The sequence below is a fragment of the Danio rerio genome, chromosome 20 (assembly GCF_049306965.1).
Source record: "Danio rerio strain Tuebingen ecotype United States chromosome 20, GRCz12tu, whole genome shotgun sequence".
Classification (NCBI taxonomy): Eukaryota; Metazoa; Chordata; class Actinopteri; order Cypriniformes; family Danionidae; genus Danio; species Danio rerio.
Genome location: NC_133195.1, coordinates 47,049,999 through 47,122,087, shown reverse-complemented (window position 1 = coordinate 47,122,087; position 72,089 = coordinate 47,049,999). Strand labels below are relative to the sequence as shown.

Here is a 72,089-nt window from a genome sequence, read left to right as displayed (position 1 = left end):
GTTTTGAGCATAACTCGCATCAAACCAATCAGAGTCTCATCTCCCATTCCCTTTAAGAGTCAGTTGTGTTGCGCCATTGCGCATTTGCGATTTACATGGCGGACTTTGTAAGTAAAAAAAACGTAATGCTTCACTAGCGAGAACAGTTTAACAGGCCATCTGCAGTGTGAGGATAAAGAATGAACCTCCTTCATTCAGCCTCTGTAATTTTGGAATGAATTAAATAAATAAACTAGCAAACAGAAAATGCGATAAATCACCAATGAGTGTTTTAGACTCAATCATTATTCTCATCCAGCAGGATCGTTACGTTTTTACACTCCTTTTCTAAAAGTAGCATTTGACAGACCTCAATGCAGACATTCAAAGTGTCTGATTTTAGCAGAAATGATTATGGATTTGTGTGATTGCAGTTGGAGGTGAGTGATTCGAGCTCCAGCAGTAACCTCTCTTTGGCGAAGGCCAGACCCAACAGTGAACACAACAACGGCCAGTCACCGTCTCACCTCAAAGTCCAGAAGAACGCCTCAACCAACCAGAAACAGCGACGCTACAGTGACCAAGGTAAATGCACTGCGTTTTTCACATAATGATATTTTGTAGAGCAGCTACAGAGCTAAAGTAGTCATTAGAAATCTTAGTAGATGACTATTGAATAAGGGTTATGATAATATCTAGTTGCATGAGATCTCACAAGGTCTGATGTTTCTCGTGTAATGTCTGCTAATAGTTAAACTATGGAGTACTGCATGATCACAATGGATTTGCTGTGTTTGGATGCAGATGTAGGTTGTCAGGTGAAAAGGGGTATTAATGCACTTCTGGCATCACAAAATCTCAGTATTTGATTTATTTGATTTATTTATTTTTTTAATCTTCAATTTCACTTTCTCTCTACATACTATTACATCCCAATAAAAGTCAAACACCAGAAATACATGTAATACAATCCTGTTTAAAACTCGAAGAAAGTTGATTTCAGCTCGAGATGAACTGCTTCTCAATGCCTGGGAGAAAATAATCTTGAGAGGATCTATGAACCAGTTTGTGGCCAAGGTGAATGACCTGTATGGTGATTCAAGCCTGGTCACAGAAATAAAGAGGAACAGGTTAAAATGGCTAGGCCACTTAGACAGATTGCCTGAGCAGAGAGCAGTTAAGAAAGTGTACAAGCTAAAGCCGAAAGGAAGGAGACGTCCTGGAAGGCCACGGAACAGGTGGCTAGACGGTATAGAAGAAGATCTACGTTTTCCAGAAGTGCATGCTTGGAGAAATAATTGCATAGGGAAGGCTGGAGGGGAGTGGTTGAAGTGGCCAAGGCTGTACAAGGGCCATAGCCGAGCTGAAAGAAGACAAGTTGATTCCAAAATGCACCTGCTTTTTTTGGATTTTTAATTTTTGGGTGAATTATCCCTTTAAAAATTAAAAAAACTGAATTAACATTGAACTGAAATGTAAATTAATAACACTATTGTCTTTTTAAAGCTGAAATTAATGGATTTCATAATTGATTAACTTTCACAGTAAGTAAATTGAAGGGATTCAACATTGAACTGAATAAAGAGACTGCTGTCTTTTGAGAGAAATGCCTGTATCCTATTTGATGACATTTGTGTCATTGATTTGGCAGCGTTGGACAGTGAAAGCGTTTCACCCTATTTATGAATGAATCTTTCAAAAGCCCCAGCAGGTCCTTAAAATGTTAATTAAAGTATTTAAGACTAAATTAATGTAATAAAATAGTCAGAATTCTCTCAAATGGTAGTGTTGCCATGCACAATATTGGAATTTCTAAAATTTATGCAACATAATAAATATCAAATATAGATTTTTGATATCATTTTTTGATAACATAAGGGAAATTTTGCCACAACATTATGGAGAACATATGAACTGTATCTAAGAAAGAATATATTGCACATTTCAATTACAAATTTATGTAATATTTACAATCATAAATGCAGCAAGGCAAAATACATATAATGATTTTACTTTTGATATGAAGAGTGAAATTGGGAAGCAGTCCTGCTCTTGTATTGTACTGTTTATTACCATGACACTGCCTTTAAAAGAATCAGTATTGCATACCTGTCAATTTTTGCTTGGCTTCTCCCATATTTTACCATGTTATCCCACTTTCATCCTGTTTAAGAATTTTTCCTTATTTCTCATATTTTTAATCTTTCTATAAGCTTTGGTCTTATTTAGGCTTGAAAGCGCATTGAAATGAATATTAAAATGGCCGCATTCACTTGCTTTCAATTATTGCTATATGTCGATCATCAGACTTCCTATGCCAGCTCTGAATCCTGAATTTTTACAACCCAATTTTGACTGGTCTGCACTACTGTATAACATGCTATATTAATAAAGATGACTTGACCTAAGGTTTTTATGAGGTGTTTGTCCTTCTAATCTCTATCCCTCTCCATCCACAGCTGGTCCCACCATTCCCTCGGTGGGTTACCCTAAGAGAAGTCAGACCACTTCAGCAGAAAGTGAGCATAAAGAGGAGGGCAGTGCTCAGGCACGCAAGTCCAGCTCATCTGGCAGCCGTGGGATGGCTCCAGCGAGCCCCATGCTGGGCAACGCCAACAACCCCAACAAGGCCGACATTCCTGACCGCAAAAAGAGCGCCGGTGCCCCTGGGGTGAGTTACTGCCACCAAACAGCTTTCCAGAAATTATTGAAGAGAGGTTGAAGCAATGGGGTTATAGTTAAAAGGATATTCATTCCAATTTTTTTTTTACTAAAATTAAATATGTAAATATTTACTCATCATTATTCACAATCAAGATACTTGTTTTTATTGAAAATTAATTGCCACGAAAGTAGTCTAAGATCCTGACATGGCATGGAAAAAAAAAATAATACATTATATATATATATATAAGTAATATAAATTTAATAGTTTTAATAACTCATTTCAAATAACTGATTTATTTTATCTTTGACATGATGACAGTAAATAGTATTTTTCAAGACACTTCTATACAGCTTAAATTGACATTTAAAGGCTAAACTAGGTTAATTAGGCTAACTAGGCAGGTTGATGTAATTAGGCAAATTATTTTATAACGATGGTTTGTTCTGTAGACTATAGGAAACTACAGCTTAAAGGGGCTAATAGTTTTGGCCTTAAATTGTTTTTAAAAAAAACTAAAACTGCTCTTATTCTAGCTGAAATAAAACAAATAAGACTTTCTACAAAAGAAAAAATATTATCAGACATACTGTGAAAATTTATTTGCTCTGTTAAACATCATTTTGGAAATAAGAAAAAAAAGAAAAAAAATCAAATTGGGGCTTATAATTCTGATTTAAACCATATATATATATATATATATATATATATATATATATATATATATATATATATATATATATATATATATATATATATATATACTATTACATGTCACCCTCAAGTGGTTTCAAACATTTGTGAGTTAAAAATTGGAAACCAATTGAAAGAGTAGGAAGTCAATGAAGTCAAGCCATGAAAACGTTTTGTTATTTAAATAAACCTTTAATAAAATGTAATTAAATTAAGTAGGAAAAACATAAAATAAGAAACATATCAAGTGCACTGGCCTTTAAAGCCAGATGTAATATAAGCTTCATCTATAATCATAGTTTGTTAAAATGCAAAAATGTAATTAAATAAGAACAACATCAAATAAAACAAAATAAGAAAAACGACAAATAAAAACGGAAAACATAAAAGAAAAAAAGAAAAACTTAAAATGACTTCCACAGTAGGAAAACTAAATCATTTGAAAGTCAATGGCTAGAAGTCAAGCCATGAAAACAATGTTATTTAAAATTAAATAATAATAAAGTAAGATTTCACCATCTTAAGGGTATTTTAGCTCCAAAGGCAACATTTCTGATGTTAACTTACTTTTACTTGCTTATCAAAATGAGTATAACTGAAATGAAGGTTAATTTAAAACCAATGAAACAAATAATAAAATGAGTGCATAAATCAAAACATAAACATTACAACTAATTCAAAAGACCCATTGATTACAATAGCGTTGTGCTTTGCTACTTTTGATTCAAAAGTCTTTAAAAATGAGTAAATGTGATAATGTGTTAATGATTGTAATGCGGTTCAAACGCTGGTTTTAATGTCCTTGAACACCAAATTAAACTTTTCCATTATATTTTCATTCATTGCATGACCAATTAAGACACTACAATGTGTTTCTACAGAACAATTCAGTGTCCAGCGGCATGACCAGGAGAAACACGTATGTGTGTAGTGAGAGAAACGCAACCGACCGGCACTCCGTCATCCAGAACGGCAAAGAGAACAGGTGAGTCCCCTCACTTCAGGCCAAAGGCTGTAAATCTGCCTTTTACTTTTGAACATCATCACTGATTTACAGGGGAAGAAACTTACTACAAGGAGCAACGTTTCATCCTCGAATGAGAAACTGTTCAGAAGTTTGTGGAGCTTTGTTTTATTAAATCAAGTAATTTAAATTAAGCCCAAAGTGTGAGACCCCCCCTTTTATGCCCTGTTTATACCTGGTATTACGATGCATATTTGTTGATGGAGTCAGAAGTGTATGATGCTAAATAAATACATATGTAAACAAGATCAAAAATATTTCTGACCACTTTAGAAGTTGTCAAAAACAACACTATAAAACTACATCAGTGTGAAACGTTACAGGATGTGCTGTTGAAACGCCCTAGGATTTTAAGCCAGATGGTATTTAAACTTCATCTATAATCATAGTTTTTGTTTAAATGCAAAAATTGTACATGTATACAGTTGATGTCAGAATTATTAGCCCCCTTTGTTTATTTTCCCCCAATTTCTGTTAAACGGAAAGAAGATCTCTTCAACACATTTCTAAGCATAATAGCTTTAATAACTAATTTGCCACGATGACAGTACAAAATATTTGTCTAGATATTTTTTAAAGAGCCCATATTATACATGAAATAGGGTCATATCTTGGTTGTAAGGGACTCCAACAACAGTTTAATATGCATGCAAGTTCAAAAAACACTTTCGTGGTCTTATAATCTGCATTTATTTTTACCTAATTATCCCAGCGACTCCTGTATGAATCGTTCAGGGATTCATTTGTTCCCAAACCCCTCCTTAGCGCGAAGCTAATCTGCGCTGATTGGACCAATGACAGTCTGTTGCGATTGGTCGACTGCCTTCAGTCAGAGAGTGAAATGGCAAACAGCTAATCAGCAATATAAAAGTAATCACAGTTCATACACGCTCGATAGTGTAGGCGTGGATTTTAGCTGCTAGTGGGTCAATGTAAATACAGACGATGGACTTGAAAATTCAGGCGACTGACTATTTTATTGAGCAAAAACTCCAAAAACAGTTGAGGAGATCTCCTAGCTTCTCACTCTGCTCTTTTCACAGACACACACACACACACACGCACTTAACCCTGCTCTGGACGACAACGCGCGCGCGCACACACACACACAAACACACACAACTCCGGAGAACAGCGCGCGCACACGCACACACAGACACACACACTACTCCTCGTCCACGGAGCTCCGTTAACAAAGCATCACGCGTCGCGTTTTTAACGTGACTTTGCACGCGATAAGAGAATATAGCCAGATAACCTGATACAGTACACGCGGTTACAATTAACAAATCACAACTAAATACATCTGCAAGCTCGAGTCAATGAGGCAACTTTAATCGCACGTACTTACACTTGAGAAATGGAGGAAGAAAAATCCATCCTGACGTCCATCAGTAAGTTACTCTTTACTGATCCTTCCTTTAACAAACGCTGATGAAGTATACTTTGTAGCATGTAGTTTCCAGAAGTTTCCAGTAGTTTCCAACTGCTTGGCTATAATGCTGAGGTTTCATCTTTGGGTAGAGACTCAATATATCCATCTGCAGTGTGACTTCAATCGACTGGCATGTTTGTGTGTGTGTGTGTGTGTGTGGGTGTGTGTGTATGTGTGTGTGTCTGGGTTTCTGCGCCAGAGGGCGGGGCCTCAGGTTTGAAATCTCCCGGGTTTGCGCGTGCACGTGAATAACTTGGTTTCGTTCGTACGTCATGGCGAAACACCTAATGAATCGGTATCAAGTCGTATCATAATCGGTATCATAGTGCTTCAACTCGTTTGAAGCACTATGAGTCGACTCTTTTATAGATGAATCAACAGTTTTAAACACTGTACACTAACAGATTTAAGCCTTAGCTGGATACTTCACTTCACTTACTGCTGTGTTACACACTACATGGAGGGGAATTTTCAAAAACCCATAATATGGGCTCTTTAAGATATTAGTATTCAGTTTGGCTAATAATTGTGACTTCAACTGTATGTACCATATCTGATCCAAACTACTGCTGTGTATTTGCTCGCCTGCCGTTGGCCAGCCTGAGTGAAATGTCAGGATGTGTCAGCACAAGTCCGACAGCGTACGCCGTGGCTCTGGCCAGTTCATCAGCCTCAGTCCGTCTGCGCCACCAAAAGGCCGCATCCCTGTCAGCCTCAGGACACACCTGCCGCGCCACCCTGCCAACCTCAGACGCCAGCGCAGACCTCTTCAGGCCCAAGTAAACCCCAGTTCAGCGTCTGTCTCTAATCTTAGTGTGTCTCTTCCATCGCCCAATTACTCCTGTCTAACGCCCTCTGACCTCCGCTGTCTGCATCTCTGGTTTCCCAACATCCTCGGTTCTTCCCTATAGATGTTACCGGAGGACCGTCGAGGAGTTTACCATTCCTAAGGAGTTCCCGCATCCTCCCATTCAAATCGCTAACTAACTTCCTCGTATCAAACCCACTAATATAGGATTTAGACTTCATTAGCCTAGTGATTGACTACTAGCGGATGAACTGTTTAGATGTTTTGTTGTGTTGGTTTGATTCATATTTTAGGGCGTGTAGGATTACATTATGGTTATGTCAGGATTGTGTTTGTAATTATTGTTTGAAGTACAATAAGTGACTTCAATATGTAACAAGTAACCAGTGGTGTAAAATAACTAATTACAAATACTCAAATGACTGTAGTTTTTGAGTAGTTTTTCTCAGGAATTGGAATTTACTTAGTAGTTTTATAAATGTGTACTTTTACTCTCACTTGAGTACATTTTTAGTGCTATATTGGTACTTTTACTCCTACTTTCCTTCAACTTGCAGTCACTACTTAATTTTTTAAAAATCTGTCCTGTGATTCCTGTCCAGTCAAATCACACAGAAGGTAAATCACATCATAATGAACTACCTCAAGACATGATGATTTATAATTGCAGCAAATTGTTTGGAAGCATTAAAAGTGTCCCAAGAAGACGCAAGGACCCAGAGACTGTTTACATGCATGTCACTTATGAGAAGATTACAGATGTTTACTGTATGATGACCGAAATGGCCGTAAACACCCAGCAGGCACAAGACGTCAACATGACGTCAGATTGACGTTGTACTCTAACGTCATTGGGACGTTGCATTTTGTTTGAAAATGAAAATCGGGTTGACGGGTCAGAACTCAACGTCAGGCCAACCTAAATGTCCAACCTGAAACCAACCAAATATCAACGTCTAATGATGTTACAGCTTGACCACTATGACGTCAATCAGACGTTGGATTTCGAATGCCATATCTGACGAATAAATGTCAGTATCTGACGTCAATATAACGCTGGTTTAAGATGTTGGCTTGACGTTGGATTTTGATCACTTTCTAACAATCTAAAATTGACCAATTATCAACGTCATTTGACATCCTTATTGGACATCAAAATAATGTTGTCCTTACACACTGACAACTAGACATAAAAATTTTGGTCACCTGTTGTCACAACCTTAGTCTAACCTAATATTAAAGCTTTATGACGTTGTGTGCCTGCTGGACAATAACTAAATGCACTACAGAATGTTACGTTTACACACATCCACAAATTACATGCAAATGCATCAGCTTTTTACAGAGTAATACTCACTGCTCTTGAGTACTTTGGAAAGGGCTACTTTTTACTCATACTTTGAGTAATATTTACAACAGATACTTTTACTCTACTTGCACTACATTTTTAGGCAAATAATGGTGCTTTTACTTGAGTATGATTTTTTTTTAGTACTCTTTCCACCACTGCAAGTAAAAAAAAAAAAAAAGTAACAGTAACAAAATGTTACTGTAATGTTAAATGGTAAAATGTAAAGTTATTTTAATTGACTGGAAAATTCATGGCCTAATTACATACTGATCAAGTATTTATCTTATAGATTTTTACTTTTATTTTTGTTTTGTTTTTTAGCAATTGTTTATCTTGTGATTTTTTTTTTTTTATTTTTTTTTTTACTATTATTATTTTATTTATTAATTAATTAATTTATTTTTTAATATAACTTTAAAAATATATATATATATATTTACATTTTAGTACCTCATCTGATTTTCACCTAATATTTGTACTAAATTTTAGTGTGAATTTAGTTTCATTTATATGGTCTGTTATATTATTTGTGAATATTTTGGTTTTACTTTATTATTTTTATTGTATTTCAGCTTTATTTCCATTTAAAAAAAATATTAGTTTTAGTCATTCATTTCTCTATTTAGATTTTAGTCCATCAACTTATTTTTCATCTAATATTTGTTTTTAGTTTCAGCGTGACTTAAGTTTTATTTATATGGTATGTTATACTAATTATATTTAGATTTCCCTTTTTTATTTACATTGTGTTTCAGTTTTATTTTGATTACAAAAATAGATTAGATTTAGTCATACATTACTCTATTTAGATTCGAGTCCATCAACTTATTTTTTATCTAAAATTTGTTTTTAATTTCAGTGTGATGGTAGTTTTATGTATATGCTCTGTTATATTATTTATAAATATTTAGATTTGTCTTTTTATTTATTTTGTATTTCAGCTTTATTTCGGTCACCAAAAATAAACTAGGTTTAGTCATACATTACGGCATCATTTACCCAATAGTTTAGTTTTTTAGTCACACTGTTAACAATTCTTGTAAATTACAGAGTATTTACTGTAATATGAACTGTCGGACAGATATGCAGTATGTTAATGTATTTTAAAGTTGTACTGTGAAAATATACAGTGTAGATAAATAATACTTAAAATACATATACATCAACATTAATACAGTATTTAAGCTGTAAATGATTTATAGTAAGTTACTGGCAAACAGCTTCTACAGGAAATTGTTAACAGTGCAGGTTGTGACTTTACCCTCTTCTCTGTTTAGTACGAGCACGGCTCAGACGAGTCAGCGAAACCCTGGTTCCTCCACCCACAGCATTAGCAGTGCGACTCCACCAGACCGCCTGCGTTTCCCTAGAGGAACTCTGAGCCGCAGCACATTCCATGGAGGACAACTGAGAGAGAGACGCACCGCCACATACAATGGACCTCCAGCTTCTCCAACATTATCACACGACGCCACGCCACTGTCACAGTCCCGGAGCCGTGGATCAACAAACCTTTTCACCAAGCTCACATCCAAACTCACACGCAGGTAAAACACACACTTAAACCCTCATTACAGCAGCTATCCCCAAGGAAATCTATTTTCAGAAAAGGAAGGGAAAGTGTTTATTTGCTAGAGCTATGGGGAAAATCATTCCAGAAATTAATTCTGCATTGATTCTGAGATTTTCAAAATGCATCGCTATTCTCTCATGAATCGATTTTGAGCTTGGTTTTTAACAGCAGATGACGCTGTACGCTTTACAAATCACCATGAGCTGTTCAAAACTAGACTAGATCTCCATCTGCTGTTCAAACCCAGCCTAGAGCGCCCACTGCTGTTCAAAACTAGCCTAGAGCTACATCTGCTGTTCAGACCTAGCCTAGAGCGCCCTCTGCTGTTCAAACCTAGCCTAGAGCTACATCTGCTGTTCAAACCTAGCCTAGAGCGCCCTCTGCTGTTCAAACCTAGCCTAGAGCTACATCTGCTGTTCAAACCTAGCCTAGAGCGCCCTCTGCTGTTCAAACCTAGCCTAGAGCTACATCTGCTGTTCAAACCTAGCTTAGAGCGCCCTCTGCTGTTCAAACCTAGCCTAGAGCGCCCTCTGCTGTTCAAACCTAGCCTAGAGCGCCCTCTGCTGTTCAAACCTAGCCTAGAGCGCCCTCTGCTGTTTAAACCTAGCCTAGATCGCCCTCTGCTGTTCAAACCTAGCCTAGAGTTACATCTACTGTTCAAACCTAGCCTAGAGCGGCCTCTGCTGTTCAAACCTAGCCTAGAGTTCAACAGCTGTTCAAAGTCTGTCTAATTCGCTGTCTGCTGTTCAAAATTAACCTAGAGCGCCATCTGCTGTTCAAAACTAACCTAGAGCGCCATCTGCTGTTCAATAACCTTGAGCGCCATCTGCTGTTCAATAGCCTTGAGCACCATCTGCTGTTCAATAGCCTAGAGCTCAATCTGCTGTTCAAAATTAGCCTAGAGTACCATTTGCTTTTAAAAATTAGCCTAGAGCACCATTTGCTTTTAAAAATTAGCCTAGAGCACAGTCTGCTGTTCAAAACTCGCTTAAATTGCCATCTGCCATTCAAAACTAGCCTAGAGCGCCATCTGCTGTTTAAAATCTGTCTAATTTGCTGTCTGCTGTTCAAAACTAGCCTAAACCGCAGTCTGCTGTTTAGAGCTAGCCTAGAGCTCCATTGGCTGTTCAAAACTAACCTAGAGCGCCGTCTACTGTTCAAAACTAGCCTCAAACGCCATCTGCTGTTAAAAACTAGCCTAGATCATCGTCTGTTGTTCAAAACAAGCCTAGAGTGCCTTCTGCTGCTAAAAACTAGCCTAGAGCATCATCTGCTGTTCTAAACTAAGCTCTGAATCGATTCCAGAGAGAATAACGTTGCATTTAGAAAATATCAGGAACATTTTTTTTCACAGTCCTTTATTATTATACAAGTATTAGTGTTGTGCTTGGCATGAAAAAAAATAGTTCTGGAAAAGTAGGGGGGTGTTTTGGTAAAATGCAACCTAAATCAAGAATTCGAGACATTTAAAAAAATCTCTCTAACCTGTATTAAATTGACGAAAGTACAAAAACAAGATTTACACTGACCAAATAAATTGGTTTATTTTGTTGTTTATACCAAATAAATTGACTGTTTAAAAAACTAAATTTAAAACAAAAATGAGGATATCTGGCGTTTTTTTTTTTTTTTTTTTTTTTTTAACTTAAAAAAAAAAGCTTTTTTGCCTCACTCCCAACTTTTTTTGGGAGTGTGTTGACCCCATCAAACTTGAAATGTGTTTATATTTTAGGTTGTCAGTGAAAACCCTGTGAATCTTTTTATGTGTACCGTTTAATAAATAAAATAATATTTAAAGAGATTTTACAAATCTCAGATTCTTGATTTTATTGAATTCACAAAACCTCTAGAATTTTCCAGAATCAGGGTTGTATTTACAGATGAAGTCAAAATTACTAGCCCTTCTGTGAAATTTGTTTTCTTTTTTTAAATATATCTCAAATTAATATTTCCTATAATATATTTTTTTACATTTTTTTTTTCAAACAATATTATGGTCAATATTATTAGCCCCTTTAAAAACTTTGTTTTGATAGTCTACAGAACAAACCACTATCATCCAATAACTTTCCTATACCCTCAGTTGTCTAGTTAACATAACCTAGTTAAGCCTTTAAATGTCACTTTAAGCTGAATACTAGTATCGTGAAAAATATCCAGTCAAATATTATTTACTGTCATCATGGCAAAGATAAAATAAATCAGTTATTAGAAATGAGTTATTAAAACTATTATGTTTAATAATGTGTTCTCTCCATTATGCAACAATTGGTAAATATTTTTAGAAGAATTAAAATTTCACAGAAGGGCTAACAATTTCAACTTTACGACAACATCAGATGTTATCAGTGACATGAATTAATTGTTTTCTGACTTTGCATCTGCTCTGGATGTTGAGCCATGCCTCTGTTTTCTGTTTCTTTTGTAGAAATATGTCATTCAGGTTTTCTAAAAGGTAGGACCCTCGACGGGCTGTGTGCAGTTATCTAGCACCCAAATATGCCATTTAACTCTTAACCCTAGTGTGGAGAGGTTTCAGATTAATGGCTTGTCACTCACCTTTGAAACACACACAACTGCTGTCTCTTTATCGCAGTGCGACTGAGCATGCCTGCTGGTTTCTGATGAGCAGACATTACTAATCACACATGCATGTCCCGTCACAGGTTACAGCTGAGCACTGTAGATTCATTAGTTTCTTACAGCTTTAAACATTAGAGCCTTATTTCTCATTCACGTCTTCTATCTGTGCTGAAGAGTGTGTGTGTGTATTTTAATCAATAGTTAATAAACTGCAGCTTACAGTAGTGGCATCAATAGTTCAATGAAGGATCCAAACCACTGGATACAAGTCATGTTTTTGTCCTCTCTGTGACAATATGCTACTTAATCTCACATTTCACAGTGAAATCAGTTATATATTGGACTGATATGGTTTGCAGTCTGACATATTTTTATAACTATTAAGCATGTTTTCCTCCACATTTCTCTTTTTTTTAGGTTTTTTTTTTGTTTTTTGTTTTTTTTTGTTTTTTGTTTTTATAATTTTTGATTAATAAATACAACCTCAAATCAGAAAAAGTTGGGACAGTATTTAAATATGGCCTGCCTGCAGTCCCGACCTGTCTGTTTTCACATCTTTAGTTTGACAAAAGTCAGGAAAGTAGGTATGGGTGTGAACCTACACTGGTCTCACGGTTTGGTTTGGTTTGGTTACGATTATCATGCCATCGATTCGGTTCAATTTGGTATCATGGTGCATTGCTTTCCCTACATAATTAGATTTTTTCTTCAAAACACAAGATTTCTTTTTTTATTAAAATTATATATATATATATATATATATATATATATATATATATATATATATATATATATATATATATATATATATATATATTATTTAATATTAATATGTCACTACTTTCTTTTTTATTTGCGTTTCCAAACTTTCCCAACTTTTTCTGATTTAGGGTTGTATAAAATACATTTCAATTGTAAGATAATATTCTGATGTAATTTAATTAGTTAAATAATTACAAATACTTATTATATATGAAGAGTTCAGATGCCAAAACCTTTAAGTTTCGTCAGAAATTGTACTCTAAAATTTGCGTTTTTCTCAGCCTTGTTTGTTTATGTTCAGTTATTTCACTTTAAAGGTATTGAAAATAACCTATTATTTGCACTAAGGGTAAAATTACTGAATATATACACACAACAGCCTAAGAAAATGCTACTTTTAGATGAAAATTTCAGACGGTTTTTGCATCTAAACTCTTCATATATATTTAATATATTTATATTCAGCCTCAACACATTAAATTTTTCATTTAATGTTTTCTTTCTAAGTGATAAAACTTTTCTGTATTAGAATGTATGTTTGGCAGAACAATATGCTTAATTTGTCATAATATTGTGCTATAATTACCAATGGTCCCATATTTATTTATTTACTTATTTATTTTCTGTTCATTTTAGTGTGAAATATAGCATGGGCCTGCTCCTTGTGAGATTTACTGTATATCCATCAAAAAGTCGTAGAGGAAATCAGTAAATCTCCTGCGATTTGTGTGTAATTCAGGCCACCCTACTGGGCTCTTAATTTAGCAGCTGACAGATGTGGCGATTGAGGGTTCTTTACAGGATTTCTGGAGTTAAGGTACCATGATTGCCTTTTGACAAAGCACCCTTTCCCATTTCAGCCCTCCTGCTCCAGAATCCACCTCTAGAAGTAGCGTTTGCCCAGGATTTTCTGATTCCAGCTCCTCCTTTCTGACCCAGGCGTTATTGTTCCTACAGATGGCAATCCCAGCGCTTTTATTCCCGCTAGTGCTGTTATGACATCAGCATATTACAGTCTGCTTTTCTATGCTTTTTGAACTTTGTCATCCAGAAGTTTGTTTGATTACACTTTATAGTGCTCCTGTTGTGATATATTAGAGTCCTAGTTTTTTTAACTTCAAATATGCCTTTAAACGTGAAAGAGAAATTTGACATTAGCTGACTGAAAACAAATTATTAAATATAAATAATATCATATGTAGGGATGTCCCGATCAGATTTCAGAGAGTCATTTGGTTTCAGTATCTGCTGATACCGAAACCCGATCCAATACTTCTATAATACGTAAAGAGTAAGCAACAGATCCAGGTTGTTCCTTATTTAATTCACCTTATTTTATAAACAAACAGAGCACATCTGTGTGGTAGCTTGAACAATCAAGCAATAAATAACATACATAATTCACTTTTGGACATTAGTGCAACAGTAAATAAACAAAATCACCTCAACTCAAAGCACCCAGCAGGCAATTTCAAGTTTAAATATCTCACAGTTTGCTTTGGCAATGTTGTCATCATCAACTTTATAATACCTCCAGACCGCAGACATACTCACGCTTTCCGATTCAAGCTGCTTTTGTGTTCTATTTGCCGGCATTTAACCAATAGAATATATATTCGAGGAGGTAACGTGCGATTCCGATTTAGTCTGAAACCACATGATCGGGCCTAATTTCCAATCACATGATCGGATCTGGACATCCCTAATAATATTAACAGATTATTATCAAAATTAACTCATTTGAAAAAAAAATCTATTTCTATTTCTGTTCTTTTTTGGGCCATTTCAACCCTTTATTACACACTGCATGAAAGATTTAAAATGGAAATAAAAAACATAATAGGAGCGCCTTAGTGAAAACATTCTTTTCTTTGTCATTAATTTGAGAATTTGTGGTTTATTTTATTTGGAGTATGTCCATGATGGGAGGTTTTTAAAGTTTTTTTTACTCCACAGATGCCATCAGGAGATCTTAAGTTGCATTTAACTTATCATATTGCTTACAGAATTGTGGAGTGCAGCAGGGAAAAACCGTCACACTGATGTTGATCGTTGTGGATGACATTCCTCTGTACTTTTGACCCATAAGAGCACTTCTGCACACCGTCCCGTACCGTCCTCTGACTGCTCTCTGCCCACTGTGCATGCCCTCTCCTAATCCCTCTTTCAACTCTGTTCTGTACAGTGGATGAGGAATGGCCGCTTATAGCTGGATAGCATTAATGTCATGTAAAGAGGAGAGAATTAGATGTGTCGCACAGTGTTGTAAGAAACGGTGCATGTTATATTTATCAGATGGCTATTTAGAAACAGCCTATTTATGACTGAGAACATCAGAAAATTATTTATTTCTTGCATATCGAAACCAATGTATCAGACACCTGTCAAAAGTTTGGGATCAGTATGATTTTTATAGTTTGCAACTTTAGTTATAACGAAATACTAAGAAAATAAATAAGAAAAAAATATGTGGTGTTTATTTTAATATGCAATAAACCTTGTAATAATGGAAAATATGAAAGTTTAAAATAATTTTATTTCTATGTGATTACATTCTCAAATGTAGTTTATTCCTGTAATTCAGAATTCTCAGCATCATTTTGCCTGTGTTTAGTGTCTCCTGATACTTGAGAAATTGCTCAAGAAACTTTTATTTTTATTTTTACCCACAACTTGTTATTATAATAAAAAGTGTAAAAATACAGTGATTATTTGAAGTGCTGTCAAAAAAATAACTTTTTGATTTAACAAATTTAATAATCTTTGATTAATTTAGTACAAAATTTTAAAGTTTTATTATCTAATTTCTATGTGAGACCAAACATTTGAATTTTAGTGCATATATGTTATTGAATTTAGCTGAAATATTATTATTTTTTTTATTATTGTTATTATTATTATTGTTATTATTATTATTGTTATTATTGTTATTATTATTATTGTTGTTATTATTATTATTATTATTATTAGTTTGTTTTGTTTTTCAATTGAACCACATGGTTTGGAGTAAGTTTTGCCAGTGAGCGCTTTCAGCATCTTTCCAGTGTTATGTCAATAGTGTTGAATTACTATGTTATTTTTTTATTAACAGATCAAAAATTGAGGTTTTCATCTTTAGATTTTCATCTGAAAGTTGCAGGAATATTTGGTGTGTGTGGTTTTGCCATTTTTAAATAGTCTATATCAGAGGTGCCCAAACATTTTCTTATAAAGGGCTAAAAACCAAGCTTGATTGAGGGATATGGGATCATATTACGTTAAATTTGCCAAGGGTAGGGCCAGACAGAATCTGCGGACATTTTTTGCTATTTGTGCGCATAATATTGTAAAAAATCTGCGGATTGATGCAGAATGATTTTGAGTGTATCATAACTAAAAGCTTAATATGTTAAATTGAAAAATTATACATTTTTAACTTTTATTAAATGTTTACTATGCAAATCCTTTTAGATCCATTTATTTGGTAAACAAAGCAAGTCTCTTATATAATATATCTACTATATAGCTACTAAAGGACAGAAATTATGACTTTACAAACTGTATTGTATGTAAATCATATCAATGTTTTCATATTAGTCAGTAATATTACTGAAACTAATTTAAAAACTGAATATTAGGGATGTCTCCCTCAAGTCTGACTCATTTAATTTTGAGTATCTGCCCATACCGAAACCCGATCCAATACTTCTGTAATACATAAAAAATCTGTGGATTTCTGCACACAGATTCCGTGTGGGCCTAGCCATGAGTAATTTATTCTCAAATGTTTAAAGATAACTAGAAAATATTGCTTTAAATCAAATTAACGAATGCAGTATAATTCTTTACATTTTATAATGAACGTATTACAGTAAAACATAAACAATCACATTCATAACATAATGGAGTTCACTGCTGAAAACACTGGTTGACCTGCGCCATCCTGTGCCTTTATTTGCTTGCCGATGTCTTGTGCATTGTCCTCAGTGTCAAGTGACAGTTTTTACACTTTAAAAGTCTGATTCATTTACAATATTTCATTCATCTGTTTAATTTTAGTTGTTTTTTGAGCTCAGCAATAAAATAAATGAATAAAAGGTTAAGTTAAATTCGAAATGACGATCTCTGTCAAAGGCATTTGCCACAACCACCTTCCCTACATTCTCCCTTTCTTTTCAGATGGGATGGTGGGCCAAATCAAAGGTTACCCTGGGCCAACTTTGTCTCGCGGGTCCTACTTTGAACATCTTTGGTCTATATAAGAAGTTTACTATTTTTATTTTTTTAGATTTTATTTATTTTTTTATTTTATGTTTTACAATTAACCTGAAAGAAATATATATATTTTTTTTTATTTAATTAGTTAAATAATTCTAATAATTTTTAGTTTTTTTAACTAAATAAAAAGTATTATTTGTTATAAATAAATAGCACAATTTATTGCAAATTTTAAAAAAAAGGAAAATTATTTTTAGTCAGCATTTAATTTGTTATAAACATCAGCTGTATGCTTTTAGTTTCAGCTATCATAACCCATTCCTAATCTCATCTCACTGAAATATTAATTACTATGCTAAAAAGGAAAATAATTAGCATTAAATATTAATTATTAGCAATATTAACTTCGCTGTCTAATTTCTGCCCGCCTTGAAGACTGCTTGAGTCAAACTGGCCCAGCTTACCCCGCTCTGCCCCACATAATTTTCTCTTTTAAGCAAACGCTCATCTTTTATTCATTATGAGAAACCCTTGTCTTTCTTTGCAGACAGAATGAGCTCAGTTTATGTCCTCCGTACTGAATCTATTTAGGACAAGAAGTGAAATCATAGGCTACAGGAAGTCAATCCATGTCCAATCTCTCCACACAGGTCATCTTGAAGTGCATGTCTAATATTCCTCTCCTTTCGCTTACACAGGAAATGATATCCGTCTTTGATATTCTTTCCAGCTTCTTGGTTCAACTATTGTTGTCTTATCTGTCTTTCCTTGATCAGCAAGTCTCAGATTTCCTTGCCTCTAAACTACTTTTCTTCTTTTTCACCCTGGTGTTTAAAGAGTGCCGGCAGAATGCGATAGAAATGGGAGATATGACGACTCAAGGTGAGAACGGGACATCTGCTTTTTACACTTTTGACTTTTCAGTCATCTTTTCTTTGCCTTTTATTCCAGTTTTAGGCCTGATGTTATTCACTAGACTCTATTCAGCATGATTGCTCGATAATTCATCATTAGCCAAAGATGTGTGTCCAATGAAGCAGAAATATCTATTCTGTGAATGAAGATTAAACCGGTAGATCACCCAAAATAAATGGACATTTCCTCACTATTTAATCACACTCAAGTGGTTCCAAACTTTGAGTTTCTTTCTTCTGTTGAACACAAATGAAGATGTGTTGAAGAATGTTGGAGGGGAAAATGACATTGACATCATATTGTAGGAATAAAACATACTATTGAATGTCAGTTTTAACATTCTTCAGAATATCTTCCTTTGTGAAGAAAGAAACTCCAGCAAATGAAGGAGTGAATGATGACAGAATGTTCCTTTTTTGGGGTGAACTATCCCAGATCCATATTAAAGGCAGCCATTTGTTCTGCTCTGACTCCTTGTGGCAGGAATAAGAAACTACAACTTAATCGTATTATATTCAGTGCTGGGCAAAGATTTATCATGATTTCATCACATGCAAAATAAAACTTTGTTCTTATATTATATTATATTATATTATATTATATTATATTATATTATATTATATTATATTATATTATATTGTTGTGTTATGTTATTTTATTATTATTATATTATGTAATATTATGTTATTATATTATGTTATATTATATGATATTATATTATATTATATTATATTATATTATATTGTATTAAATTGTTGTGTTATGTTATGTTATTTTATTATTATATTATGTTATTATATTATATTATACTATGTTATATAATATTATATTGTATTATATTATATTATACTGTTGTGTTGTGTTATGTTATTTTATTATATTATTATATTATGAAATATTATGTTATTATATTATGTTATATTATGTTATATTATGATATTATATTGTATTATATTATATTGTATTATATTATATTATATTGTATTATATTATATTATATTATGATAATATATTATTATATTATATTATTTTATTATATTATATTGTATTATATTATATTATATTGTTGTGTTATGTTATGTTATTTTATTATATTATATTATCATTATATTATATTATATTATTATAGTATATTATGTTATATTATTATATTATATTATTATATCATATTATGTTATATTATTATATTATATTATATTATGTTATATTATATGATATGATATTATTTTTTATTATATTACATTATTAAATTAATATTATTATATTATCAACCTTATCTATGCTTGCAATTTCTTTGATTCACTGCGCTACAAAAATATCCCAGTCAATCTAAATTAAAATCTGATATGTTCATACAAAAAAACAAAACTATACAAAAAATTGTTCCATAGATGCCTGTGTTTACGGTGTACAGGTTTACAATACGATACAATACAATATATTTATAAAGCACATTTAAAAACAACCACGGTTGACCAAAGTGCTATACATAGGAGAACTAAAGACAGAGAAGCAGAATATTTAAAAAAAAACATTGATAACTAAAAGCAATAAACCAATGATCAAGGAGTATTTAAAGCGAGAGAAAATAGATAGGTCTTCAAAACAGACCTGAACACAGAAATGGAAGGGGAAAGTCTAATCTGAATTGGTAGACTGTTCCTGAGTTTAGGACCAGTAACAGTAAACACTCGATCACCTTGTATTTAAAGACATGCTATGGGCACGGTGAGTAAATTGAGATCATAAGATCTCAATGATCAAGAGGGTATACAGACAAAGCAAGTCAGTAAGGTACTGAGGAGCAAGATTATAGACGGCTTTGAAAACGAATAATAATATTTTAAAATCAATTCTCTATTAATGGGTAACCAGTGAAGTGCAGCTAAAACTGGAGTTACCGACTCATACCTGCGGGTGCCAGTAAGTAGTCTAGCAGCCGAATTCTTACCAGCTGCAGATGAGAGAGAAGACTGAGAGATGCCAAAACAGAGAGAGTTACAGTATTCTGAATGTGTTGTTATAAAGGCATGAAGCACCGTTTGAAAATTTCTCGCAGATATAAATGGCTTGACTTTAGACAGTTGCCTGAGGTGTACCTAATAAAGTGGCCGGTGAGTGTAACTGTAGGTTAGCTGTTTATATATAATAACTGTTAAAAGCTATTAGTTACTAGTTAGTTAGATAAAGTTGTGGATAACTGATAACCGTAATGATTCTGAATTTGATTTTAATGCAGTTATGTGATATTTACACATAATATTTATGTGATATTATGTGCACCTTTTTGTAAAGCAATAATTATTATGAAAAGCGCTATGCAAATAAACTTAAGTTGAATATAGTGTAGACTTGTGTACATTTCTGGCCTTCATGATGACATTAGCATTAAACACTGAAACCAAACAATGCCTGTCTCTCTTACCTTTCTCTCTCTTTCAGTCGTAATGTGTCAGGGGATCAGAAAGAGGAACATAAAGACGCCAAACCCCGCTCGCTCCGATTCACCTGGAGCATGAAGACCACCTCGTCCATGGAGCCCACAGAAATGATGCGCGAGATCCGCAAAGTCCTGGACGCCAACAACTGCGACTACGAGCAGCGCGAGCGATTCCTGCTGCTCTGCGTCCACGGCGACGGCCACGCCGAGAGTTTGGTCCAATGGGAGATGGAGGTGTGCAAACTGCCCCGCCTCTCGCTAAACGGCGTGCGCTTCAAGCGGATATCAGGAACATCCATCGCTTTCAAAAACATCGCATCCAAAATTGCCAACGAACTGAAGCTGTAAGGAAAAAACAAAACATAAAATGAAAATGTGAAAGCAGCAAAAATGAACTAAGGCACAAAACTAGAGTAATCAAGCTGTACATTCTTTTTCAACAAGTAGCAGATACAAGGAGCGTTTTCCTCAAACACTTACAAAGTATGTACTGAAAATATTGTATAGAATCATGCCTTAGGCAATAATTTCCTGCATCTTTGACGCATTATTAATATTGTTGTTATTGTTATTATTATTATTATTATTGTGGGATGGATTCAAACTGTAGGAAAACAAAAGACGCTTTCGTTTCTTCATTTTTATTAAGATTTTGGTTTTCGTTTATGCACTACTGCATTAGAGATGCCCTGTGGGGCCAAAAATGACTGAAAGCGTGTATTTTAACCAGACGATTAATCGCTCCAGTATCAGTCCAGCTCTATCCCAATGCCAAAACTAATCTGATTTAGGGACAGGACATTTATTTGCACATTTTCCCCAATAAAGGACCACATATTGTTACACTTCATCCCATGCTTTTTCAGTTCTCTTTTGACCCCCAGTCCTACGTCAGATTATTCCCATTTTTTGTTTTATAGATGGGATCAGCTTAATGTCAGGAACATTAAATAGATAGTTCAGCCTAACAAAATGAAAAATTGCTGTAATTTACTCGCCCTCAGGCTATCCAATATGGAGAATCCCTCAAAAATTAAATGTTTGCCTTCATTTTGTTCAAATACTGTATAAATGGAAGGTATTTGGATGAATGTCAGTATCCAAACAGATCTCATCACCCATTTATTATACCTTTAAAGACCTTGTTTAGCCTAGAACATGGCTTTGGTGATTCATACAAAAATCAAATCGTCAGAAAAATTCAATCCTCCTATCTCAGTCGCAAGAAACTGCTTATTATTTACTTTATAATTACCTTAAATCAACAACTTCTGCAAATGGTCTGTTCACAAATTGTGAAACTGCTGTAAATAATGTTCAGTTTCTTGTACAGATTATTTTATGGCTACAGAGTGCCATCAGGAAAAATTTAGTAATTTCGTTATGTCTTTGTGTTTTTTGATCCAGTAGCCAATGACTTGTATTTTACGAATCACAAAGGATCCCGATGTCAACTAATCATACTAAAGAGAAAAGGTCACCCTGAGGGCGAGTAAATTAGCAGCAACTGTTCAGTTTTTTAAGTGAGCCGTCTCTTGAAGAACGAGTTGAGATGTTTTCCTTTGTGCTCCATTGAAGTATTTAGTTTAAATCCTTGAAAAGTATTTTTTTAAGCTTCTGAGATGACGAAATGCTCTTGAAATGTCTGTGCTTTGGCTCCGGCCCTCAGGGCGCACCATACAGTCGCACATGCTGAGTCATTCTGGGACACACAGTTCACTTCAGAACTTCAACTCGCCATTTCTGGCCTTCAGTATTCACTCCCATCCCAAAACCATTGGCACTGTTGTTATTATTATTATAATTTTGATTTAATGTTTCTGTTTGCTTTTTTTTTGGAATGTAAATAATGTACCTTAGTTTTGCAGCAATGACATTGATATATGTTTTTTTTTTTTCTAAGTCTGGCTGAGAGTCGGAACCTATGGAAATTAATGTAACTCATCACAGAATAAGGTTAATCAGTGTCTCCATTAAAACAACTGAAAATCTGTGCTTTGCAGAGTGGCTTTTGTCTGTCGGGTTTCACAAGGCTCGGTTCATATTTCTTAGATATACGTGATCACAGGTCAAACATTTATATTTTATTAAGTATAAGTTCTCCGTTTTTCATACCATCACATCTTCAGGATGATATATAATATATACATAATACAAAGTTACATAATATATGCATGTGTACTTTGTATATTTATATACACACACATTCTTTTCGGCTTAGTCCCTTTATTAATCCGGGGTCGCCACAGTGGAATGAACTGCCAACTTATCCAGCATATGTTTTACTCAGCGGATGCCCTTCCAACTGCAAGCCATCTCTGGGAAACATCCATACACACTCATTCACTATGGACAATTTAGCCTACCCAATTCACCTATACCACATGTCTTTGGACTGTGGGGAAACCGGAGCACCCGGAGGAAACGCACGCGAACACAGGGAGAACATGCAAACTCCCCACAGAAATGTCAACTGACCCAGCTGAGGCTCGAACCAGCGACCTTCTTGCTGTGAAGCGACAGCACTACCTACTGCGCCACCGCGTCGCCCTATACACATACAATGCAAAAACATACAAACTATTTATCTATCTATCTATCTGTCTATCTATCTATCTATCATCTATCTGTCTGTCTGTCTGTCTATCTGTCTGTCTGTCTATATAACAGTTCTGTCTGGTTCTCGAATCTGATTAGCTGACAGCTGTGCAATATTCTGCAATAACAGCACTCATACAGCCACCTCACTCCGCCCACATAGAGTGACAGCAAATCAATAAACTCACTACAGTTTGACAAATATTGCAGCTGTTGGAAAACATAATGTGCTTATAAGGCTTTTTGAGGTGAGAATGTAGCTGTTCAGATAGCATCTATGCAGTTTTTTTTTATAAGGATAGTGCCTATTTTAAAGATTTATCATTTTAAAGGTACTGCGCATCGGCATCCGTTAGCCTGTCATACTGAGCAGAGCAAAGACTGTTGACGTTTTGCTACAAAATGGTGACAGAGACCACATATTAAGCCCTAAGAGGAGGAAAAACTCAATCTAATTTCTAACTACAGCTGATGAAATCAAACTGATAAGCAACATTCTAATTCAATCTCTCTCCCTTTTGTATGTTGTAGTGCTGTATTTATACTATAGTCTGGTAGTGTTTGCTTTGCTTTGAATTTTTGGGGGGTTAATTATTGTGATATCCTGATTGCAACAGAGAAATATTGGGAAATCTCTATAGACTGATGGCATTTCATGCTGTTCAGCATTATAATCTTAACATGTCAGCAAAATCACCTGTTTTCTCATCATTTTAGACATTACGCTAGAGCATCATTCAAATACTAGCTCTAAAGTGACGTTTGTGAAGTAGCAACAGTTTCTGCTGCTCTGATGTTCAGCTGCAGGTGTGAATAAATGGCGGAAGAAAGTAGTTCCTCATACAAAAGGACTTTTAGACTCACCGGGCTCTATTTTGACGATCTAGGCACAAAGTCCAAAGCGCAGGGTGCAAAAGCATTAACAGCATGTCAGAATCCGCTGTTGCCATTTCAACGACAGAAAACTCTGCTTTGTGCCGCAGCGCTTGGTCTTGTAGGGTTGAGCTTTTAATGAGTTATAAGTGTGTTTTGAGAATAAACCAATCAGAGTCTCATCTCCCATTCCCTTTAAGAGTCAGTTGCTTCGCGCCATAGCGCATTTGCTATTTACATGACAGACTTTGTAAGTGGAAAAACTGAGCGCTTTACTAGCAAGAATACAGCTAAACAGAGCATCTACAGGGTGAGAATGAGAGATGAGCCTCCTCATTCTTTACTTTCAATCTCTTTCGTGGATAAGATGTGTTGTACGCACAGACATCCATTAGCCTACATGATTAATTTTGTTTGTTAAGCGCAAAGATTTGTTTCAAAACTGTTTCTAAATTCAGTTCTAATTTTCAGCAAAGGAATAAATGAACAATAATAATGAAGTGTGGTCTAAAAACTAAGCTATATCCTAATACACATGCTGTGCCCCATATGGTATAAAACCTGACAGGTGGACAAATCTAAACTTGTTTTAATTGAAACAAATATAAATAAGCATATAATAAATACTACTGCTAATAATAATAACATTATACAAAAGCAAATTGTCATGAATAAACTAAAAAAGCTCCTGAGATGAAGAAGGCATGAAGGCAGTGGTTTTTATATTTATGTAGAAAATAATAATTTTTGTAATATTTTATTCCTTTAATTCTTTTTCATGTGTAAAGATATTTGCGTATTGCTGTACATCCTGTGTGTATTAAGCAGTGTGTAAGCGAGGTGCACAACTACTCTCAGCTAGTCTATTGAACAGTCTATTTTTGTTCATCAAAATAGCAATGCGCCTTAACACGCCTCCTTTTTTAGACCAGAACGCCTATGGGTGCACATATGAGCACAAATGCATTTGCTATTTAAACAGTGTGTGGTCCAAAACGTCAAGATGACTCTTGCGCCGTGCTGAAACTAGCAAACAACAATTGCATCGCTCCTTGCGCCGCATTGTGCTGGGTGAATAATAGAGGTCCCTCCATGGTTGATTTTCATTTTTTTTCATAAAGTGCACACGATGTCATCGAACTGTTGTAGAAGCGCAATATCACTCTCGTAGCAGTATGATATGACTGTTTATCAGCACTGGTGGGACATTAACGACAATGCACGCCTCCCACCAGTGCTGACATACAGCCACATAGCACTGCTACTCGTGTGATATCGCTCATATAATAAATATTAGTGTATTCATGCATATTTATATACACAGTACGCACATATATTTTGCAAATATGAACTTTTATTCTGGATGCGATTAATTGTTTGACAACACTAATATATAACCAATTTCCTTTACATTGAACCCTTTGTCTTTTATTGCCTTTTGCATTGAGACCTTTAGATTTAGAACTTTATAGTCATTGTAGAATCGTACAACGGAATTTGTTTGGTAGATCTTAGACACCAGCAGCAATAAGAGACTGAAAAAAAAGACTGAACACAAGATTTAACTGTATAATTAAATAGTAGCACAGTCTTAGTGCAGTCAAGTGCATTAGCAGCCGTATGGGGGGAAAGGAGGCATGAGTTGTTCTCGCCTTCAGTTCCTCAGCAGCTATGTATGTGAGGTGTGTGTGTGTATTAGGGGAAATACAGGCTATACTGCTCTTGGAAAGAAGCTATTCCTCAGTCTGTAACTTTTGCCTGATGGAAGGAGCACAATCTGTATCCTTTATTAAAATAAAGAACACATCAGGATACAGGATTTGAGTTTTAAATAAAGGATTTTATTTTAAAAATTCTTTATATTTTATTTTTATCATTAAAAATATTTCAATCATAGTTAGTCATGATGATGTGATTTTAACTGAGATAGTACATTTGGTTTGCAAGTGCAAGCATGTGTCTATGTCTAGTCTATTAGTCATCTATATCTGTTTAGACAAAGGTCAGTGAATGGTTTCTTTACTATTACATGATAATGAGAAGACAAAAACCAATCTGAATGACTACTTGGATACTATAAAAATGAGCCCCGGCATTTAAATGAATGCTGTAATGTATTTAAATAGATTTTATTTGAATTGAGAATTTTAGAGATGGATCTTTAGAGGTCTAGATCTTGGAAGGTCTAGTATTGATCATTTTGGTTTGGATAGTCTTGGTTTCACTTGAAATCACCGTTTTAAAATAATCTTTAAACATCTAAAGTGTTTTAATATTTTTATCCAGCTATTTGACAAATGGCTAAATCTAGCAGCTTAAAGGATAGTGGCAAAGTATAACTATTTAATCTGACAATAATAGTATTTTAGGGGCTGCACTGTAAAGTCGTCAGTGATGATTCTTGCTTTAAATATGCTTGCTGATAATCTATTATTGGTATTTAGACTATTGATACAGTGAGTGTCATTAACTTGGTGTCTTCCGTAAACCATGTAAAAAGGTATGATAGTCATTATTATTTTGTATTATTTGTTTATTGGCTCAGAAAACAATTAAGCAGGACACAATTTAATATACATTTTAAATCTGAAGCTTATTGTTTTGGTGTTTGAAAACAAACTTTGTGTTAAATTATTACTATTATTTATTTATTACAGCATAATGTGGACCTGATTTAAAGTTTTTAAGACTTAAAACAGTAAAATGCACATTTATTGAAACACTAAGTAATAATAATATTAAAAAGTGGTCTTTTGGAAGATCTTATATTATACCCCTAAATATTGTAATGTTAGTCGCACGTAGCCTCTACATATTTGTAATCCGCCACTGTGTTTCCCGATCAGCTGAATGCTTATGTAATTTACAGCATCTCATATATTATATAACAGCTTTTCAAACTCACAAAGGCTTTTTCCAGAAATGCATCCAGCACTTAACCTGCAAGCATCTGTCTGCATCTGGAAGAGCTCGTGGACATCATCATCATCATCCTCCCTGCACAAGCTCTTAAATACACACCAATGCAACCTCAATTATAAGCGCAGTCATGCGTTACATATTTCCATGCATGATCCGAATAGCCACGCCCCTATTTGTCACAAAAGATTCAGTACCGATGAACAAATCCTTTTTCTGCGAATCGGTTCTTAAATCAAAGAATCATTTGGTCGTATTGCGTCATATGTAATTTTTAAGAGCTCTATATTGTAATTGGTTTTGTGTCAATTTACATTTAATCATTCACTAATGCTGCGCTTATTCGATGTAAAATACAATAGTATTTTGCTTATTGTTAAAATATATTTTAGTTGAAATAACCTTATATAATTCCTTTATTATTCTAATCTTTTACAATTTAAAGCTGTGTGTTTGAGCAAAATGTAATCTTTGTTTTGTTCTGAAAACTACTGATGACATTTCTAATTAATTTAAAATAAAATATTCTACTTTATAGCATAAACAGTAAAAAAAAAAAAAACAATTAAAATAACGAAAAAGATGACACGTTTTCAGATTGTCGGTTCAATAGTTCAATGAGTCACTGCGTTGTTGACTCGAGAACCACTGGGTTCATTCCGTCCAGTTCAAATTATAAAAGAATCGTCCAGTTTGATTCACACCACTTCAAACCTGTTGCGCGAACCGGTTTAAGTTCGACTATTTTTTTTTTTTTATCATTAAAGTAAAGAGGTAGATGAGATACATAACATAGAGACAAATAATACAAACAAACGAAAAAGTGCACAGAAATATACACAAAGACAAACAAACGCCAGGGTAACAAAAATAAAAATAATGAAATAAAGTTACACCTTAAAGAGACACAAAAGAAGAATATAATGATACAGTTTTTGTTGCTTTTGGATTAAAAGGGTGCTAGATAATTTCCAAATATTGGTCTAGGTAAATTTTTAATAGATAAAAAAAGGTTTAATGCCACTAAACTTCTGTTTGTGAATATGAAACTTGGCTAATAGAATACACAAATTTGCAAGTTTTCTTTAAAATCATCAAACAAAGAAAGAAATATGGAAAATGAAAAGTCACTCATAATATAAGATTGAATAAATACTAACAGATCTAAGCTGAATCTTTCTGTGTGTAGAAGCACTGCCAGAACAAATAGTTTTCCTCCGAAGAGTGACAAATGAGCATACATCAATGTCAGGCTTATATTTCTGAAGACAGGTCTTAGTAGCATAATATTTGTAAATTAATTTAAAGCTTACTTCTTTTACTCTATTAGTATACTTGTGAGTCAAAGTCCATACTTTCTCCCATGGAATATTTTCAGTAGTGTTCCAATAAGGTATTACATAAGGGATTGTTATTATCTCTCTCTGGAAGAGGCCTCTAATTTTACAGTTATTTTCTGTTGGTCTGCTAAAAACACACACACACACACACACACACACACACATCCAACCACTGTATCGGTTAAATTCAGAGAGTGAGTGTATGACCATGGGAGTGTGACACCTCGCATATAATAGGCACACATGGAGTTTACAACAATGGCATATTAACTAGGAGTAGCAGGAATGTTAAACGTCTGTAAGAAATCTAAATTATAAAGTCTACCTTCTGAGTTAAAGAGCTGGACAGCTAAAAAAAAAGTTGTTTTTAAACTGTTTTTCAAAATAAAGTTATTTATTCTTGTAAATAATGTATTTATTAGTTCATAAATAATATCTGTGTGGAGAAAAGTTATGCTTGTATATTAGAGACCAAGACCAGGCCAAGAGCATCTGCTTATGAAAACTGGAGAGTTTGATCGGGATCTTCAAAACATTATAATTAGGTTCGACTAATGTATGCATAGGATGTATGTATAAAAAGATTCGAGTCAAAGATCCGAATCGCTGACGACTCGGGCATCGTTTTACTAGATGTAACCACGCCTCCACCGTTTGTCGCCCGTCAGGGGGAGTTTTTCCAGAAGGACCGAACTGAACGCTGCTGTTTTGACAGAAGAGCTTCGTCTCGTGTCATTTTCTCGATGTTTCTTCAAAGCACCGAGAACGACATGCGTTTTAAACCGTCTCGAGACCGACTATACAGCGCGCGCTGCTGCGGCTGCTGTCATGTGCGGACTGGAACCATCATTTTGGGTACCTGGTACATGGTACGAAGCTTCAAGTATTAATCAAATAACGTTACCGTCTTGTAGTTTCTAACAGTTGAAATGTGTCAATATTGTTCCCTTCGACTTCTAGGGGTGTGTCTGTTTATGAATGTACGTATGTGTGGATGTGTTTGGCTGGCAGAGCCGTGTTAGCTCGATGCTAACGACCGCTAGCATAACTCAATGTTTTGAAATGAAACAATCAACAAAACAAACACATCAGTGTGATTAGATGTATTATATTATTAGTAAACATGTTATAAGAGTATTACATGTTCTGTTAAGTCGATTAATGTGACGCAAATGATATATTAAGGGTTGATTTACAATTTATCTGTTGGCAGCTAACTGCTAGCTGGGGCCTGATGTAGAATTTACTAAACTGTTGTGGTGTTGAACTGTCATGGGGGGCGAATTTGATGTATGTTCATTTAAGATTAAGTCAGTTATGTATAATTATATAGCTAATGCATAATTGTAAAAAAAAATAATATTTAAAAAACTGTTATATAATTTTATACGTTTGGTGTCACTAGATAACTAGATCGTGAACAAACAAACCTCAACTGATATAAATGATAATAGTGTTGTTTTGGCGAAGTTTATTAATACATTTGGATCAAAGGGCACTGTAACTGACGAATTGATTGATAACAGTAAAAGTCATTATAAATTATTATATGGAATTATGAGCATTTTCTATCTATCTATCTCTCTTTCTCTCTCTCTCTCTCTCTCTCTCTCTCTCTCTCTATATATATATATATATATATATATATATATATATATATATATATATATATATATATATATATATATATATATATATATATGTGTGTGTGTRTATATATATATATATATATATATATATATATATATATATATATATATATACACACACACACACACACATACATAGACCACCTTGCGGGATATAAACAAAAACAATGGTCCCAACGTATTTCATGTTTTACATCATTTCTATAGCTTCCGAGAATCAAGAAAGAGCCGAATATTGATAAATAATGTTATGGTAGGTGTTTTAACATTTAAGTTACGATTGAATTGCCTCTTGTTACAGTTATGAAACACTTTGATAACAGGCAGGAAATGTTTATGGGCCAATGACAAGACCACATTGAAATGGTCTATATGAGGGCTGCACGATATCATTTCAGCATCAATATCAAGTGTTCTCATTCGCAATAGTTACATCGCAAGATACGCAACCTTGAGTCTGAATTATAGTTGACCATGAGCTACAGAAATGTGCTCAATAACCGTATCTATAGTAAATTTATACGATTTATGCAAAAAAAATTCTGTCTTATAACTGTTTCTAGTCCAAATATCTACATTTCGAAGCGAAAACAAAATAATTTACTTGATCCACTGCCAGATAATTCGGCTTGTTTTAAGGAAAAACTCTTAATATCAGCTATTTTCTTCTGAAGTTGAAAACTAAAAATTTTTTATCTAAGAATATTTTAGATATTTGGACTGGAAACAAGACGAAGTAAGAACACTGTTACATTGTGTTGATTATTCAATTTCTCTATCTGAATACTGAAAATCTGAAAAACCGTCAAATACAGCCATTCCAACCATCTTTTAAAAATTATTCATACTACAATATTTATCTCCGGAAAAAAAATATCGCAATATCAGTTTTTTTCCAATATCTTGCAGTCCTAATATATATCTTGACCTTGGCCTCCTTTTCTGTAGTATTGCAATAACAAAAATACCAGGAAGTTAAATGACGCAATGGTTAATCAGACTTCATCATCTCCAATTTCAACAGTTGTCTCATGATATGTGCCTTTTACACTAATATAATTATATTTCTGTTCAAAGGTGGTGAACCTGTTGATGGGCATTCTGTTGACTGTGGCAGTAACTCACCCTGAGAATGTCCCTACTGTTGACTTGCAGTATGAGGTTATTGAGCATTACTTTGCCTCAGACAGGATGTCAGGTACATTCATGAGTTTTTGCTGTTGTAGTTCTGTGTTTAAACACAATTTCATAATTGTATATTCAAATACTTTATTTATTATATATTTTATTGTCATTTGTTTATATTTAACCAATATATATTTTATTTTTGTTTAGATTTTGCCTTTTCTTATTTGTTTTGAAGGAATAGTTCAGGCAGAAACTAAAATGTACTCAGTCTTACTCAAGCAGTTCCAAACCTTTATGAGTTTCATTTATCTGTTGAACCTAAAATACTCTGAAGAAAGATAGAAATTGGTGACCATTGACATTCATAGTAGCAAAGACAAATACTGTGGAAGTCAATGGTTACCAGTTTCTAGCTTTCTTCAAATTATGTGTTCAACAGATGAAAGAAACTTAAGCAGGTTTGTGTTTTTGGTGAACTATCCCCTTTAAGTTTTATATCCTTTTGAATGACACAAGTTTTCTTTTGCCCCTGTAGAGAATGCTTGTGTGGGCTTTGCCATCTCTCTCCTGATGCTTACCATCAGTGCTATGATGGTGTATGGAGCTATTACTGTAAGTTTATGGTATTTGTTCACAATTTTTGATGTAGAGCGTTATGTATTCATTCCATTGCATTTGTGGGTTTGTAAAATTCTTAATTTGTCTTTCCATAATAATAATTTTAAAAAAAGCCCATTTCTGCATCAAAGTTGTTCCAAAACTGTATTTCTTGCTTTTTATAGTTTAGCATAAGGTATTTTAAACAGTCTGGTTACAGACTTTTTGTACTTAACAAAAGAAAAAGCTCATGTAGTTTTGGAGCAATTGAAATATAAGTAAATGGAGACTAAATTAGCTATTTTTGGCTGAAAATTGATATTACATGGATTGAATTCCACCTATTTTGCTTTCAGTGCTGAGTGTATTTAATGGTCAGTGTACTATTAGTGTTCAACATTTCTACTTTTATTATTTTTTTCTTCTTCTTTTTTTACAATATTTATCTTTTTAATTTAATTTTAGGTTCCTTTCAGTTACAGATCATTTGTAACAGATTTAATTTATATCAACATCGCACTATACTCCTGAATTACTTCATTGTAATGTAAAAAACAATGCAATTCACCACTGTGTTCATCTGTACTTCACAGTCTTGCTTGATGTCGTCTTTAGAAAACAGGTTGGATCATTGAATGTTGTTGTATAGTAGTTCCTGCTGTAAAATCATAAAGTGCAGTGTTCAATGCTGTTACTAAGCACTTGTTATTTTGAGTAAACCTTGAGCTTCACCTGTGTTTTAGACCCCATAGTGTCCTTGACCACATGTTTTAGGCCTTCAAGGCAGTTAAAATGCTTTTCCAGTAAAGTCACGGCCTTGTCAGATCTGCTAATAGTTTCCTTTCCATGTTAGGTGTTCTCTAAGCTTAGTTATTCAGCACAGCTGCTTATATTTGTTTAAAACCAGATGATTCATTACTCCCCGGAGTCTCACAGGTTTGCATCAGCATTAAAATGGTGAGAAACAGGCTGAAAATGAGAAAGAAAAAAGCCCACCTCTTCACATGTCTGTTATTTTTTCTCTCTCTCGCACAGAATCGTGACGGCTGGCTCATCCCGTTCTTTTGCTACCAGCTGTTTGACTTTGCACTAAGCTGCCTGGTGGCCATCAGCTCCCTGACGTACCTGCCCAGAATCAAGGACTACCTGGACCAGCTGGTCAGTTTGCCCTTTACTGCCATTTATGATCTCCGAGTTTAATGCTTACATAAAAAACAATCAAATCTGTCTCTTTTAGCCGGATTTCCCATACAAGGACAACCTGCTCTCTCTGGACTCCAGCTGTCTCCTGCTGTTTGTGCTCATTTTCTTTGCCATTCTTATCGTCCTCAAGGTAGATATAAACAAAATATCTGAGCTTTCTGTGTTCACAGTTTTGATTTGATTTAAAACTAGAGCTGCTTGGTATTGGGGAAAAAAAACTGACATTGCAATACACACACTCACTGGCCACTTTATTAGGTACATCTGTCCAACTGCTTGTTAACGCAAATTTCTAACCAGCCAATCAAATGGCTGCAGCTCGATGCATTTAGGCATGCAGACATGGTCAAGATAATCTGCTGCAGTTCAAACCGAGCATCAGAATGGGAACGAAAGGTGATTTTAAATGACGTTGAACGTAGCATGGTTATTGGCGCCAGACGGGTGGTCTGAGTATTTCAGAAACTGCTGATCTACTGGGGTTTTCATGCACAACCATCTCTAGGGATCACAGAATGGTCAGAAAAAGAGACATATGTAACAGAAGATTTGCATCATGGATGTGCAGCCAACAAATCTGCAGCAACTGCGTGATGATATCATGTAAATATGGACCGAAATCTCTGAGATATATTTCCAGTACTTTTGAGTCTAAGACATGAAGGATTAAGGCAATTCTGAAGGCAAAAGAGGATCCAACCCGGTACTGATAAAGCCTGGTGTTTACTTCTGCGTCAAGTGACCGGCGTAACCCACGGCGCATGCAACGTGCGTGGCTGTGCATTTATACTTCTGCGCGCTGTCTCCGTTGGTCTGTATTATCACTTCCGAAACACTAGTGGGCAGTGAGGTGTAAATGTTCCTCTGTGTCGAGTTTCTTCTCTGCTGTTTTGCTTTTCCTGAACACTTCCTGGATGTACAAGTGGCTCAAACTCGCTCATTTTTAGGCAGGAAACGGCGGACATGCAACAACTTTAACTATGAGGTAAACACAAAACAAAACTTTCCATCAGGAGCTCCTTTACGGGACTCCACACTTGTAAACAATCGCTCCATTGGCCTCGCGTCCAGCTCGCGCCATTCGCGCGGCTCTCGTCCCGCCTAGACTCGTCAGCACTACCAAGCCGACCAATCACAGAGCTTACGCTAAGCATCGTTGCGATGTGTAGTTACAATTTTTGAGAGGTGCACGTCAGCGACGCCGACAGCCACGGCGAAGGGCTATGCGTCAGCGCCGCAGCATACACCAACGTTTGACGCAGAAGCATAAATCAGCCTTAAGTTGTATTTAATGAAGTGGCCAATAAGTGTATATTGCAATGTAATTTCACTTGAGTAACTGTTTGGAAAATAATTAATGATTTTACATTAATTAGGATGATTTTGTAGAGGAATGCATCTGCAAAAAATGAAAAAAAAAAAAAAAAATTAAAGCACACATGAAAACAAAAGAACAAAGATGAAAAGCACTTAATGGTTTTCAGTGGAATCGAACAATATTTAGGTACAGAAACTCAATTTAAAATTAATCTTTGTCAAAGTGGCAAGCTATTTTATTTCTTGTGCCCAAAGTTTGAGTTAAATCTTACGGTCACAGGCCTTAAAAACACATCCAAGTAAAAATCTTTCATACTGTTAGATTACAGTTAAAATTCACAATGACTCCACAAATCACGTGTTCCGAACTGTGGTTCCTGGTTAATTAGAATCCCAACTTGATACCCAAATTGCATATCCTGTGATATGACTGACTATTGCAGATGTGCACATTGCGATATCCATGCGGAAACAATATATTGAGCAGACCTAATAAAAACAAACTGTTGGACTATTTTTGTTATTATCATTTGAATAAGTGTAAATGTTGCCATCTTGACCTTTGCAGCGACAAACAAGCAGACACTATTTCACTTTTAAATGAACTCTGGTGCGGTTTGGCTCAAATATAAATCAAGCACATTTAGATGAGCTATAACAGGATTGCAAGATGCAAGCATAAAAAGGGCTAAATTTTGAAGCATGGCTGATTACAGTTCAGTATGGGCATAATAAATGCATGTTCGGTTGTGTCTGTGTGTGTGTGTGTGTGTGTGTGTGTGTGTGTGTGTGTGTGTGAGTGTGTGAGTGTGAGTGAGTGTGTGTGTGACAGGATTTCCTGTGTCTGCTTTGAGTTCTTTACACCGTAATCTCTTCACAAGTTTTCATGTGATAACACATCACATGCATGTTCATAAAATGAGCGTTCTGTATAAAAGAACCAAACTGCAATTGTGAACACCCTGAATCTGTATATTTTGTTTATAAGATCCAAACTATTAGTGTGTTATTTGTTGCAGGCCTATTTGATCAACTGTGTGTGGAACTGCTATAAGTACATAAACAACAGGAACACTCCAGAGATTGCTGTCTATCCTGCTTTTGAGACTCCACCTCAGGTATGTCCATCTCAATCGTCTGGTCAGGATGATACTGGATATTATAAGCTATATTTATTCTTCAAGGGCAAATTCACAACTCTGTATAAAAACTGTTTGTGATGTAGCATTTACAAAATAGCATTTACTGAAAATGATGAAATCAGACATTATTTACTTAAAAACAAGCTGGTTGCTGGTCACAGTATACAAATTAACTTTGAAACATTTTTCAAGCATTGCACAAATCCGTTGTAAAGCCCGCTTTCTATAATCCAGTTTCGGCACAAACAAATTATTCTAAATGTTTTGTTTTTGTCAATTTTTCAATTTCATTAACATCCTTTAGTTCGGGTGCACTGTAACTAGGCCTGTCACGATATCTGATTTTTGTTGTGTGATATATTCCACTAAAATATATTGCGATTAACAATATTACTGTCATTAATGCCATCCATTACATAATGTCATAATGACAATATAATATCACAATGCAAGTACACTCTTTCTAAAAACACATAATATTCCTAACAATATTTCATTTTAACAATTTAATAATCAGGCATTGGAATCAGAATGTGAAAACACATATCCTAAATCGGCTACTATGTTGCAGGAATTGGCGTTTATGTATGGGCGATATATATTGCATCCCCAAAAATGATTGAGGTCATATCCATGTGCTGTGCGATAAGTCCATATGTTGATTGTTGTGACGGGCCTAATTGTAACATTTTCTTTATTTTGACTGCATAAAATGGTTGCAAAATATTTTTGCTATTGCAAAATAGCATTGATTCGTATTTGGAGTAAGTGTCAGTAATTTTGTTATGTGTTGTCATTTGTTTATAAATGCAATATATTTACTTTAGCTTCAGTAATTCAGCTTAAACATTTATTTTGGTTAAATGCAAGGGCAACATCTCTAATTTTCTTTAAAAATTCTCATTTATTTTCTATTACCAATAAAAGAAATCTTTATTTATTGTATTTATTTTTTATGTTTTAATGAATAATGTCGACACTGGTGTGGATGACACAATTAAAATTTTTGGTCATCTTTCTCTCTGTAGGAGTGAATGGAGGACTAAACCTGCTAAAACAATAAATAAAGGAATGAGTAAATAAATCCACAAATTTCGCCATAAATAAAACAATAAAAAATCAACACATAAACAAATAAATAAATGAGTAAATAAATTCACAAATTCCTGTATAAATAAAACAAGAAATAAATCAATACGCAAATAAATAAATGAGTAAATCTACAAATTCCTGCATAAATAAAACAATAAATAGATCAATATACAAATAAATAAATGAGTAAATGAATCCACAAATTTCTGCACAAATAAAACAGTATATAAATAAATACGCAAATAAATGAATCCACAAATTCCTGCACAAATAAAACAATAAATAAATAAATACGCAAATAAATAAATGAGTAAATAAATCCACAAATTCCTGCATAAATAAACAATAAATAAATATGCAAATAAATAAATGTGTATAAACATATGTATAAATCCACAAATTCCTGCATAAATAAATAAATAATTAATAGTACATGCAGATAAATAATTAAATAAATTGCACAAATGTTGGGGGTGCAAGAAAATGTAAAACTAAAAGTAGTTCCTCAGCTCAAAATGCCAAGAGAGAGTGTCTGTTAATCACCAGAAACCAGTCAAAAAATCCAATGCTAATTTTTTTTTATCATAAACTAATGATGGCATAAAGACTGCCTTCTAAAGATTGATAGACACCCTTTCATTAGCACGTTTAGCTGAGGAAAAGTAAATACGGAACTATGTTCAGGAATGAATAAATGTTTGTTATTCCCTTAACATTAGTGTAATTTATTTAATTATTTACATGCCTGCACATTTAGTTATTAATTATTTGTTTTTTTTATGCAGCAATTTCTGTAGTTTTATATACATTAATTAATTTATTTGCATATTTATTGATTTATTGTTTATTTATGCAGGAACTTATGGATTTATTTACTCATTTATTTATTGGCACATGTATTTATTGTTTTTGCAGGTTTTGTCCTTTATAGGAGTGCACATTATTACAACTAACACAATTTTACAGTAGAGGGCGCTGTTTACCTTTGAAAGAGATTTTTCTACAGCCCTAAAAACCCAGCCAGCGAAGAGAGCCAGTTTTAACATTTTAACCAGAAGAAAAGTGTGCTGTGTGGTTGTTAGTTACAGGTTTCCCACGCTTCTTAAAAGTAACTAAAATTACTTTAATTTCAGGCATATGGATTCAAGGTAGGGCTGCACAATATATTGGTTCAGCATAAATATCGCAAGGTGCACATCTGAAATAGTCACATCACAAAGATATGCAATGTCTAGTCAGAATTATAGTTGACCAGGAGCTCCAGAATTGTATTTAATCACTGTATTTATGGAATTTATATGATTTATGCAATAAAAACATTTCTTACTTAGAATTTTTGTCTTGTTTCAAGTCCAAATATCTACATTTCAAAGCGTAAACAAGATAATTTCATTACCCCATTTGCAGATAATGTCCTTGGAACAAGCAAAAAAAAAAAAGTTTCACTTATTTCTTCTGACGGTAAAAACTAAACAATGTTTTTACTTTCTCTAAGAATGTTTTTGATATTTGTATTAGAAACTAAACAAAACAAAATAAGAAAATCATTATTTTTTTGTACCTGAATACTGTTAGCCTCCCCAGAAAATCCCCTGAAATCGTATTCATTTCGAAATTTTTATTTTCCTGCATTGCAATATCAGATTTTTTCGATATCGTGCAGCCCTAATTCAAGGCCTGGAAAGTACTTAAAAACAAACATGCCTGATGCTTGAAAGTGCTTGTATTAAATTTGAAATTAAATCTGTTAATGATTTTATTTCAACGATTGCACTCAATCAAATACAGAATGAAAAAAAATGAAAAATTCTTAAAATAAATGTCTTAAATTTAAGTCTTGTACAATAAAATTGACAAATAATGCACATTTTATCAGTATTTCCGAAACCGCATGTGAATATCACCAGTATTGAATTAAAAATATTTTTATTAAAGTTCTTTGAACTCGACTTTTTAAAACGGTGAACCAGGTTGAAATAGACATATTTACCGTAAATATGAAGTATAAGTGAATTAAGTACCTTCATGGTGCTACATTTGCTGGGCTATGAATTAAAAAGGTGCTGATTTAAAATGAATGGTGCTTTCAAAAGTCCTTAAATCTGCTGTTCATGAAAGCATGGAAACCCTGTCGTTTAATAAAGTCTTATTGTTCATTTTAATGGTGTCTTTTCTCTTATAGTATATCCTTCCCACCTATGAAATGGCCATGACAATGCCAGCGAAGGAGCCTCCGCCTCCTTACATGCCAGCTTAAATCCCCCTCACTGGTCTCATCTGTAAAAGCCAGTACAGACACCCATCTTTGCCTTTCGATCCTGCCTTCCATTCCAACACATGGAGGGCGTTTAGACTCCCAGCGTCCACTTGTCACATCAGCAGCTTACATATTCGCATAGACTTAACCATGACTATTTCTTTCGCATGACTCTCGTAACAGCTCATCACTGCAGATCTATTTTTGTAAAACTATAGGGATACTGTTGAAGCAGCACGGTGTTGGGGAAGAGATGGATTGTGGCAGGATTTGTTTTAACTATTTAGTGTTGTATCTGAGATATGAAATGCCGTTCTCTTTTTTTGGGGCATCATGACTCGGGCTCTGCAATAAATTGTGCTTACGACAGAATTATATAGTTGATTCATAGTCGATCACTAATGAAATGATTCTGAGATGGGGCAGGCGATCTGCCGTTTGACATTTTTACCAATGAAAGCTTTCACTTTATCTGCCACCTTGAGATCTTTATTTTTCCATGCTTTTCAATGCTGTGTGTGTGTTTTTTTTTCTCCTGATGTCTTAGTAGAGGAAATATTGTGAAAATCAACATTGCCCTACAACTTGACAGGGCACTTGCATTTAGAATCACCTTGGCTAATAAATCTGTTTTTGCTAGATTAAAGACCTGTTTAGACAATCCGGTGTGACGGTTAAAACAGTATATTTATTTCCATTGTGTATTTTCTTAGTGGACGTAAGACTTTCATCCTTTAAAAAGTGAAAGAGCTCAAAGCACTTTTTATCTTGTTTAAATAGTGTGTTTTTTGCCATCCATTGAACCATTGTGCACCATCATGTTAGCCATCATCATGGTGATCTATTGTCATGGTACCTTCTGGGTAATACTGGTTAACACACAAGAGGAAACTTTCCTCATATGAACGACAATGATATAGAGTTTTAAAAAAAGGAAATGCTAGTGCTGTAAAAAAAATCAATGGATGCATGTTTTTTTTTTTTTTTTTTGGTTTTTCTTTTCTTGTACTTGTGTGTAATCTTATTACTTCAATAAACATTTAAAACATTGTATCTGCCATCAGGCTTTTTTTTTCAAACATCAATGGCTTTTAAGTATCTTATGTGTATCTTCTTATGTGTGTATTTCTCAAATTTCAGATACTTTATATATTGCATCCTATTGTCTGATGTTATAATTTGTGTAATAGATTCCTGGTCATTTGAGGTGGGACTTCTTTTGCTGTATTTGGATTGGTCATATATCTGACACGTTCCTTCTCAACCCTTTAAATGTGCAGCCTAGGATACTGTCAGAACAAACTGGTGTCAGTTAGACGAGAGGACCGCACACAAGCCTGAAGCAGACTTGAGAGGAACAGCGAGACAATGAAGTCCTTCATTGGGAGTTTGGTTTATTGCCTCTCTGTTCTGCTGCTGGATCTCTGCGATTCCTATGACCTTAATAATCCATCCTACATTTTAGCCCAAAGTTACGCTCAGAGAAGAAACAACGGACTTCCGCACCGGACACTGAACCCTGCAGGTAAGTGTTTTAAGTTTACAATGCTAGTTATAACAGATGTTGATTTATTTATTGTGTATTATTTGTATTCCCATGCTTCCATTTTATTTAGAACTGCAATTATGATTTTCTTATTTTGCATTCACTACAATGAAAACTACAAATGTTTAGTGGATATTTTTGGATTTGCATGGAATGGTATTTCTAAAAAAAATGCACTGTTATAAATATGTCTAGTGCATTTACAATAGGATATTTGAAATAAAATACATCCACATTTAACCACTGAATGGATAATTCCACCAAAAATAACTTATTTGCTCTTCATTTGCTCAAAATGGCTTACCTTCATCTTCAACAAGTAGATTTTTTGAAGACTATTACACTGCTTTTGTCCAAATCAAAAGTCAGTTGGGGTCTTGTGTTACTCAGACTCCAGTGTTCCTCAAAGATTCTAATGTTCTGCAGAGGAAAGAAGGTTTGCAATGAAATGACAATGGGTACATGATGACTGAATATGTATTTTTGTCTGAAGTGTCCTTATAAGTGCATGAATGCAACAGCATTTATGCGATACGAGTGGCATGTATTTTAAAACAACAAAGAACTAGGGCATGTATTGCAAACAATGCCAGTTGTATTTGTTTGACTGATTTTCCTTTCACTTCAACCTTCTTATGGTCCGTAGTATACAGAAGTAAATACAGGTTAGATGGACCTGATAACCCTCACAAACAGAAGAGGACTACTTTGCCCAGTCTTATCCCCGTAGCTTATCCAGCACCCACAGCTCCTTCTTCTCAACTCAAACTTCATGCCTGGCTTAAAGACATACCAACTGCAAAAATGTATGATGCAAATAAAGACCAATTACCACATGTGGCAAGCAAACACCTGAAAGGTGAATGGGCCCCAATAATTTGCAGAAAAAATCCTGATTTAGAACAAATAGTCATAGTTACAGGAGAATCAGGGGAACGTAAAGACGTGTCAAACCTTCCTCAACGACCACATGAAAGTCCAAAAAAATCTGTGGTACTTATGGAGCAGTCAACAAATAACCAGGCAATCTTTCCAACAGATGCTTCTGAATTAGGTATTCCCTCAACCATAACCATGGCACAATCTTTAAACGTCTCTCTGCCTCAGAAATCCATGACTCAATCCAAGTCAACATTGGATCAGGAATCAAATTCACAAGAGACCTCATCTCAATCCCTTCCTATCTCCACCATGACATCAGAGACATTTCCTCAGAGTACTTTCTCTGAATCCTTGCTGGCATCAACCCTTATGTCAGAAACATTCTCTACTCAAGAGACATATCTTCAAAAAATCCAACCCCAATCTGTGTTAAAACCCACATTTACACTAGAGGCATTTGCTGAAAGTACCTTTCCTGAATCTGTGTCAACATCTACACTGTTACCTGAGACCCATTCCCAAAGCACTCCACCCCAGCCAGTGCCAACTTCCACTCGTAGATCAGGGCCTTATTCCCAAAGACTTTCATCTCTTTCCCTGTCAACATCCACATTAACACCAGAGACGCATGACCTAAGTGATTCACCCAAGCCCATGCCAATGTCCAGATCAGGTACATATTCCAGAAAGACCACAATCCAATCACTGTCAACATCCACATTAAAACCAGAGACAAATTGGCAAATGGCACCAGAGCCTTTGCCGTTGTCTGCTCATAAATCAGAACCCTATTCCAGAAAGATCCCATCCCAATCCATGTCAACATCCAGTCTGACAGAAGAGGCACATCTTCAGACTGCCTCACCACATTTCCCATCAATGTCTACTCTGCCACAAGAATCATTACAAGAGGCACCAGGCAGGATTATTTCCCACAACAGCATAGACACCACAGGGTGGACAGGTATTATTTCATAATTACTCTATTGCTTGGTCTAACCCTCCATTTATTCATGCTGGGGTATTCAGTCTTGCTCCTGGAGGCACAACGAAAGACAGATAAGACGTTAAACCGAGGTCCTGACTCACTGTGGTCATTTACCAATCTCATGGCACTTCTCGTAAAGAGTTGGGGTTTAACCCCGCTGTCCTAACTAAATTCCCCCCATCGGCCCTACCCATCATGGCCTCCCAATCATCCCCATCCACCGAATTGGCTCAATCACTGTCTCTCCACTCCCCCAATAGCTGGTGTGTGGTGAGCGCACTTGCACTGTTGCCCTGTGGCTGCAGTCGTATCATTCAAGTGGATGCTGCAGACTGGTGGTAATTTGGAGAGACCCCTCTCAAGATTGTAAAGCGCTTTGAGTGTATGGTCATACACAATAAACACGCTATACAAGTACACATTACATTTCATTACAATGTTCAGTAAACCTCCCCCAACAGACAAGTTTTTTGTAATTAAGAGGACCAACTAGAGACTAACTAGTTCAGCTCTGGTTAATCCAGATTAGTGTTAAACTCACAGGACAGTGATACTGCAGGAGCAAGAATGGACAACCTTCATGTAACAGTAGGGATCTTAAAGTTCCTTCGCTTCAAAGGTGGATAAGGCAAAATGACATTAAGGGACCAATGATTTGGTCCTTATTCTTGTAGGGAACCTTACAGCTTAGAGACCTTTCAAATTCAAGAAGCATTCTAGTATTCCGATAGGATTTGTTTTAGAAGTGACCACACTCATTTAAACCCAACTGCCTAATCTAATCTGACTCATCTATTTGATTGCATGCTAAAGTTATGCTTTACTCATATGTACCGTTCCATCTTGCCAAAGTTTTACAGCAGTGGCCAAAATTGATATTCGATGAAGAAACAACATTTGCTTTTACAGAAATTTACACAACCCTTTTTCGAATGTATTTGAGTAAGGTGCAAAGACTTCACTTTTGGTCACAACTGTGTTGTCAACTTTAAACCAGATAATATTTCTAAATGGTTAATCGACTAACAGCAGGATCTTCATTTTATAATTTTGACAACAAGTATTGAAAAATACAGCTTAATCTCTGCTCAACTCTCAGCTACAGATTCACAGTGTAGGAGCCGCCCCTTGGACCTGGTCTTCATCATTGACAGCTCACGCAGCGTGCGTCCAGGTGAGTTTGAGAAGGTCAAGATCTTCCTGGCTGACATGGTGGACACTCTTGATGTCGGTCCCGATGCCACACGAGTTGCAGTGGTGAACTACGCCAGCACGGTCAAGATTGAGTTCCTGCTGAAAAGCCATCTTACGAAAGACACTATAAAGCAAGCAATCACCCGCATCGAACCCTTGGCTGCAGGAACCATGACTGGTATGGCCATCAAGAAAGCCATGGATGAAGCATTCACTGAAAAGTCAGGAGCCCGGCCCAAATCGAAGAACATCTCGAAGGTCGCCATCATTGTTACCGATGGGCGTCCTCAGGACCAAGTCGAGGAGGTGTCTGCTGCAGCACGGGCTTCAGGGATTGAGATTTACGCAGTCGGAGTGGACAGAGCTGACATGCGGTCACTGAAGCTCATGGCCAGCAATCCACTTGAGGACCATGTGTTCTACGTCGAGACCTATGGAGTCATTGAGAAGCTCACATCGAAGTTCCGGGAGACATTGTGCGGTAGGGTTAAAGCAAAAAAGGGGAGATGGGGCTCTTTGTCTTTCCCTTTTATAGGATATATCTCAATCCTTGAGAGTGGGTGGTGATTCATCCTCTGGGAAATGAGTGGGTCTGAATTATACATTTAAAAACGTACACCATAAAGGGAATAATTTGGATTTATAGTTTCAAGGTAATTGTCTTGTTTTCCATCAATTTGAATCATCAGATTGCAACGCATTCTGAAGGAAATAGCTCTTCAGCATGTGAGTGCTAATAAACAAAACCCACCAATCATTCAAAGAAGCCTTTTTCTACCATAGCCTTTTTTGAATGCTAATATATGTGCTTTGCATCCTTTAAGTAAGGTCTTTGAATGGAATTCTCTCAGTAATTAATATTGTCATTGTCTTTTCCAGTTGGTGTAAGACTAGTGTACTTCAAGTATGTTTTTCATTGAAAACCTTAGATAATTGAGAGCTTTGAATATCTGACTGTTTGTGGATTATTAAAATTGTTTGTCTTTTTCAGGACAAGATTCGATCTTTTGGACGCTATAATTGCTCATTCAAGTGCTACACTAGAGAAGTGCTTGCTAGTTGCGCTTTCAGAGTATATTATTTGCTTGGTCACCGTAACATTGATAAAAATGCTAACTGCTATGCAAACTAAGGGCACAATTTTGCTAAGTAATTTATCACATAAGAGGCGCTAAAAGTTCCAAAATGAAGTCCCACTGTGTCTTTAAACGGGTTATTAGGGACACCGGTGGTCATTAAGTGAACTGTATCCAGTAATCTGTTTCGCACTTGTGCACACATAACATACAAGAGACTAAACAAGATTCAAGGCCCCATTTGTAATCACTACAAAGTTCTTTTTCATTCTTGATCATTTTCATCGTTTGGTGTTAGTATAGACCTCCGTTTGCCTCTCTCGATATTTACCTCCTGCATGCATTAATCATGTAGAAGCACTACTGCGTACCACTAAAGACCCTGGTATACTTCAACAACAAAATAGAAGATCAAACAGAAATGATTTCTTTTTAGAACATAATTGGTCCAAATTTACATTTGTTTTGATTTAGTTTCAGCACTCTAAAGCAAACCTTTTAAGGAAGTTAATTTTGGTTCCTTGACACTTTTGAGCTAGCATTGGTTCATAGCGATTATACAGTGGGCGTGTTCCAGAACTCCTTCTTTGACGTGCAATTGATTTGTATCTCAATATCACAAAGGTTAGACAGAAGCAACATCCAAAACTACAACAACACCAAGTTAGCAACAAGAGTACATTGAAGAGTCCATTAGCAGAGCTGGTACAGATGTATCCGCACCTGTACGATTGCTCACGGAGAGATTTTAAAGACTGGAAGGGGGTCACGTATGCTTCTTGTTCAGCGTGCGCCATATCGGTGTGTTTAGAGGCTAAACATGAGCATTGTGACACATTTGCAACTCCCCACGTTCAAAAATTATACTGTCAGCCTTTTTGAACTTCTTTTTGCCCTAAAATGAAGAACAAAATACAAATTTAAAGTATACAGGGGCCTATTCCACGATCTCTCGTTTGGGCAGATTAGCTTAAAGGTGTTTTTATAGTACAACGAATATAGTTAAGAATCAAGAGAAATTTGATTAGTTCATGACCCATTTAAGCATTCAATTATTGTGCCATAGGACAGATTAGAGCCCTATAAGGGACTTGTTTTTCATATTGCCATATTGTTGTTCCTAAAATAAAAGCTCCATCACTCAAATCGAGTAATGGCCTCATCACTTCAGTCAAGTAATGAAAGCTTGTTCCAGGTATGGACGCCTGTGCCATGGGTCATGACTGTGAGCACATTTGTGTCAGCAGTGGCTCCTCCTATTACTGCCAGTGCCGGAAGGGCTATATTTTGAACGAAGACCAGAAAACATGTGCCCTAAAACGTAAGAGCCAGCAGATTACGCTTACTGCTTTACTTTAGATTCTGAAGACATACTTAGTACAAATATTCTGTAACAGAGACTAATTTAAGCTTAATAACAATGCATGCTTACATTGCAACAACACTTGCCGCTAACCTGTTTAGCTAGCAATTACTTTCCAGCTTTTCACACGAGTTCCGAGTATGACTTAATGTCATACTATGATTTATTAATCTATTTATATGTGCTAAGTTACTGGTTACATGAAGATGTGAGATCTGTTTTAAATCATAATGAGCTGCCTCGCTGTTTAATTTTAATTTTCACCATCAAACTTAAAAGTAAATAAACAATCATGTTCTTTACTTGAAACATACTGGAGATTTAACACATAGGAGTCTGCTGTTAGCATTGTACTAATTTAACAATGGACAAATGTGTTAAAATCATCTGTTTTTATGTTTCCTGTTTTGAATAGGCTGACTGCCAAAGATTTCTGTGAAATATAACATTTATAAGACATCAGATGTTCTATATGTTGTATTATATCTTAGAGTGCGTCAGACAGCTCACTAGGGTTTAAAATAAATCTGTAATTTAGCAACATGTGTAATGTAATTTTATTTTTCTCCTACCAGCTCACCGATTCAACCCGTTCAGCCAATCTCTGTTAAATTACTGTGGACCTTTCTTGTGTGCTCCATACTGTTCCCAAAACAGTACAGCAATAACATGAGTGTCTATGTTGTATGTCAGACAGATGACCAACCACAACTAAAATTTAAGAGGCAGATTGTATTCAAGATGGGCCAAGTAGAGCAGATTGATTGAAAATTAGTTTATCAGTGCTCAAAAATTAGGGAAAAAAATATATGTATACACTCACTGGCCACTTTATTAGGTACACTATACTTTGACCGGGTTGGATCCCCTTTTGCCTTCAGAGCTGACTTAATCCTTTGTGGCATAGATTCAACAAGGTACTTAAAATATTCCTCAGAGCTTTTTAGGGCTCAAGCTAGGGCACTTGCCCTGTTTGGAAGTGTCCCTTTAAAATAAATGATCAATCCCCAATAGAGGGATGGACACAGTCAACAACAATACTCGGGTAGGCTGTGACACTGCTTAATTGGTATTAATGAGGCCAAAGTGCCAAGAAAATATCCCCCACACCATTACACCACCACCACCACCACCAGACTGAACCTTTTATATAAGGCAGGATGGATTCATGCTTTCATGTTGTTGTTGCCAAATTCTGACCCTACCATCTAAATGTTGCAGCAGAAATCGAGACTCATCAAAGCAGGCAATGCTTTTCCAATCTTCTGTTCAATTTTGGTGAGCCAGTGCGAATTGTTGCCTCAGTTTCCTGTTCTTAGCTGACAGGAGTGGCACACTGCTGCTGTACCCCATTCGCCTTAAGGTTCAAGTGTTGTGTGTTCAGAGATGCTCTTCTGCATACCTTGGTTGTAACAAGTGGTTATTTGAGTTACTGTTGCCTTTCTATCAGCTCAAACCAGTCTGGCCATTCTCCTCTGGCATCAACAAGGCATTTTCGCCTATAAAACTGCTGTCGGCTGGATATTTTCTCTTTCGGTCCATTCTCTGTAAACCCTAGAGACGGTTGTGCGTAAAAAAATCAGCAGCAGTTTCTGAAATACAGCCCACCTGACACTAGCAACCATGCCACGTTCAAACAACCAAGCCATGTTACCCAAATCACCGTTCTTCCCCCATTCTGATGCTCAGTTTAAACTGCAGCAGATTGTCTTGACCATGTCTACATGCCTAAATGCATTGAGTTGCAGCCATGTGATTGACGGACTAGAAATGTGCATTGAGCAGTTGGACAGGTGTACCTAATAAAGTGGCCGGTGAGTGTATGGTTTAATTGAAAAGCAACTCTAAATATTTTTTGTTTTCTTAAATACGTGTTTTTTGCAGTGGCAGATATATTTTAATGCAGTAGTAAATTGGAAAACTGCCCACAGAGGTAAGACAAAATACACTCAAATGAAAAAGATAGCCTTGTGTTAATTTCTAAAACGTGTTGAACACAAAAAAATGTGTTCACTAAACATATTAACACTAAAATGTGTGAATATCTAAAACAGGCTTGCTTCTCAAATTGTCCAAAAAATATTAAATTGTAATAATTATAAAATTATAATAATTTATAATTATAAGAATAGTATTTTCAGTGCAAGGTTCAGCATTTTTATTTTTCCAATTCTTTCCAAAAAACAATGGCAACAATCATATATAACTGATAAATTATCTTTAAAACTATATTTGAGATAAAAGATAAACACATACTGGTATAAAACATACAAATAGAATAGAATAGAATGATTTGATTCACATTTTTTATGATAATACAAATATATGATTAAAATGAATAATTAGAATTAACCATAATTAGCTTGGCATCTAAAATATTGAAAACCCCGGATTAAATTGATCATGCAATCTCTGACTGTAATCTTGCTGTTGCTGTAATGATATGTTTAAACATAGAAAGTAAAAATCTTTCAGAAAATTTTGTTAGTGTTGCTGTAAATGTCCTGTATGGCTTATTCCAGATGTAGATGCCTGTGAAATGGGACACAGCTGTCAGCACGTTTGTGTGAGCAACGGCAACTCGTATCGATGCAAGTGCCTCCAAGGCTTTGTCTTGAACGACGACAAGCAAACATGCTCCATTAGAGGCGCTGGTGCTTACGGACAGGGCGAAAGTGTACACAAGGGTGACCGAAAGAGAAAGAATGATGCCAACCAAAACAGGGAATCTAGTGCCAGTGAGTTATGAAATGACTACATACATGCCATTTCATGATCTGGAATTTAAATTAAGGGATAGTTCACTCCAAACATTTTTACTTACCCTCCACTTTTTTCAAATATGAGAGGGTTTTTTCTGTTGAAGACAAAATAATGTTGGAAACCAGTAGCCATTAACTTCCATAGTGTTTTTTCCTATAGTGAATGTTGAAAACTATTAGCCATTAATTCCATTGGGTTTTTGTTCCCATTGTCAATGTTGGAAACCAGTAGCCATTGAGTTCGATAGCGTATTTGTTCCCATAGTCAATGCTGGAAACCAGTAGCTATTGACTTCCAGTGTTGTTTTCCCATAGTGAATGTTGGAAACCAGTAGCCATTGATTTCATTGTGTTTTTGTTCCCATAGTCAATGTTGGAAACCAGTAGCCATTGAGTTCTACAGTGTTTTTGTTTCCATAGTCAATGTTGGAAACCAGTAGCCATTGACTTCCAGTGTTTTTTCCCATAGTGAATGTTGGAAACCAGTAGCCATTGAGTTCCATAGTGTTTTTGTTCCCATAGTCAATGTTGGAAACCAGTAGCCATTGACTTCCAGTGTTTTTTCCCATAGTGAATGTTGGAAACCAGTAGCCATTGAGTTACATAGTGTTTTTGTTCCCATAGTCAATGTTGGAAACCAGTAGCCATTGAGTTCCATAGTGTTTTTGTTCCCATAGTCAATGTTGGAAACCAGTAGCCATTGACTTTCACAGTGTATTTGTTCCCCTAGTCAATGTTGGAAACCAGTAGCCATTGACTTCCACAGTGTTTTTGTTCCCATAGTCAATGTTGGAAACCAGTAGCCATTGACTTCCACAGTGTTTTTGTTCCCATAGTCAATGTTGGAAACCAGTAGTCATTGACTTCCACAGTGTTTTTGTTCCCATAGTCAATTTTTTCCCAATGTCAATGTTGGAGACCAGTAGCCATTGACTTCCAGTGTTTTTTCCCATAGTGAATGTTGGAAACCAGTAGCCATTGAGTTACATAGTGTTTTTGTTCCCATAGTCAATGTTGGAAACCAGTAGCCATTGAGTTCCATAGTGTTTTTGTTCCCATAGTCAATGTTGGAAACCAGTAGCCATTGAGTTCCATAGTGTTTTTGTTCCCATAGTCAATGTTGGAAACCAGTAGCCATTGACTTCCACAGTGTTTTTGCTACCATAGTCAATGTTGGAAACCAGTAGCCATTGACTTCCACAGTGTTTTTGTTCCCATAGTCAATGTTGGAAACCAGTAGCCATTGACTTCCACAGTGTTTTTGTTCCCATAGTCAATGGTGGAAACCAGTAGCCATTGATTTCCACAGTGTTTTTGTTCCCATAGTCAATGTTGGAAACCAGTAGTCATTGACTTCCACAGTGTTTTTGCTCCCATAGTCAATGTTGGAAACCAGTAGCCATTGACTTCCACAGTGTTTTTGCTCCCATAGTCAATGTTGGAAACCAGTAGCCATTGAGTTCCATAGTGTTTTTGTTCCCATAGTCAATGTTGGAAACCAGTAGCCATTGACTTCCACAGTGTATTTGTTCCCATAGTCAATGTTGGAAACCAGTAGCCATTGACTTCCACAGTGTTTTTGCTCCCATAGTCAATGTTGGAAACCAGCAGCCATTGACTTCCACAGTGTATTTGTTCCCATAGTCAATGTTGGAAACCAGTAGCCATTGACTTCCACAGTGTTTTTGTTCCCATAGTCAATGGTGGAAACCAGTAGCCATTGACTTCCACAGTGTTTTTGCTCCCATAGTCAATGTTGGAAACCAGTAGCCATTGACTTCCACAGTGTTTTTGTTCCCATAGTCAATGGTGGAAACCAGTAGCCATTGACTTCCACAGTGTTTTTGTTCCCATAGTCAATGGTGGAAACCAGTAGCCATTGACTTCCACAGTGTTTTTGCTCCCATAGTCAATGTTGGAAACCAGTAGCCATTGTCTTCCACAGTGTTTTTGTTCCCATAGTCAATGTTGGAAACCAGTAGTCATTGACTTCCACAGTGTTTTTGTTCCCATAGTCATTTTTTTCCCAATGTCAATGTTGGAGACCAGTAGCCATTGACGTCCAGTGTTTTTTCCCCATAGTGAATGTTAGAAACAAGTAACCATTGATTCCATCCATTGTGTTTTTGTTCCCAAAGTCAATGTTGGAAACCAGTAGCCATTGACTTCCAGTGTTTTTCCCAAAGTGAATGTTGGAAACCAGTAGCCAATGACTTCCTGTGTTTTTCCCAAAGTGAATGTTTTAAACAAGTAGCCATTGATTCCATTGTATTTTTGTTCCCATAGTCAATGTTGAAAATCAGTAGCCATTAAGTTCCATAGTGTTTTTTCCCACCCCATAGTAAATTATGGAAATCAGTAGACATTGACTTATGTATTTTTTTGTCTACTATGCATGTTAGTAGATAAAAGTTTCCAGCATTCTTCAAATTAACTTTTGTGTTTGTCACTTAAATAAATGGTAAGTAAATGTTTCGGGTGGACTATCATTTTAAACTGAAAGGATTAGAACTGGTTTTACAGTTTGGTTGCTATTGAATAATATTTAAGCTTTTGCAACATGTTCCAGTGGATATTCTGAAGCCCAGCCAGACAAAAGTAATCCTCCACATATTGGTCGCCACTATGGCTTATTTCAGGTGTGGATGTGTGTGCTTTGGGCCATGACTGCCAACACACTTGCGTCTCCAGCAGTTCGTCCTATTACTGCACGTGTCCTACTGGCTTTGTCCTGATGGAGGACAAGAGATCATGCTTCAAAGCCAATGACGCTGATGCTGATGGTAGTGCCAGTGAGTTTTCTGCTTAGGCCTTCATAAATGGTATAGACATACCATTTTATGATAGGTAGCTAGCTGAATTGTGCAAATATATTTCATTTAAAGGAAAATCACATGTATTGGAGGATCAATTGAGATGTAATGCTTTTTAGTATTTTCTTTCATGTGAGGTTTGTTAGCATCAGGGTTGTAGAGTTTGGACTTATTGCAGGTCTGGACTACTGTATGCTGGGTCATGAATGTGAACACATTTGCGTCAGCGATGCTGCTGCCTATCACTGTGAGTGCCGGCGGGGTTTTGTGTTGCAAGAAGACAGGAAAACATGTTCCAAAAAAAGTAAGAGCCCTGAAAGAACTGCATTTCAATTCAAAATACAGCAGAAAAATTATGAATTAACTAAGAAAACACTTGAAAATTAATTATTTTATTTTATTTATTATTATTTATTTATATTTTTGAGATTCAGAATTTTTGAGTTTTTGTCTCGGGTCAAGTTCAAATATCTAAAAAAATAAATCTGAAAACGAGAAGAATTTTCAGGAAGTTAAAATATTGTTTTGTTTTTACTAATCAAGCAAAATAATCTACCAGTGAGGTCATTAAAATAATTTGATTTCCAACTGAAAGCAAGATTATTTTACTCACTTCATTTTGATTGATTTATTCCTGAAACCAAAAAGTATTTTGACTTAGAAAATGCTCCTCAATTTAAGATTTTTTTAGATATTTTAACTAGAAATGAAAAAAATAAATAAATAAATAAATTTGCATTTATTTTTTGGCAAAAATCATGTGGGGGGAAATGTGCCATGTTCTTAGACATTTACAGTATATTGAAAAGTATTCACAGCTCTTCACTTTTTCCACATTTTATGTTACACAGCCTTATTCCAAAATGGATTAAATTCTTTTATTTCCTTAAAATTCTACACATAATACCCCATAATGACAATGTGAAAAATTAGCTTTTGAAATTGTTGCAAATTTATTACAAATAAAAAAAAACGGAGAAATCACATGTGCATAAGTATTCACAGACTTTGCTCAATACTTTGTTGATGCACCTTTGGCAGCAATTACAGCCTCAAGTCTTTTTAATATGATACCACAAGCTTGGCACACCTGTCTTTGAGAATTGTTGCATTCCTCTTTGCAATACCTCTCAAGCTCTAGCACGTTGGATGGGAAGCGACAGTGTACAGCCATTTTCAGATCTCTCCACAGATGTTTAATAGGATTTAGGTCTGGGCCGTGAAGCCACTCCATTGAAATTTGGCGGTGTGCATTGTGTCATTATCCTGCTGGAAGATAAACTGTCGCCCCAGTCTGAGGTCAAGAGAACTCTGAAGCAAGTTCTCATTCAGGATGTCTCTGTACGTTGCTGCATTCATCTTTCCCTCTATCCTGACTAGTCTTCCAGTTCCTGCTGCTAAAAAACATCCCCACAGCATGATGCTTCCACCACCATGCTTCACTATAGGGACGGTATTAGCCAGGTGATAAACGGTGCCTGGATTTCTCCAAACGTAACGCCTGGCATTCACTCCAAAGAGTTCAATTTTAGTCTCATCAGACCAGAGAATTTAGTTTCTTATGGTCTGAGAGTCCTTCAGATACCTTTTGCCAAATTCCAGGTGGGGAGGGGCTTCTGTCTGGCCACTCTACTATACAGGCCTGATTGGTGGATTGCTGCACAGATGGCTGTCCTTCTGTAAGGTTCTCCTCTCTCCACAGAAGAACGCTGGAGCTCAGACAGAGTGACCATCGGGTTATTGATCACCTCCCTGACTAAGGCTCTTCACCCCCCGATCACTCAGCTACGATGACCGGCAAATTCTAGGAAGAGTCCTGGTGGTTCCAAACATCTTCCACCTACGGATGATGGAGGCCACTGTGCTCAATAGAACTTTCAGAGCAGCAGAAATGTTTCTGTAACCTTCCCCAGCCTTGTGCCTCGAGATAATCCCGTCTCGGAGGTCTACAGCCAATTCCCTTGTCTTCATGCTTGGTTTGTGCTTTGACATGCACTGTCAACCCTGAAACCTTAAATGCCTTTTCAAATCATGTCCAATCAACTGAATTTACCACAGGTGAACTCCAATTAAGCTGCTGAAACAGCTCAAGAACGATCAGTGAAAACAGAATGTACCTGAGCTCGATTTAAAGCTTCACGGCAAAGGCTGTGAATACTGATGTACATGTTTATTTTTTTGTTTTTTTATTTTGAATAATTTTGCAACAATTAAAAAAAAAATTTATTATGGGGTATTGTGTGTAGAGTTTTAAGGAAATAAATGTATTGAATCCAGATTGGAATAAGGTTGTAACAGCTCTATGAATATTTTCCAAATGCACTGTATATTCATTTTAAGAACACAATATCCATTTAAAATAAAAATTAAAAACATTTATTAGTCTGACCAATCCTCATTTTCAAAAAAAAAAACAAAAAAAAAAAAGCTCTAAATGACCAAATATTTAGATATTTGTTACATTTGGGAAAATATTTGGTTAAATAAATCTGGATCACTATAAAAAAGCCTCATCTGTCAGTGTCTGTAATTTCCCACATGTTGAGTTGGTTGATTCAACATTGATGTGAACTCATAATATGTAACACTCACAATGTTGTTCAAAAGTTTATGAACAACATTGCATAAACTGTTACATAAGAACTTTATGTAATAACTTTTACTTTGGGGTAAGGGGGGGTAGATCTTTTTTTCTGTGCATGATTCAAATCGCCCTTTGCGAGGTTTTCTGTGATATTTGTTGTTTGACTGTGATGTGAAGAGGTGAAGGTGGAGATTGTTCAGGATCCCTGCATGTGTGAAGCCCGACTGGCTTTCCAGAGGCAAACACAAACCTCCATTCAGGACCTCAACGCCAAGCATATCCTTTTTGCCAAGTCCAAGAGTGCAACTACATTTCCCAGAATGCAATGCAAACTGTAACTCTTACAGAAATAATGCACTAAATCATTGCCCGTTTTAACCTTAACGATCGTTATACTTGCTGCTGTCACAAGAAAGATTGAGCAAATGGAAAACATGCTGGGACGCATGTAATGGAGAAATGAATGGTGCGTATTAATTCTCTAACGTGTTTTTAATAGATGTATATTTTAAAACACAAACCTTCAACACTTACTTCTGCTCAGCAGGGTCAGCATGATCTGTGAACTTCAGCCAACATACATCTGCCATCTCATCAATCAGTTTGTGCCTTCAAAACACCTAAAGAAAAGTTACATATGTTCACAGATCAGTGACAAGCCCAATAAATTATATCAAGCTTAAATAATTCATAAAGAATTGATTGTGCATGTGCAATGATGTGATTTTGCTCAGTAAGAATAATCTTTTCATTTAAGAGTGTTATGCATCTGTCTATTATATGAATTAGGGCTGCACAATATATCGTTTCAGCATCAATATCGCTATGTGCATATTTGCAATAGTCACATCACAGGATGTGCAATGTTGAGTCTGAATTATAGTTGACCTGGACTTACAGATTTGCATTTTATTACTGTATTTACACAAAATTTCTATGATTTCTATGAAAAAAAAAAAAGTTTTTATTACTTAGAATTTTTGTCTTGTTTCTAGTCCAAATATCTACATTTTAAAGCAAAACCAATATTTTTTGTTTTTGTTTTTACTTACACCCCTGGTATATAATTTACTTGTTTTGAAGCAAAGCAATATTTTTACTTGCTCTATAATTTTTTGATATTTGGACTAGAAATGAGACAAAGCAAAGTAATAAAAGCTTTTTTTGCATTGTGATTATTCAATTTCTGTACCTGAATTCTGTTAGACTCCATAGAAAACCATCAAATAGAGCTATTCAAACAGTAAAAACAGAAAAAAAACTGCAATATCATTTACAATATCGTGCAGCCCTAATATGAATGTTTATTAGTTTAGATATGATTATCTAAGTTGTAATTTTGTTGTTCAAGCTCATGTCAAAGAGAAAGTGTAACTATTGTTTAATCTTATGTAACCTCTCCAATACTGTAATCTCCAATATTTATAATCAAGCAATTTAATCAATAATATATACTGTTTTTATTAAAATTAATTATAAAACTCTTTTAAACAGTTTGTTTACCCAGTTTGTATATTGTAAAAAGTGATTTGTTTAAAAAAAAAAGTGAGTAAAAAATGCCACCTTAAAAGCAACAAGTTGACTTTACTTAAAATATTGCGGAAACCCTTTGTAACAAAGTTGGAACTGTTTCATTGGTGTTACTCAACTTTCATAATTATGCACATACACACACTGGCCACTCACAGGTACATGTCCAACTGCTCGTTAATGCAAATTTCTAATCAGCCAATCACATGGCAGCAACTCACCACATCCTACCTGAGTATTATTGCTGACCATATCCATTCCTTTATGACCACAGTGTACCCATCTTCTGATGGTTACCTCCAGCAGGATAACATGCCATTTCATAAAGCGCAAATCATCTTACACTGGTTTCTTAAACATGACAATGAGTTCACTGTACTCAAATGGCCTCCACAGTCACCAGAAGTCAATCCAGTTGAGCACCTTTGGGATGTGGTGAAACGGGAGATTCACATCATGGATGTGCAGCCGACAAATCTGCAACAACTGTGTGATGCTATCATGTCAATACGGACCAAAATCTCAGAGGAACATTTCCAGTACCTTGTTGAATCTATGACATAAACGATTATAACAGTTCTGATTTCTAAAGGCAAAAGGGGGTCCAACCTGGTAGTAGTAAGGTGTTCCTAATAAAGTGGCCGGTGAGTGTAGTTCATTTACTCTTAGTAGGGCAACAGGTTCACTCACTTTAAGCAGTCTACTTATGACATTTTACTTTGTAATGTTTGCCTACAAATTTTTAAATCAAGATACATTTGATAAGAAAACGACTCAAGATTAAATAGTGAGATCAAAATTGAGTGATTTTGTGCAAAAAAAACAACAATCCTCAAGTGTTGTGAGACATAATTCTGTTTTCCTTGAATTTTTGTCTTCTTTTGAAGCATAAATTCCCACCAACATAATTTTTTTCGGTCACACTTTGCATTTTAGGAAACAAATTGTCTCACATTACAATAAGTTAATATCAGTTTATGTATTCATAACATAAACTAAGAATCAACAGTATATTTATTACAGTATTTCTTCATTTTTGTTAACTTTAGTGCATTAAAATAAAGCTGTTCATGTTAACTACAGCAAGAATTTGGATGTTAATAATGCATTAGTAAGGTGCACCAGGTAATCTGGCAAAATGGTAACCGGTTAGCATAATATCTTCGAAACACAGTCCCACTCCTGCCATACAAATCCATGCCTCCTGAAATTAAAACGCTCACATTAAAGATGACAGTAGACAACTCACTAGATCATGTCATCCACCAGTTAGAAAACTTTATCATACGTTATAATACTACAATTCCGAACAAAAAAACTGTTTTATATCCAGCACGTTTTTATGTGGCAAGCAAAACTTGTCATAATATGCAATATTTTATGCATGCAAGGATCGCTGATCTCTCAAAGGATTTATCCAAAAGCGACTACTGTATGCTTTGTGGTTGGCAGGCGGTGTTCAGGAATTACACATTACTAAGCCATACTTACATACTATTTCAGACCGAATATTCAAAGTAGCATGGTAAACAATATAGGGACCAGATTGTTCAGAAATGAACCAATGGGAATATAAAAGCAACTTCACCGCAGTAAAGAAGGTTAGGTGGAATAGCGCTGTTTACTGATGTTTTGTTGTTAAACTAAATAAAAATCTGCTGTAAAAGGTCCCTTATGAAACTGAAAATAGTCACATCAATCTTTCGCCGGAAGATTTCAGTGGCTAAATAACCCCTCATGTGCATTATAACCCCTTTCGAAAAACAACAAAATCTACATCAGCTTTGCCTGACTAAAATAGTTTTAAAACATAAAAAGAAATACCTCAGCCATGGTGTCAGCCTTTCTCCAGCATAACTTCAATTGGATTCAGGATTTTGAAGTTTTGATTGAGCATTTGTTTTTACTGCCCTCACTCTCTCATGTGCAAGTGAACGAGGCGCACATGCATGCGCAAACAGTGGATCTGTCTGCGTGAACGGGTGCACAGATGTACAAATCTACATTTGTTGACAGACAGTTTGGGCTACTTATCAGAATTATGGGAATTATCAGCCCAACAAATTTTTATTTGAACATTTTTTAGTCTGTCTTACCCAGAATATAAGAATACATATAAATACATTTAGAGCATTTACGTTACTTATGTGAAGAGACTTTCAACCAGCACAACAAAAATCTTGCTGAAGACAATCACCTACTCCACCTTTAATAAATGCTGTACAAGTGTTGTTTATAACTAATGTATATATTAGTTCATGTTAGTACATTAACTAATTCAATACTTATTGTAAAGTATGACCATTTTTTTCTCTACACAAAAACACGCAAGTCTTTTCGTTCATAATATTTATGTTGGTTTTCCCCTTGAGCTCCTACAGAAATCATCACATAGTTCAGCTAGACAGACTATAGGTTTAACAGGAAGATGTCAAAAAGCTGTCTGCAACCGCTGTGCCTAAATCAATATTTCAGCCGTCACGCACCTTCAGTCTAGCCATAGACTATACATGTTCCTGACAAGCTTTCAGAGACATTTGACTAGCCAATCTAATACCACATATATGCTAAGCAAACATCTGAACATCCCATAAATTCAAGCAGTCTGAGAACATCGCGATCCCTTCTCTGATCCCAAATCTAATCTAAAATCGATTCACAACCCTATGGCATTGGAGCATCTTCAAAACCACATCAACTGATATTTCTCCATCAGCTGTTAAAGCAAACAGAGACAGTATTCATCTGCTTGTGAGGAAATGAAATGAAACTATTCATTTGGGGGGGGGGGGGGGGGTGGAGGTGGATTGATCAAAGCGGCTTTTTACCTTTGAGTTCAATGCAATGTGTTAATTCTCACAGCAAACACCAATATTTGGGTCAGAAGGGTGAGCAAAGATCATTCAGTTCAGTGAAAAAAGACAGCATATGAGGTCTTGAAGTTCATTGAGATCTGGGTAAAAGGTGCACTAAGCACTCATATCACAAGAAAGCTACAGTAATTGATAGTAAATACTACACTTTTTGAACCATCACAACAAGGGTTTCCAAACTATTCAGCCCGCGACTCCTAAAATAACAATGCCAGTGACCCATGACCCCAAAACTCCCTTAGAGGTGGTTATTAATATAAAAAAGTTCCACACACAACAACAGCCCTATATAAACATGAGCTTATTGACAACACAAAAAAGTGCAACAGTCTTACAACCATATGATTTTTATAGTCATTTATCTATTTGTTTAATTTAATGTAACCTAATCTAAAGCGACTGGTGAGCACAATGTTTTCAGCACAAGTCTATTCTTGGTTTTAATTTTGGAGACAAAAAACTAATCAGAGCTGATTCTCAATGTCTCAAGGTTGTGGCCTGTATTTATTTTGAATGTATTAGATTGCCATAAATTTGTCAGAAAGTTTAACCTGGTGCTATAAAAGCAATCTGCTGCAGCTGACGCTATTGCTAATGTAAACACACCAATTCTATGAAAAAAATAATTGAAAGGCTGATGGCTTTAAATTTGCATGCTGTTTTTTACTGTTAAAACTATCATTTTTAGCTTTTGTGGGTTACGGATAAAATATGATAATTCTATTAGTTCAATAAAATTTATTTGACTTTTGGAAATCACCAAGCGACCCCCTTTCACTGTCCTGTGACCCCCCAGGGGGTCCCAAAACCCACTTTGGGAACCACTGCAAAGTGTATTATATTGTAATATCTACAACTCTTTACTCCACACAGAAATGCCAACTGGCCCAGCCGGGACTCGAACCAGTGACCTTCTTGCTGTCAGGTGGCAGTGCTAACCACTGAACCACCATGTCACCCCTTTTGTGCTCAACATGACAAAAAATGCAAAATGGTATGAAACAAGTGAAGCGAGAGTAAATGATTACAGAATCATTAGCCATAACCAAACATTAACCATATATTTTTCTATAGTCATTTATAAATTTAATATTAACCCCAAATGTCATATTTTTAATGTATTAGTGTACCATAAAGGTGGTCAGAAAGTTTAGGATGGGTTGCAGCTGGAAGGGCATCCGCTGCGTAAAATTGTGCTGGAAAAAACTAAGCCGAAAAAGAAAATAAATGAATGAATGAATTTTGCTGTTTCTTTAATGTAATTATTAACTGTCTTCTGTGGGTTGTGAATAATATATGGTAATTCTAAGAGTTTAATGAAATTTATTTGAGTCTTGGAAATCACCAAGCGGGCTGCATGGAGGAGCAGTGAGTAGCACGTTATCCTCACAGCAAGAAGATTGCTGGTTCAGTTGGCATTTCTGTGTGGAGTTTGCATGTTCTCCCCATGTTCACATGGGTTTCCTCTGGGTGCTATTTTCCCCACAAGTCCAAAGACATGTGGTATTGGTATAGGTGAATTGGTTATGCTAAATTGTGCGTAGTGTATGTGTGTGATTGAGTGTGTATAAATGTTTCCCAGTGATGGGTTGCAGAAGGACATCCACTGCGTAAAACATGTGCTGGATAAGTTGGCGGTTCATTCCACTGTGGTGACCCCAGATTAGGGACTAAACCGAAAGGAAAATGACTGAATGGTGAATAAAATCACCAATCGACCCCTCATCATTGTCCTGACCCCCACTTTGGTAATCACTGTTATGTTATAGTTGCAGAACTAGTCTTGGTTAATAAGTTTACTGTTACTTTTAATTTGTTCATAGATGTTGTGTTAAGACAGCAAAAAGAAAACCGTAACAGATTAAGTTAGCTAATTGAGTAGGCCTACTTTACTATGGTGCAAAAACACTACATTTACTATCATACCTATTGTTTTTCCATATTGTTGCACCTCCACTTCTCCCCACTGTTTTGACGTAAACATTAAACATATTTCCTCTGTTTGGACCTTGACGGTGGACTTTAGTGGTCATAAATCTCCTTCAAAGCATTCCCCATGTGCACATGTTCCTCTAAAACTATCTATCTATCCTGTCAAAGACTGCGTGAAAAACACGTCTGGTAAAGACTTTCACATCCTTACCTCACAGGTAAACACGGAGCTGACAAATTCCCCAGAGAGTTAAAAAGGTTGGGTAGGCCCTATGTCCAGAAAAAAAAATGAATGCTGAAAGACGGTACAGACATACCTGGAGGTGAATTTCTGTTGGTTTTTGTGATTTTGAAGATATGGGAGAGAAATGCTAGACATCTAACAGAAGTACAAGTAGGAGTAGGCTAATGTTAGCATGTTAGCACCATACTAGTATAGCTAATGCAGAAGTTGACCGTGAAGTTTCTGTTTCCATGGTATTTGATTATAATAATATATAATAATATATCAACACACCTAGAAATAACGCTTAGTTTTGACACAGTAAACTACTGTTTTTTATTACACTGGATTTATTTACTTATTTTATTCTTATTTATTATCCAAGAGCCACTATTAAACAATTATTTAATAAGTTAATTACTGTGATTAAAATGTTGATATTTGTTTTATTTTATATAGGTCTAATAACATCTCTTCTGTCTTTTAGATTTTTTAGAAGAAGGAATCCTGGTCAAAATAATGTTTAAAATTTTATGTGAATGGTTATTCCACCAAATGTAAATTTTTTCGTAAGTTAAACTGTAAATATAAATGAATACAAACTTCTGAAACTTGCATGCAACTCCTTTCTTTGTTTTATGCTAAATTAAATGTTCATAATATTATATAATGTAGCTCTTTTATTCTTTGTTTTGTATGAAGTTTCATCAGCATATAGGTGTTTGAATGAGATAGACTACTCTTTGTTTCTTGTGTAAGCACAGAATAGATGCATAATTGAAAAGCTGTGTATTTAATTCATTAAATTATAATTTCTATAACTTTGTGATAATCAGTGGTGGAAGAAGTACTGAAAAATCATACTCAAGTAAAAAAACATTACTTGCCCAAAAGTGTAGTTCAATTAGAGTAAAAGTATCCGTTGTAAAAATTACTCAAAGTATGAGTAAAAAGTAGCCCTTTTAAAAGTATGCAAGAGTGAGTTTTGCATGTGTGTGTGTGTGTAAACGTAACATTCTGTAATGCATTTGAAAACATCCCTCATCTCATCACTGACATTCAGTCTAAACAGTATTTCGTTTTTTATTTGATCAGCAAACCACAGCTGTGCAGAGAGAGAGAACAAGGTGTGTGTTTATCGATAACTTTCCATAATATCTGCTTTTTTGCTAGACACACTTGTATCACTTATACCGGTGTCAATGTTTCCTCAGTGCTCACCTCCTCCAGCGATAATGTATCTCTTAAACAAACATTTCGCTATTTTTATTTGAAAATGAACTACAAAAATAAAACACATCACAGTGTATGTGGCATTAACTAGTCTATAGCATACATTCATAGAAAAGATCGAACACACACAGTGACAGAACCACTTAGTGAATGTACTTATTTTAACTGTCAGGGTCCCTGACAGAAACATCATGTGTTGTCTTGTATAAAAAAATATTGGTTTTAGGTTTTTAAAAAAAAAAAATGTATATTTATGCCATTTAATTAGAAAAGGTTCATTCAAAACTCAAATTGCTTTGCCTGTCTATACAATAGAGTGCTAGTTTAGGATACAACCTTACCATATGTCAAACATTTTTAATGTATTACTCTGAATTTATTACTTATAAATGCAATATTATATATATATCTATATATCTATCTATATATATATATATATATATATATATATATATATATATATATATATATATATATATATATATATATATATATATATATATATATATATATATATACATATATATATACATATATATAAATTTACCTCATATGGTTAACTAAAATGAATATCTTAAAATTGCCCCTGCTCAGTATGATGCCATTTACTTTCTATGTGCAATTTGATTGGACAGGATGTGCAGGGCTGATTTTTCTAATCCCCATAGACAGGAAAAAAATAAAGTAGTGACGGCAGGTTAAAGGAAGTAGTGGGGTAAAAGTACTGATACAGCTCTAAAAATGAACTTAAGGGAAATTAAAAGTCCACAGTTATAAAACTACTTAGTAAATTACAATTCCTGAGATAAACTACTTGATTACAGTCATTAGAGTATTTGTAACTTGTTACTTTACACCACTGGTGACAATAAAATAAATGACAAAAGCACGCATTCAGTCACTCACCGTGCAAACAAAAAATGATTTATAATTTTTTTTTTTAACTAGCTTTTAATGACATTTACTTTGACATCAAATCTATGTAATGTGGCATGTTAAAAGTTAACTTATAATATTTTATTATTATTATTATTATTATTATATATTATTATTATACAACAGGTACACAACAATAGAACAAACAATTTAATAAATGGCTGATAGAAGATAAATAATAATAGTACAAAAAACAGCATAGACAAATCAAAACACACAAACAAAAAGTGTATAAATAATTAAATATAATCCCTTTACATTTTTCATTCATTCATTTTCTTTTTCAGCTTAGTCCCTTTATTAATCTGGGGTCGCCACAGCGGAATGAACCACCAACTTATCCAGCACGTTTTACGCAGCGGATGCCCTTCCAGCCACAATCCATCTCTGGGAAACATCCACACACATTCATTCACACACACACTCGTACATTACAGACAATTTAGCCTACCCAATTCACCTGTACCCCATGTCTTTGAACTGTGGGGGAAACCGGAGCACCCGGAGGAAACCCAGGTAAACACAGGGAGAACATGCAAACACCACACAGAAACGCCAACTGCAGCCGAGGCTCGACCCAGCGACCTTCTTGCTGTGAGGCGACAGCACCACCTACTGCGCCACTGCGTCGCCACCTTTACATTAATTAAAACTAATTAAAACAGAACAAAAACGGGCAGTTTTAATGGTAAGGTCTAGATGGGATTTGCATGTCAATATAGCATAATTTTTGTTAGACTGTATAATAATAATTAAGATTTTTACATTATTGTGACGGTTGGGTTTAGGGTTGGGGTAGGTGTTAATATAATGCAATTTCTTGGGTAATTTAATAAATAACATAAATAATACTTAGTACAACCACTGATTTTACATTACTGTGACATTGGGTTTGCTGTTGGGGTAGAGGTAAATGTTAATACGATACAATAAATAGGAAATTTAATAAAGAATATAAGTAATTCTCGTTAACTTCCGTCCACAACTGTATCTGATCTAGCAATAATCAGTTTTAATGGCCTTTCTATTCATACGTTGTAGCATAGTACAGAAGTACTTTATTCAGTTCTTTATAAAACACCTTTTTTTGTTACAAAATGTACACATGAATATGAAACTTAATCAACAAAATAATTAGATTAATAACAAAAAGTTTATTCACTTTACTCACATTATTGTAATTAAAATTTGTTTTCAGAATACAGATAAAAATGAAATAAAGATGTCAAAATCCGCACAGTGGCGCAGTGGGTTGCGCTCTCGCCTCACAGCAAGAAGGTTGCTGGTTCAAGCCTCGACTGAGTCAGTTAGCATTTCTGTGTGGAGTTTGCATGTTCTCCTTGTATTGGCGTGGGTTTCCTCTGGGTGCTTGAATTTCCCCAAGTCCAAAGATATGCGCTGAATTGGGTAAGCTAAATTGTTCCTAGTGTATGTGTGAGAATGAGAGTGTGTGGATGTTTCCCAGTGATGGGTTGCAGCTGGAAGGGCATCCGCTGTGTAAAACATATGTTGGAATAGTTGTCGGTTCATTCCGCTTTGGCTTTGAGACTAAGCCAAAGGACAATAAATAATTAAATGAATTTATTTATTTATTAATTGTATTAATTTTTATTATAGTTTAGTCCAAACACAATATTTGATTTTGATTTTATGTTGAACCAAAGCAATTCAATTTATTCATCGTCTATAACAATTTATAACATTTTACCTTTAAATCAATGTATTTTTTCCTTGGGCAGAATAAATAAATTTGATTAATATTAAATTGCATTTTTTTTCAGTTTCAACCAAGTCAAAACTATAAAATAAGGAAAAATGTATAGATTTATCTGTAAGAAATTGCTTTTTTTTAAGTTGGTCGAAAGCAAAATTATACTTTGATCCTAGGGTAAAAAGAAGTTGGATAAGTTGGCGATTCATTCCGTTGTGGCGACCCCACATTAATAAATTGACTAAGCCGAAAAGAAAATGAATGAATGAATGAATGAATAAAGATGCCAAAATATGTGAGGTACAGTTCCCAAATACAAAGAGCAAAATGAACTAACTTAAAATAACTTCAGTGACCCCTGATGAAGCGTTTTCGTATTGCGCTAAATATTACACTCCAGCTCAGAAGGCGGCGCTCACATGCCGCCATTACATTGACACATCCAATCAGATCGCTGCAAACGATCCAACTTATAAATATTAATGACGTTAAACCAGAAACGCTGCAACTTCATCACGAACGAATTAATATTCATGAGGTGGCTAGTGCAAGCAAGAGCAGCGTTACATGGAGAACAGCGAGCTAAAGATCCTACAAAAAGCGCATGAAGAGTTTAACAGTAAGAATTATAAACGAGCAGAGGAATTATACACACAGTTCATCGAGTCCTGTACCAAATCCAGGTATTACCGTCATTCTATTTGGTAGAAGACGTTACTAAACATTAGCACGGACACTGATAGCTTGAAGCTGAGCTAAACTTCATGTATCTTCACTAATAATAACGTTTTTGTGTATCTAGAGACTGTAATGGTCAAGATTTGGCCATCGCCTATAATAATCGAGGACAGGTGAAGTATCTCCGGGTGGATTTCTATGAAGCCATGGATGATTACACCTCTGCCATTCACATCAACAGACAGTTTGAAGTGCCACTTTATAACAGAGGATTGATACGTTACAGATTGGGTTGGTATAAGTTTAACCAATAACTTAGGCACTAGGTTTTAACACATTTTAGCTCAGTGCTGTAAATATTAACCTGTTTAAAGGGATAGTTCACCAAAAGGGGAAATTATGTCATCATTTACTCGCGTTTAATTGTTTCAAGCCTTTAAAGTAATATAGCAGTATTCTGTGCAAATTCTAAATAGGGAAATTATAGTAGCTATATTGATTACAAAGTACAACATTGTTACAGTCAATCAAATATTGCTGTTGTTTTATTCATTCATTATGCTTCGGCTTAGTCCCTTTATTCATCAGGGGTCACCACAGAGGAATGAACCACCAACTTATCCAGCGTATGTTATACACAGCAGATCCAGCTGAAGCTGCAACCCAGTATTAGGAAACATCCATAGACACTCATTCACACATATGCACTATGGTTTAGTTTATTCAATTTACCTATACTGCGTGTCTGTGGACTGTGGGGGAAACTGGAGCAACCCAAGCGAACTGGGGAGAACATGCAAACTCCACACAGAAATGCCTTGAACCAGTGACCTTTTTGCTGTGAGGCGACAGTGCTAACCACTGTCACCCGTTGTTACTTATTTCACCTTTAAATATATGTTGTTTTGAAGTCATACTTGCATGCTTTTCATACCGAATATTTAAGGTAGCATGGTAAACAATATAAGGAGCGCGTCACAAGTTTTCACTGAATTAATGTGCAAATATAAAACCAAATGTACTTCAATGTTATCGTTTTTTTTTTTGTTCTGTTGAACCCAAAGGAAGATATTTTTAAGAATGGTGGAAAGCTAATCATTGACTTCATTCATAATGGTTGCTGGTTTTCAGCATGCTTCAAATGATCTTCTTTTGTGTTCAAAGTACCGTAGTAAACAGTATAGCGACAATGTCACAAGTTGTCACTAAATAAATGTATGAATATAAAACTATCTTTACCTCAATTTTCTTTGTTCTGTTGAACCCAAAGGAAGATATTTTAAAGAAAGGTGAAAAACTAACCATTGACTTCATTAATAGTTTAAATGTCCTACTATAGTCAGAGGTTGCAGGTTTTCAGCTTGCTTCAAATTATTTTCTTTTGTGTTTAGGTTTATAAACAGAATCTAAGATATTTTTTACGAAATCCGAGAGCCCGTTTATCCATTTTATAGAAAGTGAAGTCTAGAAAAGGAACCAATAACATTGTCTAAACCAGGGGTGCACAAACTCAGTCCTGGAGGGCCGGTTTCCTGCAAAGTTTAGGTCAAACCCTAATCAGACACACCTGGGCTAGCTAATCAAGCTCTTACCAGGCTTTCTGGAAACATCCGTCCAGGTGTGTTGAGGCAAGTTGAAGCTAAAATCTAAAATCTGCAGGACAACGGTCCTCCAGTACCGAGTTTGGGCAGCCCTGTTCTAAGCATTCTGACTTCAGTATTTCAACTATAATCATATAAATCTCCAAGAACATTTTTGCGCACAAAATGTAAACCCCCAGTTAACTAATTTTGTGCATTTGCTAGTCTATTTAACTGATTATATTTGAAGTACATTACTTACATTAATCGATGCTGTAAAAGGAAACCTATGGAATTGAAAATCATATTAACCTTTCACCGGAAGCTCATCATTGGCTGAAAAACATTAGCTTTGCATATAGCCCATTACGGTCTATGGAGGATGAGAGAGCTTTGTAATTTTATCTAAAATAACTTAATTTGTTGTGAAGATGCGCGAAGGTCTTGCCGTTTGGAACAAAATGAGGGTGAGTAATAAATAAAGAATTTGAATTTTTGAGTTAACAAACCCTTTAAAGGTGTAGTTTACCTAAAAATTTAAATGTATATTTTTATGTATATTTTGTAACATTTCACCTGCCATAATAAAGATAGTGACTTTTTGTCTTCTACTTCTGTGGAACAATAAAAATGTTTATTAGGTTAAACCATGATTCTTAGTTATAATGAGTCAAAGCGTATAATGCATATTGAGAATCAAAAGACACGTACAGACAAAACTTAACATAATACTTCTGAATCGTGATCCAGACTGTTTGATGAAGCTGTGGATTTAAGGTAAATTATGTTTAGTTTCTTTCACAGGCTAATTATTTTTGTTAAAAAAAAAAACACACAATTTATGCTTTGAAGCCATGAGTATTAATTTTGTTTTGCCTGTTTGTTTGTTTTTGATCATAAAGGAGATGATCACTATTGACTTGAGAATCATGGGTACAACTAAAATCATTATATCCTCTACTGAAAAAAAGCATTATCACACATCCTGCATGGCCAGGGAGTAAATTCAGCAAATATAAATCTCTTTTAAGGAATAGTTCACTCAAAATTGAAAATCTACTCACCCTCAAGTTGTTTCAAATGTTTAAGAGTTTCTTTAAACTGTTTTGATGTTTTGAAGAAAGCTGAAAACTATTGACATCCATAGAAGGAAAAACAAATACTGTGGAGGTCAATGGTTAAAGGTTTCCAGCTTTCTACAAGATATCTTCTTTTCTGTTCAAGAGAAGTGAATTATCAAACTGTTTTGGATCCTGTTGAGTAAATCAGGGGTTCCCAAAATTTTCTCTCCGCAACCACCAAAAAAAAAAAAATAAATAATGCCACTGACTTGCCACCCCCAATATGCTCTGAGCTGTGTATAAATATAAAAAACTTCCATGCAACTGTGCACACATACCAATACAATCCATGTGTATTCTTTGTTTAATTTTTTTTTTAATGTATGCGAGCGCTGTAAATGTGCCAGAAAGTTTAACCTGGTGCCATAAAATCTGTTTGCTGCATCTGAGGGTAACAAGGGTCACAATCCAATAGAAAAAAATCTAAAGACTAAAACCATAAACTACAACTTTTATCTTCAATAGTTTATGGATAAAATATGGTAACATTAATTAGAAATCACCAAGCAACCCCGTCCTGCCTTCATTGTTCTGCGACCCCCACTTTGGGAACCACTGGAGTAAATGGTGACACAAATGTTGGTTTTGGGTGAACTATCCCTTTAAGAAGGTCCTACTTTATTTGGGACCTTTTTCCAGTAGTATCTGGATGCAGCCTTTACGATGCAAGCTGATATTGCATCACTCAGCAATGCAATGCAATGCACTTAATGAAGTGATTGACGTCACTGTGACTGGTAGGGTTAGGGGTGGGGTTAGGTGGGCGCATTATAAAGCTTGGGATGCAGCTCAGATTGCACTGCACCAGGTCTGCATCCAGATTTTCTCCTCTTTTCAGAGCATTCTGTCAGTCTGTAATGTTCCACTATGGGGCGCTGTTTGACTTCATTGTGACTGCATTGTGTTTTCTCCTAAGGCTTTTTCAAGGAGGCTGAAGGAGACTTTCGCAGAGTCCTGGAACTGAATCCTGATTTCAAAGATGCTAAAGAAAGTTTGAATCAGACACTTCTGGACAGAGAAGAAAAGGTGAAGAGAGGCTACTGAGAGCTTGTTTCTGAATTTTGACTGTTGATTGAACCTATGCTATGATTGAACCAACTCTGTGAGCATGTGATTGTGTATTTGTAAGTTTCATTCACACGTCTCCAAAACTTGCAGGTTTCAATACTCTTCTGATTAAAATGCATAAGTGTGCATTTCACCTTTGATTAATTGTTGATTTTAAATTGCATGTCGACTTGATATTTAAAAATGGAAATAGTTTCCCTTGCATTGTTTTAATTTAATGTACAGAAACAACAGTGTTAAAGTTATTGAAATGGACTCATGAACATGAATAAAAATGCATTTTTATTATTTAATACATCATCAAGGCATACCTTTTTTTCAATTCATCTTTATTTCTGTAGCACGTTTACAATTTAGATTGTCTCAAAGCAGCTTCACATAGAAGATTATAGTGAATTGAAACAGTGTTTTCAGAGTTTAAGTTCAGTTCAGTGTGGTTTAATATTCACTGCTGAAAGTCCAAACACTGAAGAACAAATCCAGTGATGCACAGCTTTACAAGTCCCAAACCAAGCAAGACAGTGGCGACAGCGGCAATTGGTGAAAGTGAAGGATAAAAAAAAAACTCAAGGAAAAACAAGCTCGGTTGGGCATGACCATTTCTCCTATGGCCAAACGTCTTGTGCAGAGCTGCAGTCTAGGCGCCGGAGGTTGGAGAACGCTTGACATCAGCAAAGACTCTGTCTCTGGAGTCTTACAGGAATCAGACTCATGCTCTCTACTTCTCCATGACCACCACAGAAGCTTCTCAGGATATGGGCTGGTATGGGAATATGGAAACCTTGAGATCATCTCTTCACAGGTCTTAGATCGCTTCAATGACTGCATAGTCTCTGGGGGCCTATATAGTGTATACTGCAGGGGTCACCCAACCCTGTTCCTGGGGAGCTACCTTCCTGCAGAATTCAGTCACAACTCTGATCAAACACACCTGAACTAATTAATAGTACCTAAAGCAGCACTTGATAATTACAAACAGGTGTGTTTGGTCAGGGTTGCAACTAAAATCTTCAGAAAGGTAGCTCTCCAGGAACAGGGTTGGTGACCTCTGATATACTGTATAAACGAGATGCAAAAAACATGCATGGAGCACATTCATGCATCATACCGCTTTGTGATGAGTGTATGTTTACTAAAAAGATAGGTCTTTAATCTAGTTTTGAACTGTGAGAGTGTTTCTGAGCCTCGGACATTATCAGGATTATCCAGAGTTTAGGAGCCATAAATGAGAAGGCTCGACCTTCTTTACTCGACTTTGCTATTCTTAAAGAGATCTTAAAGAGCAGGTTGTATTGTAGCGAGACAGAAGGTCAGTTAGATGAACAGGAGCTAGATTATTTAGAGCTTTATAGGTGAGAAGCAATATTTTAAATTCAATACGAAACTTAACAGGCAGCCAGTGTAAGGAGGATAAAATTGGGTGATATGATCTTATTTTCTAGAACTGGTAAGAACTCTCATTTTGAGCTAGCTGAAGTTTGTTAATAGAGGATGCTGGGCAGCCAGCGAACGGAGCATTACAGTAATCCAGTCTAGAAGTCATAATAAGACTTCATAATGCATCTGAGATGGATAGCATACTTCGTAACTTAATGATATTTCTCAGATGAAAGAAGGCAGTTTTTGTGACATGGAGTATATGATTTTCAAAAGTTAAATTGCTGTCTAATATGACACCTAGATCTTTTATACTAGAGCTAATGCTAACTTTGTATCCCTCTTATTCAGGGATGTCAAACTCGTTTCCTAAAGTGCCGGAGCCCTGCACAGTTTAGTTCCAACCCTAATTAAACACACCTGATCGAACTAATTGAGTCCTTCAGGCTTGTTTGAAACCTACAGGTAAGTGTGTTGAAGCAGGGTTGGAACTAAACTGCATTGCTACGGCCCTCCAGGAATTGAGTTTGACATCCCTGCTCTAATTGGAGGTGAAGTTGCGAGATCTGCTGTGTACAAGATTTAGGCCCAATAAGTAATAATTCTGTTTTGTCTGAGTTTAAGATAAGAAAATTGTTAGTCATCCAGTCTTTAAAATCTTTAATACACTCAGTTAGCTTAGACCACAGGTGTCAAACTCAGTTCCAAAAGGGCCGCAGCTCTGCACAGTTTAGTTCCAACCCTAACTAAACACACCTGATCAAACTAATTGAGTCCTTCAGGGCTTGTTTGAAACCTACAGGTAAGTGTGTTGGAGCAGGGTTGGAACTAAACTGCAGGGCTTTGGCCCTCCAGGAATTGAGTTTGACACCCCTGGCTTAGACAGTTCAGACATCTCATCAGGTTTAGTTAAAATATATAATTGAGCATCATCTGCATAGCAGTGAAAGCTGATCCCATGTCCCATGTATGTTGTAAACAGCAAACAACACAATCCTCTAGTCTGCTTTTTTTAATTAAATATTTTTTAATGTATGCCTTTCCACCTAAAAACATTCCGGGGTCATTTATTTCTAGCTATTTTTTTTTTAGCTGTAGAAAACAGCTTGTGATGCTTGAGATTGCAACACGGTACACACACACTGAACACACTTGATGTAAGCATTTTCATGGTTCTTTGTTTTACACAGTAATGTTGGTTTCTGAACACTTGTGCTTTGAAATGTGGAGAAAAAAAGTTTTCAGGTCCCTCAAAACCTTTTTTTTTTTTTTGCAAAAAAGCAGCCAAACTACATAGTGTAACTTTTGTAAAATATACCATTAAATCACCAATGATGCAACAATTTTTTTAAATAAACACATTCTTTAAAAGTGTATTTTGCTTGTAATTATGCTTTTTGTATACTGCTTTTGTTGCATTTTATAAGAGCTTTTATAGCATCTGGGTGTAGCTTGTCAGAATTAAACAAGACCATTTAATTATGTTTGTAGATAATAGCATATAAAACTAAAGAAAATCAAATATTTCTATCATTTTAGGGCCTGGAGTAGTTATTAAAAACATCTTTGAATTTGAAATAGTTTCTGTTGCTTTCAGAAACTTGCATGTAATCCAATGATCTTTAGGAATTCTCCCTCTGAATGCTGCTCATGATTATTAACTCATGACACCTGGTGTTTAGTTGCTGATTGGCATCACCTGTGCACAAGATCCCTTTTATACCGTTCCTTTCAAACGGCGTTTCATACACTGCTTTGAGCTGTTGTAGCTTGAAGGGTTTAAATTGTGGTGGTTTCTATAACATTTGACCACCTGGAAACAGAAGGGCCTGTTATTTGAGCAAGGATGTCATGGCTTCTTGGGATTTGGTGAGTTAAATTTTTTTGTATATGGGGTTTTGTTTATCTTGCTTGTTACTCATTAGTATTTCTTCCTTTCAGTACTCTATGGCTGTTGATGGTTGTGGTTTTGTCCCAAAAGTTCGTTGAACAACAAGTGAAAAATTTTGATTTGGTGGCAGCACAGAATTTTAACCAAAGTATGTTCTTGTATATTCCTCTGAATCTATTGGTTCTTCC

The 72,089-nt window shown here is 35.5% G+C and overlaps 5 protein-coding genes and 1 long non-coding RNA gene across 20 annotated transcripts in view; 5 read left to right on the top strand and 1 right to left on the bottom strand.

Annotated features, from left to right (window-relative positions):
* Positions 1 to 22,416, top strand: part of mark3b (MAP/microtubule affinity-regulating kinase 3b) — a 132,517-nt gene extending 110,101 nt beyond the window's left edge. For 2 of the 12 annotated variants that reach the window (XR_012395688.1, XR_002456185.3), the window contains exons 12-19: positions 414 to 564; positions 2,439 to 2,650; positions 4,219 to 4,322; positions 6,396 to 6,575; positions 9,233 to 9,502; positions 13,613 to 13,690; positions 17,908 to 17,952; positions 20,428 to 22,416. Coding sequence is in view for 8 of the 12 variants with exons in the window: in XM_009294923.5 (XP_009293198.1) it covers positions 414 to 564; positions 2,439 to 2,650; positions 4,219 to 4,322; positions 6,396 to 6,575; positions 9,233 to 9,502; positions 11,957 to 11,983; positions 17,908 to 17,952; positions 20,428 to 20,773 (1,335 nt within the window). In the remaining 4 variants the exon portion in view is untranslated. 12 annotated transcript variants of the gene reach the window in all.
* A 6,432-nt stretch (positions 22,417 to 28,848) lies between these two features.
* Positions 28,849 to 39,591, top strand: laptm4a (lysosomal protein transmembrane 4 alpha). Its single transcript, NM_214685.2, is given in 7 exon segments — positions 28,849 to 29,024; positions 30,882 to 31,002; positions 31,468 to 31,544; positions 32,565 to 32,687; positions 32,767 to 32,862; positions 35,069 to 35,167; positions 38,466 to 39,591. Coding segments are annotated over 7 exon segments (717 nt in total). The 5' UTR covers positions 28,849 to 28,898; the 3' UTR covers positions 38,541 to 39,591.
* Positions 39,488 to 54,370, bottom strand: LOC141379445 (uncharacterized). The gene is made up of 2 exons (XR_012396058.1): positions 54,283 to 54,370; positions 39,488 to 40,506 (listed from the first exon to the last, which is right to left on the bottom strand). It is a non-coding gene; the product is annotated as an uncharacterized lncRNA (long non-coding RNA).
* Positions 39,840 to 55,322, top strand: matn3a (matrilin 3a). Of its 4 annotated transcripts, none has more exons than NM_001004007.2 (6): positions 39,840 to 40,065; positions 43,056 to 43,631; positions 45,422 to 45,547; positions 53,926 to 54,024; positions 54,145 to 54,214; positions 54,296 to 55,322. In NM_001004007.2, the coding sequence occupies exons 1-5, from the start codon at positions 39,909 to 39,911 to the stop codon at positions 54,198 to 54,200; spliced, it is 1,014 nt and encodes a 337-aa protein (NP_001004007.1). In that variant the 5' UTR covers positions 39,840 to 39,908; the 3' UTR covers positions 54,201 to 54,214; positions 54,296 to 55,322. The 4 variants fall into 4 exon arrangements, with proteins under 4 accessions (NP_001004007.1, XP_017207957.1, NP_001315202.1 ...); XM_017352468.3 differs by having other exon boundaries at positions 54,293 to 55,239; NM_001328273.1 differs by lacking the exon at positions 45,422 to 45,547.
* Positions 55,323 to 64,715: 9,393 nt separating this feature from the next.
* Positions 64,716 to 68,678, top strand: ttc32 (tetratricopeptide repeat domain 32). Its single transcript, NM_001025520.1, has 3 exons — positions 64,716 to 64,869; positions 64,989 to 65,155; positions 68,482 to 68,678. Exons 1-3 carry the CDS (start codon positions 64,754 to 64,756, stop codon positions 68,607 to 68,609), a joined length of 411 nt encoding a protein of 136 aa, NP_001020691.1. The 5' UTR covers positions 64,716 to 64,753; the 3' UTR covers positions 68,610 to 68,678.
* Positions 68,679 to 71,755: 3,077 nt separating this feature from the next.
* Positions 71,756 to 72,089, top strand: part of zpax1 (zona pellucida protein AX 1) — a 6,679-nt gene continuing 6,345 nt past the window's right edge. The window contains exons 1-2 of the mRNA NM_212718.2: positions 71,756 to 71,879; positions 71,952 to 72,049. Of these exons, the coding sequence (NP_997883.2) occupies positions 71,857 to 71,879; positions 71,952 to 72,049 (121 nt within the window). The 5' untranslated portion in view covers positions 71,756 to 71,856. The remainder of the gene's footprint in view (positions 71,880 to 71,951; positions 72,050 to 72,089) is intronic.

Coding starts and splice junctions, on each gene's coding strand:
- matn3a (NM_001004007.2), top strand. CDS start 39,909: ATGAAGTCCTTCATTGGGAGTTTGGTTTATTGCCTCTCTGTTCTGCTG. Junction 45,548..53,925: donor GAAAACATGTGCCCTAAAAC/GTAAGAGCCAGC, acceptor TGTGATGTGAAG/AGGTGAAGGTGGAGATTGTT. Junction 54,025..54,144: donor TCAGGACCTCAACGCCAAGC/ATATCCTTTTTG, acceptor CGATCGTTATAC/TTGCTGCTGTCACAAGAAAG.
- ttc32 (NM_001025520.1), top strand. CDS start 64,754: ATGGAGAACAGCGAGCTAAAGATCCTACAAAAAGCGCATGAAGAGTTT. Junction 64,870..64,988: donor GAGTCCTGTACCAAATCCAG/GTATTACCGTCA, acceptor TTGTGTATCTAG/AGACTGTAATGGTCAAGATT. Junction 65,156..68,481: donor ATTGATACGTTACAGATTGG/GTTGGTATAAGT, acceptor TTTTCTCCTAAG/GCTTTTTCAAGGAGGCTGAA.